The 72,089-nt window shown below is 42.9% G+C and overlaps 1 protein-coding gene and 1 long non-coding RNA gene across 2 annotated transcripts; one reads left to right on the forward strand and one right to left on the reverse strand.

Annotated features, from left to right (window-relative positions):
* Positions 1–34,063: 34,063 nt before the first annotated feature.
* On the forward strand, positions 34,064–35,373 carry LOC123156171 (uncharacterized). The gene is made up of 2 exons (XR_006477896.1): positions 34,064–34,435; positions 34,934–35,373. It is a non-coding gene; the product is annotated as an uncharacterized lncRNA (long non-coding RNA).
* A 12,497-nt stretch (positions 35,374–47,870) lies between these two features.
* LOC123156172 (mediator of RNA polymerase II transcription subunit 17) lies at positions 47,871–51,602 on the reverse strand. Its single transcript, XM_044574334.1, has 8 exons — positions 51,236–51,602; positions 50,969–51,161; positions 50,755–50,868; positions 50,470–50,555; positions 50,000–50,384; positions 49,383–49,847; positions 48,966–49,289; positions 47,871–48,551 (listed from the first exon to the last, which is right to left on the reverse strand). Exons 1-8 carry the CDS (start codon positions 51,331–51,333, stop codon positions 48,171–48,173), a joined length of 2,046 nt encoding a protein of 681 aa, XP_044430269.1. The 5' UTR covers positions 51,334–51,602; the 3' UTR covers positions 47,871–48,170.
* Positions 51,603–72,089: the final 20,487 nt, after the last annotated feature.

Genomic DNA, 72,089 nt, shown 5'->3' on the forward strand with positions numbered 1-72,089 from the left:
TCAATTAATCATATTACTTAAGAACTCCCACTTAGATAGACATCCCTCTAATCATCTAAGTGATCACGTGATCCAAATCAACTAAACCATGTCCGGTCATCACGTGAGATGGAGTAGTTTTCAATGGTGAACATCATTATGTTGATCATATCTACTATATGATTCACGCTCGACCTTTCAGTCTTAGTGTTCCGAGGCCATATCTTCATATGCTAGGCTCGTCAAGTTTAACTCGAGTATTCTGCGTGTGCAAAACTGGCTTGCACCCGTTGTATGTGAACGTAGAGCTTATCACACCCAATCATCACGTGGTGTCTCGGCACGACGAACTGTAGCACGGTGCATACTCAGGGAGAACACTTATACCATGAAATTTAGTAAGTGATCATCTTATAATGCTACCACCATACTAAGCAAAATAAGATGCATAAAGGATAAGCATCACATGCAATCAAAATATGTGACATGATATGGCCATCATCATCTTGTGTTCATGATCTCCATCACTGAAGCATCGTCATGATCTCCATCATCACCGCCGTGACACCTTGATCTCCATCCTAGCATTGTTGTCGTCTCACCAACTATTATTACTAGACTATCACTACCGCATAGTGATAAAGTAAAACAATTACATGGCGATTGAATTGCATACAATAAAGCGACAACCATATGGCTCCTGCTAGTTGCCGATAACTTTGTTACAAAACATGATCATCTCATACAACAATTTATATCACATCATGCCTTGACCATATCACATCACAGTAAGCCCTGCAAAAACAAGTTAGACATCCTCTACTTTGTTGTTGCAAGTTTTACGTGGCTGCTACGGGCTTCTAGCAAGAACCGTTCTTACGTACGCATCAAAACCACAACGATTTTTCGTCAAGTGTGCTGTTTTAACCTTCAACAAGGACCGGGCATAGCCACACTCGATTCAACTAAAGTTGGAGAAACAGACACCCGCCAACCACCTATGTGCATAAGCACGTCGGGAGAACCAATCTCATGAATGCGGTCATGTAATGTCGGTCCAGGCCGCTCCATCCAACAATACCGCCGAATCAAAGTATGACATGTTGGTAAGCAGTATGACTATTATCACCCATAAGTCTTTGTGTTCTACTCGTGCATAAAACATCTGCACATAGACCTAGCTCGGATGCCACTATTGGGCAACGCAGTAATTTTAAAAAAAATCCTACTATCACGCAAGATCTATCTAGGTGATGCATAGCAACGGAGAAGAGTGTGTTCACGTACCCTCGTAGACCGAAAGCGGAAGCGTTATGTAACGCGGTTGATGTAGTCGAACGTCTTCGCGATCCAACCGATCATGTACTGAATGCACGGCACCTCCGTGATCTGCACATGTTCAGCTCGGTGACGTCCCTCGAACTCTAGATCCAGCTGAGGCCGAGGGAGAGTTCCGTCAGCACGACGGCCTGGTGACGGTGATGATGAAGTTACCGACGCAGGGCTTCACCTAAGCACTACGATGATATGACCGAGGTGGAAATCTTTGGAGGGGGGCATCACACACGGCTAAAAGATCAACTTGATCAACTAATGTCTCTATGGGGTACCCCGTCCCCCGTATATAAAGGAGTGGAGGAGGGGGCCGACCGACCTCAAGGGGCGCCCCAAAGGAGGGGAATCCTACTCCAAGTAGGAGTAGGTTCCTCCTTTCCTAGTCCAACTAGGAGGGGAAGGAAGGAGGGAAAGGAGAGAAGGAAAGGGGAGCCCGCCCCCCTAGTCCAATTCGGTTTGGGCTAGGGGGGCGCGCGCCCCACCTTGGTATGCCTCCTCTCTTCAACTACTTGGCTCATGAGGCCCAATAACCCCCCGGGGGTTCCGGTAACCTCTCGGTTCTCCGGTTTTATCAGAAACTTCTCCGGAACACTTCCGGTGTCCGAACATAGCCGTCCAATATATCAATCTTTATGTCTCAACCATTTCGAGACTCCCACTCATGTCAGTGATCACATCTGGGACTCCGAACAACCTTCGGTACATCATATCACATAAACTCATAATACCAATCGTCATCAAACGTTAAGCGTGCGGACCCTACGGGTTCGAGAACTATGTAGACATGACCGAGACACATCTCCGGTCAATAACCAACAGCAGAACCTGGATGCTCATATTGGTTCCTACATATTCTTCGAAGATCTTTATCGATCAAACCGCATAACAACATACGTTCTTCCCTTTGTCATCGGTATGTTACTTGCCCGAGATTCGATCGTCGGTATCATCATACCTAGTTCAATCTCGTTACCAGCAAGTCTCTTAACTTGTTCCATAATACTTCATCCTGCAACTAACTCATTAGTCACAATGCTTGCAAGGCTTATAGTGATGAGTATTACCAAGAGGGCCCAAAGATACCTTTCCGAAACACGGAGTGACAAATCCTAATCTCTATTCTATGCCAACCCAACAAATACCTTCCGAGACACCTGTAGAGCACCTTTATAATCACCCATTTACGTTGTGACGTTTGGTAGCACACAAAGTATTCCTCCGGTATTCGGGAGTTGCATAATCTCATAGTCTGAGGAACTTGTATAAGTCATGAAGAAAGCATTAGCAATGAAACTGACACGATCATAATGCTAAGCTAACGGATGGGTCATGTCCATCACATCATTCTCCTAATGATGTGATCCCGTTCATCAAATGACAACACATGTCTAAGGTAAGGAAACATAACCATCTTTGATTAACGAGCTAGTCAAGTAGAGGCACACTAGGGACTATATGTTTTGTCTATGTATTCACACATGTACTAAGTTTCCGGTTATTACAATTCTAGCATGAATAATAAACATTTATCATGAATTAAGGAAATAAATAATAACTTTATTATTGCCTCTAGGGCATATTTCCTTCATTTATTCACTAGTTTGGTTCATAAAACAAAACAACAAAACAATGAATACGAGTGCGCATGGTAAACTTTATAAAGTTTATGTTGAAAACATTGACTTAGAACCGTGTCTTGATGTATTCAAGGAAGAATCTAAAAAGGTGCTTGATGTGAGTTCTTTGAATTTTATGAATGATTGCAATGTTATTAGTATGTATTATATGAATATGAACTATGCTAATGATATGTAAAACTATAAGCTTGGGATGATGGGTTTGATGAACATGATCTTTTTGGTTTCACTACTTTTGAAAAAAAATACTATGATGAAAGCATGGCTTTGATTATGATGTTACAATGAAGAAAGTGGATTTGGAGAGGTTATGACTTTAGATAGTGGCGATTCCACTACTTTGGGGAGTATTAAATCTTATTTTAGTATTGATCAAAGTGGGTTTGGAGAGGTCATGATTTTAGGTAGTGTTAATTCCACTACTTGGAGGATGTTTCAATTGATCATCACGAGAATAACTTTTTTATCTGTGATGACACATTGATAACCCAGAAGTGTAGGGGATCGCAACAACTTTTATGGGTGAAGTACAACCCAAATTTATTGATTCGACACAAGGGGAGCCAAAGAATATTCTTGAGTATTAGCAGTTGAGTTGTCAATTCAACCACACCTGGATAACTTAGTATCTGCAGCAAAGTGTTTAGTAGCAAAAATGGTATGATAATAATAGTGACGGTAGCAACAGTAAAGATAAATGTTTTTGGGTTTTTGTAGTAGTTGTAACAGTAGCAACGAAAAAGTAAATAAGCGAAGAACAATATGTGAAAAGCTCGTAGGCAATGGATCAGTGATGGATAATTATGCCGGATGCGATTCCTCATGCAATAGTTATAACATAGGGTGATATAGGACTAGCTCCAATTCATCAATGTAATGTAGGCATGTATTCCATAAATAGTCATACGTGCTTATGGAAAAGAACTTGCATGACATCTTTTGTCCTACCCTCCCATGTTCAGCGGGGTCCTTACGGAAACTAAGGGATATTAAGGCCTCCTTTTAATAGAGAACCGGACCAAAGCATTAACACATAGTGAATACATGAACTCCTCAAACTACGGTCATCACCGAGAAGTATCCCGATTATTGTCACTTCGGGGTTGTCGGATCATAACACATAATAGGTGACTATAGACTTGCAAGATAGGATCAAGAACACACATATATTCATGAAAACATAATAGGTTCAGATCTGAAATCATGGCACTCGGGCCCTAGTGGCAAGCATTAAGCATAGCAAAGTCATAGCAGCATCAATCTCAGAACATAGTGGATACTAGGGATCAAACCCTAACAAACCTAACTTGATTACATGGTAAATCTCATCCAACCCATCACCGTCCAGCAAGCCTACGATGGAATTACTCACGCACGGCGGTGAGCATCATGAAATTGGTGGTGGAGGATGGTTGATGATGACGACGGCGACGAATCCCCCTCTCCGGAGCCCCGAACGGACTCCAGATCAGCCCTGCCGAGAGAGAATAGGGCTTGGCGGCGGCTCCGTGTTGTGAAACGCGATGAAACTTTCTCCTTGATTTTTTTCTCCCCGAGACGGTATATATGGAGTTGGAGTTGAGGTCAAAGGAGGTCCAGGGGGGGCACGAGATAGGAGGGCGCGCCCTAGGCGGGGGGGGGGGGGGGGGCGCCCCCTATCTCGTGGACAGCCCGTGGGCCCCCTGGCCTTGATTCTTTCGCCAAAAATTCTTATTAAATCTGAAAAGTGACTCCGTGGATTTCCAGGACATTCCGAGAACTTTTCTTTTCTACACATAAAACAACATCATGGCAGTTCTACTGAAAACAGCGTCAGTCCGCGTGAGTTTCATTCAAATCATGCAAGTTAGAGTCGAAAACAAGGGCAAAAGTGTTTGGAAAAGTAGATACGTTGGAGACATATCAACTCCCCCAAGCTTAAACCTTTGCTTGTCCTCAAGCAATTCAGTTGATAAAATGAAAGTGATAAAGAAAAACTTTTACATACTCTGTTTGCTCTTGTTGTTGTAACATGAAAAGCCATCATTCAAGTTTCAGCAAATATTATGAACTAACCATACTCACAATAACACAATGGTCTCACAATTACTCATATCAATAGCATAATCAGCTAGCGAGTCATAATAATAAAACTCGGATGTCAACACTTTCTCAAAATAATCATAACATGATATAACAAAATGGTATCTTGCTAGCCCTTTCTGAGACCGCAAAACATAAATGCAGAGCACCTTTAAAGATCAAGGACTGACTAAACATTGTAAATCATGGTAAAAGAGATCCAGTCAAGTCATACCCAATATAAACCAATAATAATGAATGCAAATGCCAGTGTGCTCTCCAGCGGGTGCTTTTTAATAAGAAGGGTGATGACTCAACATAAAAAGTAAATAGATAGGCCCTTCATAGAGGGAAGCAGGGATTTGTAGAGGTGCCAGAGCTCGATTTTAAAATAGAGATTGAATAATATTTTGAGCGGCATACTTTCACTGTCAACGCGACAACTATGAGATGGCTGTATCTTCCATACTACATGCATTATAGGCAGTTCCCAAACAGAATGGTAAAGGTTTATACTCCCCCAACCACCAACAAGCATCAATCCATGGCTTGCTCGAAACAATGAGTGCCTCCAACATACAACAACCCTGGGGTAGTTTTGTTTAATTATTTTGATTCGCTTTGATCTTTTTTGGATCATGGGACTGGGCATCCCGGTTACCAGGCCTTTCTCGTGAATGAGGAGCGGAGTCCACTCCTCGTGAGAATAACCCACCTAGCATGGAAGATATAGGCAGCCCTAGTTGTAACATGAGCTGCTCGAGCATACAAAACAGAATTTCATTTGAAGGTTTGGAGTTTGGCACATACAAATTTACTTGGAACGGCAGGTAGATACCGCATATAGGAAGGTATAGTGGACTCATATGGAACAACTTTGGGGTTTAAGGGGTTTGGATGCACAAGCAGTATTCCCGCTTAGTACAGGTGAAGGCTAGCAAAAGACTGGGAAGCGACCAACTGAGAGAGAGACAACAGTCATAAACATGCATTAAAATTAATTCACATCGAATACAAGCATGAGTAGGATATAATCCACCATGAACATAAATATCATAAAGGCTATGTTGATTTGATTCAACAACATGCGTAAACATGTGCCAAGTCGAGACACTCAATACATTCAAAGGAGGATACCATCTCATCATACCACGTGCACGTGCATTGGACTAAGCTGGAATCTGCAGGCATTCAACTCAAGAGATAAGACAAGTAATATGGGCACTAAATATAAATAATCAATCATGCATATGAGAGCCACTAAGCATTTTCAATATGGTCTTCTCGACCCCCAAAAGAAAGAAAAGAAAATAAAACTATTTACACGGGAAAGCTCCCAACAAGTAAAAGAAGAAGGAGAAATCTTTTTGGGTTTTCATTTTAATTTCTACTACAAGCAAGGAAATTAAACTAACTAATTTTTCTGATTTTTCTTAAGGTTTATCAAACACACAAGAAGAAAACTAGAAAAAGAAATTTAAACTAGCATGGATAATACAATGAAAGAGTATGAGCACCGACGACTAGTGTGTGAACATGAATGTAAAGTCGGTGAGAAATACGTACTCCCCCAAGCTTAGGCTTTTGGCCTAAGTTGGTCTAATACCAGTGACCGCCTGGCTGATATCCATAAGTGAAACTGGGGTAGTACTGAGATGAAGAGGCAACCGCCTCCTGAGCAGCAGTGTGTTGGCGAGCTGCCTCCATTCCCCTCTCATATCCAGTGGCTTCTTCCCTGGTGACAACATATCTTCCTTTTGCCTGATAATCAAAAAGGTAGGGAGCAAGAAGAGTAACAGGGACAACGTTGCGTCTATCATAGATTAGTCGACAATGGAGGAATTGTTCATTCCTCTCAAGAAAATTATGATCAAACATAGCTTCTTTATCCAAATAAACAGGAGGTACAATCATATCCCCCTCTCGTGGAGCTATATTAAGAAAATTTGCCACACGGGTTGCATAAATTCCTCCAAAGAAATTTCCCTTTTTACTATTATTATGCAACCTACGTGCAACTATTGCCCCCAAGTTATAACCTCTGTAACCAGACACAGCACTCTTGAGGACACAAAGATCAGGGGCACACATGTGACATGCTTCGTCCTTACCGTTAATGCATCTACCAATAAAGAGAGCAAAGTAATGTATACCAGGAAAATGAATGCTCCCTATGGTAGCTTGTGTTACGTCCCTAGATTCTCCCACAGTGATACTAGCAAGAAAATTTCTAACTTCAGATTTGGGAGGATCATTAATATTACCCCACTGCAGGAGTTTGCAAGCAGTTGTAAAATCCTCTAAATCCATGGTATAAGATGTATCATAAATATCAAACATAACACTAGGAGAATTACGCGAAGAAGTATATTCGAACCTCCGCACAAATGAATCAGTCAATTGATAATATTGAGGACACTTATCTTGTAAGAAGTCCTCCAGCTCGGCATTACGCACATACACGTCAAATTCCTCCTTGAAGCCTGCTTCGACCATAAAATCATCGGATGGACACTCGCAAGCTCGTACATTTGCGTCCCTTGGCAAGTTAACATCTTGTTCACGTATAGCAATTCTTGGCCCTTTCTTTGCTGAGGAACCTCCTTGGTACATTCTTCTAAGCATATTTCTTTTTCTGAAAATTTCTGAAATTTTAGTAACTTCAAAATAAAAGTGGATAAAACTAAACAAGATTGATAGCAACTACTCCTACAAGTGCCTAGAGCCTATATCATGCATTGGAATTGCTTGGGACCTCAAAAATTTAACATGCAAGATCAAGAACATGGTCACCTATGCAACAAAAATTTGCATTGAATAAAGCACTAGAACAAAAACTAATTGGACCAATGGAGGAGTCACATACCAAGCAACAATCTCCCAAAGCAGTTTTGTGAATGGAGCTTTGAGCTAAGAGATCGAAAATCGTAGCAAAACGAGCTAGAACTCGGGCATGAACTGGATGGGGATTTTTTTGGGTAGAAGATGGAGTGTCTGGGTGCTGGCATAAGTGGAGGGGAGCCACCAGGGGCCCACTAGACAGGGGGCGCGCCCTACGGGGGGGCGCCCTCCTCTCTCGTGGCCTGATGCTTGGCCCTCCTGCGGTGTTTTCAGTGCCTAAAATCCTCAAATATTCCAGTAAAAAAATCATACTAAATTTGCAGGGCATTTGGAGCACTTTTATTTTCGGACTATTTTTTAATGCACGAGTAAATCAGAAAACAGACAGATAATACTATTTTTGCTTTATTTAATCTAAATAACAGAAAGTAAAAAGAGGGTACAGAAGGTTGTGCCTTCTAGTTTCATCCATCTCGCGATCATCAAAATGAACCCGCTAACAAGGTTGATCAAGTCTTGTTAACAAACTCATTCTGAATAACATGGAACCAGAGAAATTTCGAATTACACTAAGTTACCCCAACGGGGTTATGAAATCCCCAACAATAATAATATCATACTTTTTCTTGACAGTAGGGAGAGGAAATTCAAAACCTCCAAAAATGATAGTTGGAACTTTTTCAATAGAATTAATACTATGAACTTGAGATTGTTTCCTCGGAAAGTGTACCGTATGCTCATTACCATTAACATGAAAAGTGACATTGCCTTTGTTGCAATCAATAACGGTATTAAGAAAAGGTCTACCAAGGATAATAGACATACTATCGTCCTCAGGAATATCAAGAATAACAAAGTCTGTTAAGATAGTGACATTTGCAACCACAACAGGCACATCCTCACAAATACCGACAGGTATAGCAGTTGATTTATCAGCCATTTGCAAGGATATTTCAGTAGGTGTCAACTTATTCAATTCAAGTCTACGATATAAAGAGAGAGGCATAACACTAACACCGGCTCCAAGATCACATAAAGCAGTTCTAACATAATTTCTTTTAATAGAGCATGGTATAGTTGGAACACCCGGATCTCCAAGTTTCTTTGGTATTCCACCCTTAAAAGTGTAATTAGCAAGCATGGTGGAAATTTCAGCTTCCGGTATCTTTCTTTTATTTGTGATGATATCCTTCATATATTTAGCATAAGGATTTACTTTAAGCATATCAGTTAAGCGCATACGTAAGAAAATAGGTCTAATCATTTCAGCAAAGTGCTCAGAATCCTCATCATCCTTTGACTTGGATGGTTTAGGAGGAAAGGGCATGGGTTTATGAACCCATGGTTCTCTTTCTTTACCGTGCTTCCTAGCAAAAAAATCTCTCTTATCATAACGTTGATTCTTTGATTGTGGGTTATCAAGATCAACAGCAGGTTCAATCTCTATATCATTATCTTTGCTAGGTTGAGCATCAGCATGAACATTATCATTAACATTATCACTAGGTTCATGTTCATCACCTGATTGTGTTTCAGCATCAGAAATAGAAATATCATTGGGATTCTCAGGTGTGTCTACAGTAGGTTCACTAGAAGCATGCAAGGTTCTATCGTCTTTCTTGTTCTTATTCTTAGAAGAACTAGGTGCCTCTAAATTGTTTCTCTGAGAATCTTGCTCGATTCTCTTAGGGTGGCCTTCAGGATACAAAGGTTCCTGAGTCATTCTACCAGTTCTAGTAGCCACTCTAACAGCAAAGTCATTTTTATTATTCAATTCATCAAGCAAATCATTTTGAGCTTTGAGTACTTGCTCAGCTTGAGTAGCAACCATAGAAGCATATTTGCTAACCTGGTGAAGTTCATCTTTAACTCTAGCCAGATTATCACCTACGCGTCCTATCTCAAAAGCATTATTATTTAACTCTCTACCAACATAAGCATTAAAACTTTCTTGTCTAGCCATAAAGCCATCAAATTCATCTAAGCATGGGCTATGAAATTTAGTAGAGGGTATTTCAACTTTATCATATCTATAGAGAGAATTTACCTTTACTACCTGTGTCGGGTTATCAAGACAATGTGGTTCTTCAGGAGGTAAATTAAGACCATGTTTTTCTTCAATAGGTGGTAAATTCTTAACATCTTCAGCTTTAATACCTTTTTCTTTCATTGATTTCTTTGCCTCTTGCATATCTTTAGGACTGAGAAATAAAACACCTCTCTTCTTCGGAGTGGGTTTAGGAATAGGTTCAGGAGTTGGCTCAATTGGTTCAGGAATTACTTCAGGAACTCGCTCAGGAAGAGTCCAATTATTTTCATTAGTCAACATATTATTCAATAGTATTTCAGCTTCGTCGACTGTTCTTTCCCTGAAAACACAACCAACACAACTATCCAAGTGGTCCTTGGAAGCATCGGTTAGTCCATTATAAAAGATATCAAGTATTTCATTTTCCTTAAGAGAATGATCAAGCAAAGCATAAAGTAACCGGAGAAGCCTCCCCCAAGCTTGTGGGAGACTTTCCTGCAAGGCAGCTTGTTTCTTATGAGCAGGAAATATTTAGCAGAGAAGTAATAAATCATATCCTGGGGACTACGCACACAACCAGGAGCAAGAGAATTATACCAAGTCTTAGCATCACCCTTTAATGAGAACAGAAATATCTTAAGGATATATAAATAGCGAGACTTCTCATCATGAGTAAATAGGGTGGCTATATCATTCAACTTGGTAAGATGTGCCACAACAGTTTCAGATTCAAGGCCATAAAAAGGATCAGATTCAACTAAAGTAATAATATCAGGATCAACAGAGAATTCATAATCCTTATCAGTAACACAGATAGGTGAAGTAGCAAAAGCAGGATCGGGTTTCATTCTAGCATTAAGAGACTGCTGCTTCCATTTAGCTAATAATTTCTTAAGATCAGATCTATCATTGCAAGCAAGAATTTCCATAGCAGCTTTTTGTTGGAAATATGCCCTAGAGGCAATAATAAAATGGTTATTATTATATTTCCTTGTTCATGATAATTGTCTATTGTTCATGCTATAATTGTATTAATTGGAAACCGTAATACATGTGTGAATACATAGACCATAACATGTCCCTAGTGAGCCTCTAGTTGACTAGCTCGTTAATCAATAGATGGTTATGGTTTCCTAACCATGGACATTGGATGTCATTAATAACGGGATCACATCATTAGGAGAATGATGTGATGGACAAGACCCAATCCTAAGCATAGCACAAGATTGTGTAGTTCGTTTGCTAAAGCTTCTCTAATGTCAAGTATCATTTCCTTAGACCATGAGATTGTGCAACTCCCGGATACCGTAGGAATTCTTTGGGTGTACCAAACGTCAGAACGTAACTGGGTGGCTATAAAGGTGCACTACAGGTATCTCCGAAAGTGTCTGTTGGGTTGGCATGAATCGAGACTGGGATTTGTCACTCTATATGATGGAGAGGTATCTCTGGGCCCACTCGGTAATGCATCATCATAATGAGCTCAATGTGATTAAGTAGTTAGTCACGGGATCATGCATTACAGAACGATTAAAGTGACTTGCCGGTAACGAGATTGAGCGAGGTATTGGGATACTGACGATCGAATCTCAGGCAAGTAACATACCGATAGACAAAGGGAATTGTATACGGGATTGACTGAATCCTCGACATCGTGGTTCATCCGATGAGATCATCGTGGAACATGTGGGAGCCAATATGGGTATCCAGATCCCGCTATTGGTTATTGGCCGGAGAGGTGTCTCGGTCATGTCTGCATGGTTCCCGAACCCGTAGGGTCTACACACTTAAGGTTCGGTGACGCTAGAGTTGTTATGGGAAATAGTATGTGGTTACTGAAGGTAGTTCGGAGTCCCGGATGTGATCTCGGACATCATGAGGAGTTCCGGAATGGTCCGGCGGTGAAGATCGATATATTAGACGAAGGGTATTGGAGTCCGGAAGTGTTCCGGGGGTACCAGGCTATGGCCAGCATGACCGAAAGGTGTTTTGGGAGCCCCGACAAGTGTTGGAGGGCCTCATGGGCCAAAGGGGAAGGGGCAAACCAGCCCACTAAGGGGTGGTGCGCCCCCACACCCTTTCCCACGTTATTTGGGGAGGTGAGGCGCCTCCACCTGGCTTGGGAGGCAATCCTCCACCTGCTTGGCTTGGGGGGCAGGTCTCCCTAGGATTTTCCCTAGGGAGATCCAATCTGCTTGGCCGCCGCCCCCTAGGGGGAACCCTAGGGTGCCTCCCCCTCTCCCCTTGCCCCTATATATAGTGGAGGGATGGGAGGGCAGCTGTACCCTTCCCTGGCGCAACCCCTCCCTCCTCCAACACCTCCTCCTCCTCCGTAGTGCTTGGCGAAGCCCTGCAGGAGAACCACAAGCTCCACCACCACGCCGTCGTGCTGCCGGAGCTCTCCCTCAACTTCTCCTCTCCCCTTGCTGGATCAAGAAGGAGGAGATGTCCCCGGGTTGTACGTGTGTTGAACACGAAGGCGTCGTCCGTTCGGCGCTAGATCGGATCTTCCGCGATTTGAATCGCCGCGAGTACAACTCCATCAACTGTGTTCTTGTAACGCTTCCGCTTAGTGATCTTCAAGGGTATGAAGATGCACTCCCTCTCTCTCTCTCTCTCTCTCTCTCTTGTTGCTATAATCTCCATAGATTGATCTTGGTGATGCGTAGAAAATTTTGAATTTCTGCTACGTTCCCCAACAGTGGCATCATGAGCTAGGTCTTTTGTGTAGATTCTATGCACGAGTAGAACACAAATTGTTGTGGGCGTTGATTTTGTTCAATATGCTTACAGTTACTAGTCCTATCTTGTTTCGACGGTATTGTGGGATGAAGCGGCCCGGACCGACCTTACACGTACACTTACGTGAGACATGTTCCACCAACTGACATGCACTTGTTGCATAAAGGTGGCTAGCGGGTGCCAGTCTCTCCCACTTTACTCGAATCGGATTCGATGAAAAGGGTCCTTATGAAGGGTAAATAGCAATTGGCATATCATGTTGTGGTTTTGGCGTAGGTAAGAAACGTTCTTGCTAGAAACCTATAGCAGCCACGTAAAAACTTGCAACAACAATTATAGGACGTCTAACTTGTTTTTGCAGCATATGCCGTGTGATGTGATATGGCCAAAAAGGATGTGATGAATGAAATATATGTGATGTATGAGATTGATCATATTCTTGTAATAGGAATCACGACTTGCATGTCGATGAGTATGACAACCGGCAGGAGCCATAGGAGTTGTCTTTATTTATTGTATGACCTGCGTGTCACTGAATAACGCCATGTAATTACTTTACTTCGTTGCTAAACCGTTAGCCATAGTAGTAGAAGTAATAGTTGGCGAGACAACTTCATGGAGACACGATGATGGAGATCATGATGATGGAGATCATGGTATCATGCCGGTGACGATGATGATCATGGAGCCCCGAAGATGGAGATCAAAAGGAGCAAAATGATATTGGCCATATCATGTCACTATTTGATTGCATGTGATGTTTATCGTGTTTATGCATCTTGTTTGCTTAGAACGACGGTAGTAAATAAGATGATCCCTCATAATAATTTCAAGAAAGTGTTCCCCCTAACTGTGCACCGTTGCGAAAGATCGTTGCTTCGAAGCACCACGTGATGATCGGGTGTGATAGATTCTAACATTCACATACAACGGGTGTAAGCCAGATTTACACACGCGAACCACTTAGGTTGACTTGACGAGTCTAGCATGTACAGACATGGCCTCGGAACACAAGAGACCGAAAGGTCGAACATGAGTCGTATAGTAGATACGATCAACATGGAGATGTTCACCGATGATGACTAGTCCGTCTCACGTGATGATCGGACACGGCCTAGTTGAATCGGATCATGTATCACTTAGATGACTAGAGGGATGTCTATCCGAGTGGGAGTTCATCAAATGTGTGATTAGATGAACTTAATTATCATGAACATAGTCAAAAAGGTCTTTACAAATTATGTCGTAAGCTCGCGCTTTAGTTCTACTGTTTAGATATGTTCCTAGAGAAAATATAGTTGAAAGTTGATAGTAGCAATTATGCGGACTGGGTCCGTAAACTGAGGGTTGTCCTCATTGCTGCGTAGAAGGCTTATGTCCTTAATGCACCGCTCAGTGTGCTGAACCTCGAACATCATTTGTGGATGTTGCGAACATCTGACATACACGTTTTGGTGACTACATGATAGTTTAGTAATGTTAAACGGTTTAGAATTGTGGGACCTAAGACGTTTTTGAAACGTCGCAGAACATATGAGATGTTCCAAGGGCTGAAATTGGGATTTCAGGCTCGTGCCCACGTTAAGAGGTATAAGACCTCCGACGATTTTCTTAGCCTACAAACTAAGGGAGAAAAGCTCAATCGTTGAGCATGTGCTCAGATTGTCTGGGTACTACAATCACTTGAATCGAGTGGGAGTTAATCTTCCAGATGAGATAGTGATGTTTCTCCAAAGTCATTGCCACCAAGCTACTAGAGCTTCGTGATGAACTATAACATATCAGGGATAGATATGATGATCCTTGAGCTATTCGCGATGTTTTGACACCGCGAAAGTAGAAATCAAGAAGGAGCATCAATTGTTGATGGTTAGTGAAACCACTAGTTTCAAGAAGGGCAAGGGCAAGAAGGGATACTTCATGAAACGGCAAATCAGCTGTTGCTCTAGTGAAGAAACCCAAGGTTGAACCCAAACCCGAGACTAAGTGCTTCTGTAATAAGGGGAACGGTCACTGGAGCAGAATTACCCTAGATACTTGGTAGATAAGAAGGCAGGCAGGGTCGATAGAAGTATATTGGATATACATTATATTAATGTGTACTCTACTAGTACTCCTAGTAGTACCATGGTAATAGATACCGGTTCGGTTGCTAAGTGTTAGTAACTCGAAATAAAAGGCTACGGAATAAACGGAGACTAGCTAAAGGCGAGGTGACGATATGTGTTGGAAGTATTTCCAAGGTTGATGTGATCAAACATCGCACGCTCCCTCTACCATCGGGATCGGTGTTAAACCTAAATAATTGTTATTTGGTGTTTGCGTTGAGCATAGACATGATTGGATTATGTCTATCGCAATAGGTTATTCATTTAAGGAGAATAATGGTTACTCTGTTTATTTGAATAATACCTTCAATGGTCTTGCACCTAAAATGAATGGTTTATTGAATCTCGATCGTAGTGATACACATGTTCATGCCAAAAGATATAAGATAGTAATGATAGTACCACCTACTTGTGGCACTGCCATTTGAGTCATATTGGTATAAAACGCATGAAGAAGCTCCATGTTGATGGATCTTTGGACTCACTCGTTTTTGAAAAGTTTGAGACATGCGAACCATGTCTATTGGTATGTACGCATGAAGAAACTCCATGCAGATGGGTCGTTTGGACTCACTTGGTTTTGAATCACTTGAGACATGCAAATCATACCACATGGGCAAGATGAATGAAAGGCCTCGTTTTCAGTGAGATGGAACAAGAAAGCAACTTGTTGGAAGTAATACATTTGATGTGTGCAATCCAATGAGTGCTGAGGCACGCAGTGAATATCGTTATGTTCTTACTTCACAGATGATTTGAGTAGATGCTAAGTATATTTACTTGATGAAACACAAGTCTGAATTATTGAAAGGTTCAAGTAATTTCAGAGTGAAGTTGAAGATCGTCGTGACAAGAGGATAAAATGTCTATGATATGATCATAGAGATGAATATCTGAGTTATGAGTTTGGTACACAATTAAGACCTTGTGGAAATTGTTTCACAACTAATACTGCCTGGAACACCGTAGTGTGATGGTGTGTCCGAACATCATAACTCACCCTATTGTATATGGTGCATACCATGATGTCTCTTATTGAATTACCACTATCATTTATGGGTTAGGCATTAGAGACAACCACATTCACTTTAATAGGGCACCACGTAATTCCGTTGAGATGACACCGTATGAACTATGGTTTAGAGAAACCTAAGCTGTCGTTTCTTAAAAGTTTGGGGCTGCAACACTTATGTGGAAAAGTTTTAGCCTGATAAGCTTGAACCTAAAGCGGATAAATACATCTTCATAGGACACCCAAAAAAGTTGGGTATACCTCCTAATTCAGATCCGGAAGCAAAAGTGATTGTTTATGGAAACGGGTCCTTTCTCGAGGAAATGTTTCTCTTGAAAGAATTGAGTGGGAGGATGGTGGAGACTTGATGAGGTTATTGAACCGTCACTTCAACTAGTGTGTAGCAGGGCACAAGAAGTTGTTCCTATGGCGCCTACACCAATTGAAGTGGTAGCTGATGATAGTGATCATGAAACTTTAGATCAAGTCACTACCAAACCTCATAGGTCGACAAGGATGCGTACTACTTCAGAGTGGTACGTAATCCTGTCTTAGAGGTCATGTTGCTAGACAACAATGAACCTACGAGCTATGGAGAAGCGATGGTGGCCCCGGATTCCGACGAATGGCTCGAGGCCATAAAATCCGAGAGAGGATCCATGTATGAAAACAAAGTATAGACTTTGGAAGAACTACTTGATGGTCGTAAGGCTGTTGGGTACAGATGGATTTTAAAAGGAAGACGGACAATGATGGTAAGTATCACCATTAAGAAAGCTCGACTTGTTGTTAAGATGTTTTCCGACAAGTTCAAGGAGTTGACTACGATGAGACTTTCTCATTCGTAGCGATGCTAAGAGTCTATTGGAATTATATTAGCAGTAACTGCATTATTTATGAAATCTTGCAGATAGGATGTCAAAAACATTGTTTCCTCGACAATTTTCTTGAGGAAAGGTTGTATGTGATACAACCAGAAGGTTTTGACAATCCTGAAAGATGCTAACAAGTATGCAAAGCTCCAGCAATCCTTCTAAGGACTGGAATAAGCATCTCGGAGTTGGAATATACTCTTTGATGAGATGATCAAAGATTTTGGGTTTATACAAAGTTTATGAGAAACTTGTATTTCCAAAGAAGTGAGTGGGAGCACTATAGAATTTCTGATGAGTATATGTTGTTGACATATTGTTGATCAGAAATGATGTAGAGTTTCTAGAAAGCATATAGGGTTATTTAAAAAGTGTTTTTCAATGGAAAACCTAGATTAAGCTGCTTGAACATTAAGCATCAAGATCTATAAGGATAGATCAAGATCGCTTGATAGTACTTTCAAACGAACACATACCGTGACAGGATTTTGAAGGAGTTCAAAATAGATCGGCAAAGAAGGAGTTCTTGGCTGTGTTATGAGGTGTGAGTTTTGAGTAAGACTCAAGACCTGACCACGGCAGAAGAGAGAGAAAGGACGAAGGTCGTCCCCTATGCTTTAGACGTAGGCTCTACAGTATGCTATGCTGTGTACCGCACCTGAAGTGTGCCTTGCCATGAGTCAATCAAGGGGTACAAGAGTGATCCAGGAATGGATCACATGACAACGGTCAAACTTATCCTGAGTAACTAGTTGAGTAAAGGAATTTTCTCGATTATGGAGGTGGTAAAAGAGTTCGTCGTAAAGGGTTATGCCGATGCAAACTTTGACACTAATCTGGATGACTCTACGTAGTAATCCGGATTCGTATAGTAGAGCAGTTATTTGGAATAGTTCCAAATAGCGTGTGGTAACTGCATCTAGAAGATGACATAGAGATTTGTAAAGCACACACGGATCTGAAAGGTTCAGACCCATTGACTAATAACCTCTCTCACAAGCGAGATATGATCAAACCCCATGGGTGTTGGATTCATTATAATCACATAGTGATGTGAACTAGATTATTGACTCTAGTGCAAGTGGGAGACTGTTGGAAATATGCCCTAGAGGCAATAATAAAATGGTTATTATTATATTTCCTTGTTCATGATAATTGTCTATTGTTCATGCTATAATTGTATTAATTGGAAACCGTAATACATGTGTGAATACATAGACCACAACATGTCCCTAGTGAGCCTCTAGTTGACTAGCTCGTTGATCAATAGATGGTTATGGTTTCCTGACCATGGACATTGGATGTCATTGATAACGGGATCACATCATTAGGAGAATGATGTGATGGACAAGACCCAATCCTAAGCATAGCACAAGATCGTGTAGTTCGTTTGCTAAAGCTTTTCTAATGTCAAGTATCATTTCCTTAGACCAGGAGATTGTGCAACTCCCGGATACAGTAGGAATTCTTTGGGTGTACCAAACATCACAACGTAACTGGGTGGCTATAAAGGTGCACTACAGGTATCTCCGAAAGTGTCTGTTGGGATGGCATGAATCGAGACTGGGATTTGTCACTCCGTATGATGGAGAGGTATCTCTGGGCCCACTCGGTAATGCATCATCATAATGAGCTCAATGTGACTAAGTAGTTAGTCACGGGATCATGCATTACGGAACGATTAAAGTGACTTGCCAGTAACGAGATTGAGTGAGGTATTGGGATACCGACGATCGAATCTCGGGCAAGTAACATACCGATAGACAAAGGGAATTGTATACGGGATTGACCGAATCCTCGACATCGTGGTTCATCCGATGAGATCATCGTGGGACATGTGGGAGCCAATATGGGTATCCAGATCCCGCTATGGTTATTGGCCGGAGAGGTGTCTCGGTCACGTCTGCATGGTTCCCGAACCCGTAGGGTCTACACACTTAAGGTTCGGTGATGCTAGAGTTGTTATGGGAAATAGTATGTGGTTACTGAAGGTAGTTCGGAGTCCCGGATGTGATCCCGGACATCATGAGGAGTTTCGGAATGGTCCGGCGGTGAAGATCGATATATTGGACGAAGGGTATTGGAGTCCGTAAGTGTTCCGGGGGTACCAGGCTATGGCCAGCATGACCGAAAGGTGTTTCGGGACCCCCGACAAGTGTTGGAGGGCCTCATGGGCCAAAGGGGAAGGGGCAAACCATCCCACTAAGGGGTGGTGCGCCGCCACACCCTTTCCCACGTTATTTGGGGAGGTGGGGCACCTCCACCTGGCTTGGGAGGCAATCCTCCACCTTCTTGGCTTGGGGGTCAAGTCTCCCTAGGATTTTCCCTAGGGAGATCCAATCTGCTTGGCAGCCGCCCCCTAGGGGAAACCCTAGGGCGCCTCCCCCTCTCCCCTTGCCCCTATATATAGTGGAGGGATGGGAGGGCAGCTGTACCCTTCCCTGGCACAGCCCCTCCCTCCTCCAACACCTCCTCCTCCTCCTCCGTAGTGCTTGGCGAAGCCCTGTAGGAGAACCACGAGCTCCACCACCACGCCGTCGTGCTGCCGGAGCTCTCCCTCAACTTCTCCTCTCCCCTTGCTAGAATCAAGAAGGAGGAGACGTCCCTGGGATGTACGTGTGTTGAACGCGGAGGCGCCGTCCATTCGGCGCTAGATCGGATCTTCCGCTATTTGAATCGCCGCGAGTACGACTCCATCAACCGTGTTCTTGTAACGCTTCCGCTTAGTGATCTTCAAGGGTATGAAGATGCACTCCCTCTCTCTCTCTCGTTGCTAGAATCTCCATAGATTGATCTTGGTGATGCATAGAAAATTTTGAATTTCTGCTACGTTCCCCAACACTTTTTATTCATAACATAACCCTTAGGAACAACAGGTAATACATAATCATTGGGGGAACGTTCATCATCACTATCATCAATAGCATCTTCAATATTTTCACTCCCCCTAACTCTAGCAAGTTGTTCATCAAGAAATTCACCTAATGGCAAAGTGGTATCACGCACAGAAGTAGTTTCATCATGCATAGCAGAAGTGGCATCATCAATAACATGTGACATATAAGAATTCATAGCAGTAGCAGGTTCAGGTGTCACAAGCTTACTAATAACGGAAGGAGAATCTAGTGCAGATCTAGATGGCAGTTCCTTACCTCCCCTCGTAGTTGAGGGATAGATCTTGGTCTTAGCGTCTTTCAAGTTCTTCATAATGATCAACAGATATAAATCCCAAGTGACCCAGAGAATAGAGTAATGCTCCCCGGCAACGGCGCCAGAAATTAGTCTTGATAACCCACAAGTGTAGGGGATCGCAACAACTTTCGAGGGTGAAGTACAACCCAAATTTATTGATTCGACACAAGGGGAGACAAAGAATATTCTTGAGTATTAGCAGTTGAGTTGTCAATTCAACCACACCTGGATAACTTAGTATCTGCAGCAAAGTGTTTAGTAGCAAAAGTGGTATGATAATAATAGTGACGGTAGCAACAGTAAAGATAAATGTTTTTGGGTTTTTGTAGTAGTTGTAACAGTAGCAACGGAAAAGTAAATAAGCGAAGAACAATATGTGAAAAGCTCGTAGGCAATGGATCAGTGATGGATAATTATGCCGGATGCGATTCCTCATGCAATAGTTATAACATAGGGTGATATAGAACTAGCTCCAATTCATCAATGTAATGTAGGCATGTATTCCATAAATAGTCATACGTGCTTATGGAAAAGAACTTGCATGACATCTTTTGTCCTACCCTCCCGTGTTCAGCGGGGTCCTTACGGAAACTAAGGGATATTAAGGCCTCCTTTTAATAGAGAACCGGACCAAAGCATTAACACATAGTGAATACATGAACTCCTCAAACTACGGTCATCACCGAGAAGTATCCTGATTATTGTCACTTCGGGGTTGTCGGATCATAACACATAATAGGTGACTATAGACTTGCAATATAGGATCAAGAACACACATATTCATGAAAACATAATAGGTCCAGATCTGAAATCATGGCACTCGGGCCCTAGTGGCAAGCATTAAGCATAGCAAAGTCATAGCAACATCAATCTCAGAACATAGTGGATACTAGGGATCAAACCCTAACAAAACTAACTTGATTACATGGTAAATCTCATCCAACCCATCACCATCCAGCAAGCCTACGATGGAATTACTCACGCATGGCGGTGAGCATCATGAAATTGGTGATGGAGGATGGTTGATGATGACGACAGCGACGAATCCCCCTCTCCGGAGCCCCGAACGGACTCCAGATCAGCCCTCCCGAGAGAGATTAGGGCTTGGCGGCGGCTCCGTGTCGTGAAACGCGATGAAACTTTCTCCTTGATTTTTTTCTCCCCGAGATGGTATATATGGAGTTGGAGTTGAGGTCGGAGGAGGTCCGGGGGGCCCACGAGATAGGAGGGCGCGCCCTAGGGGGCGCCCCCCTGTCTCGTGGACAGCCCGTGGGCCCCCTGGCCTTGATTCTTTCGCCAAAAATTCTTATTAAATCTGAAAAGTGCCTCCGTGGATTTCTAGGACATTCCGAGAACTTTTCTTTTCTACACATAAAACAACATCATGGCAGTTCTGCTGAAAACATCGTCAGTCCGGGTTAGTTTCATTCAAATCATGCAAGTTAGAGTCCAAAACAAGGCAAAAGTGTTTGGAAAAGTAGATACGTTGGAGACGTATCACACATATGCTATAAATAATAGTTAAAACCATGCAAGTTTTCATTATGATTTTAAAGTTAAATTGGGTTATATCAATCAAGTTTCATATGATAGTTATATTGTTGAATTTTCTCCCATTATTATCAATGAGAAGGATCTTACATATGTGGAGAGTAGTAACACTTTTATGCATGTGAACCATGAAAAGAATGTTTTAAGTGATATCCATATTGTTGAATATATTCATGATGCTACATAAAATTACTATGAGAGAGAAAGACATGGTTATAGATATTTCAACAATATTAAGTTTTCTCTCTTTTATGTTGAAGGTTCTGAAGTTGTACTTGTTTTGCCTTACTATGCTAGTTACTTTGTGCTCTAGTAAATTATTTGCTTGTAAGATTTCTATGCATAGGAAGTGGGAGAGGCTAAAATATGATTTATATATGCTCTTCGATGCTCCCTCGTGTGCTCCCTAAAATTGGAAAAGAAGTTAAAACAATTTAGTCGACCATATCGATCCTTTCACATGGTCACCAAAACTCACGCCTATAGCGACCTGTATTGAGGAAGCGTAGAGATGTAAGTCCTGATAGAGTAAAATGGGGAGTGGTGGTAGATGGAGGAGATAGGGCAGGGGCACCAGGTGGATCTGGGAGAAGAAAAGAGGATGGGGATTAGGGACTGTGTTGGGCCTTAATGTGAAATAACCAAACCCTAGGTCACAAAGGAAAAGAGGACGGGGTGGAGTGGGGGTTAGCTTGCGTTGTTATTCACATATAAGGTAGCATTTTGGTTGTCTAGAATTTAATACATGATAACCCACAAGTATACGGGATAGTTGTAGCCTCTTTCGATAAGTAAGAGTGTCGAACCCAATGAGGAGATAAAGGTAGAACAAATACTCTCTCAAGTCCTATCGGACACTGATACGACTCTACGCATGCTTGACGTTCGCTTTACCTAGAACAAGTATGAAACTAGAAGTACTTTGTAGGTATGATAGGATAGGTTTGCAAGATAATAAAGAACACGTAATTAAAAAGTAGGGGCTGTTTAGATAAAGATGCAAATAAAGTAAATATAACGAGTGTGGAAAAGTGGTGGTAGGAGTTGTGGAATTGTCCCTAAGCAATTGACTACTTTACTAGACCGATAGCAAGTTTTATGTGGGAGAGGCCACTGCTAGCATGTCATCCCTGACTTGGAATTCTATGCACTTATGAGTGGAACTATTAGCAAGCATCCGCAACTACTAACATTCATTAAGGTAAAACCCAACCATAGCATTAAGATATATTGGTCCCCCTTCAATCCCGTATGCATCAATTTCTATGCTAGGTTGAAGCTTCTGTCACTCTAGCCCTCCAATACATAGTCCTATCAACATACAACTAACCCTATGGTGTGATCCACGCGCGCGCTCATATGATGGGCACCAAAGGACAGCAACATAACCACAAGCAAATTAAATCAATCATAGCAATTCATCAACCACCAATAGGACAATGAAAATCTACTCAGAAATCATAGGATGGCAACACATGATTGGAAAATAGTATGAAGCATAAAACACCATGTTCAAGTAGAGGATATAGCGGGTTGCGGGAGAGTGGACCGCTGTAGATAAAGTGGGGAAGGTGATGGAGATGTTGGTGAAGATGACGGTGGTGTTGGTGAAGATCGCAGTGATGATGATGGCCCCCGGCGGCGTTCCGGCGCCACCGGAAGCCAGGGGGAGAGAGCCCCCCCTCTCCTTCTTCTTCTTCTTCTTTGACCTCCTCCCTAGATGGGAGAAGGGTTTCCCCTCTGGTCCTTGGCTCCCATGGCTTGGGAGGGGCGAGAGCCCCTCCAAGATTGGATCTATCTCTCTATTTCTGCGTTCTCTAATTCTGCCCTGGCACTGTTTCCTTTATATCTGGAGATCTGTAACTCCGATTGGACTGAAACCTTCGCCCAGATCGTTTTCCAAAAATTAGCTTTCTTGCGGCCAAAGAAGGGCATCAACCGCCTTACGGGTGGCCCACGAGATAGGGGGCGCGCCCCCCTGGAGGGGTGGCGTGGGCCACTCTCGTGGCCACCTCGGGCACCATTTCACGTTGATTCTTCCTCCCAAAAATCACAAATATTCCAAAAAAAATCTCCGTCCGTTTTTATCCCGTTTGGACTCCGTTTGATATTGGGTTTCTGCGAAACAAAAAACATGCAACAGATAGGAACTGGCACTGGGCACTGGATCAATATGTTAGTCCCAAAAAATAGTATAAAAAGTTGCCAAAAGTATATGAAAGTTGAATAATATTGGCATGGAACAATCAAAAATTACAGATATGACGGAGACGTATCAGCATCCCCAAGCTTAATTCCTGCTCGTCCTCGAGTAGGTAAATGATAAAAAAGATAATTTTTGATGTGGAATGCTACCTAGCATAATCTTGATCATATGTCTAATCATGGCATGAATATTAAGACACGAGTGATTCAAAGCAATAGTCTATCATTTGACATAAAAACAATAATATTTCGAGCGTACCAATAAAGCAATCATGTCTTTTCAAAACAACATGGCCAAAGAAAGTTATCCCTACAAAATCATATAGTCTGGCTGTTGCTCTATCTTCATCACACAAAGTATTTAATCATGCACAACTCCGATGACAAGCCAAGCAATTGTTTCATACTTTAGTAATCTCAAACTTTTTCAACTTTCACGCAATACATGAGCGTGAGCCATGGATATAGCACTATAGGTGGAATAGAAAATGATGGTGGGGGTTATGTGGAAAAGACAAAAAGGGAGAAAGTCTCACATCGACGCGGCTAATCAACGGGCTATGGAGATGCCCATCAATTGATGTCAATGCGAGGAGTAGGGATTGCCATGCAACGGATGCACTAAGAGCTATAAATGTATGAAAGCTCAACAAAAGAAACTAAGAGGGTGTGCATCCAACTTGCTTGTTCATGAAGACCTAGGGCATTTGAGGAAGCCCATCGTTGGAATATACAAGCCAAGTTCTATAATGAAAATTCCCACTAGTATATGAAAGTGACAACATAGGAGACAATCTAAATGAAGAACATGGTGCTACTTTGAAGCACAAGTGTGGAAAAAGGATAGTAACATTGCCCCTTCTCTCTTTTTCTCTCATTTTTTTATTATTTTCTTTTATTTTCTTTTTTTCGGTGGGCTTCTTTGGCCTCTTTTTTTATTTGGGCTTGTTTGGCCTCTTTTATTTTTCATAAAGTCCGGAGTCTCATCCCGACTTGTGGGGGAATCATAGTCTCCTTCATCCTTTCCTCACTGGGGCAATGCTCTAATAATGATGATCATCACACTTTTATTTACTTATAACCCAATATCTAGAACAAAGATGTGACTCTATATGAATGCCTCTGGCGGTGTACCGGGATGTGCAATGATCTAGCGTAGCAATGACATCAAAACATCATGCTAGCTATCTTACGATCATGCAAGGCAATATGACAATGAATGCTCAAGTCATGTATATGATAATGATGGAAGTTGCATGGCAATATATCTCAGAATGGCTATGGAAATGCCATGATAGGTAGGTATGGTGGCTGTTTTGAGGAAGATATAAGGAGGCTTATGTGTGACAGAGCGTATCATATCACGGGGTTTGGATGCACCGGCGAAGTTTGCACCAACTCTCGAGGTGAGAAAGGGCAATGCACGGTACCGAAGAGGCTAGCAATGATGGAGGGGTGAGAGTGCGTATAATCCATGGACTCAACATTAGTCATAAAGAACTCATATACTTATTGCAAAAATCTACAAGCCATTGAAAACAAAGTACTACGTGCATGATCCTAGGGGGATAGATTGGTAGGAAAAGACCATCGCTCGTCCCCGACCGCCACTCATAAGGAAGACAATCAATAAATAAAATTGTGCTCCAACTTCATCACAAAGTGGTTCACCATACGTGCATGCTACGGGAATCACAAACCTCAACACAAGTATTTCTACTAATCCACAACCACCCACTAGCATGACTCTAATATCACCACCTTTACATCGCAAAACTATTGCAAGGAATCAAACATATCATATTCAGCGATCTACAAGTTTATGTAGGATTTTATGACTAACCATGTGAATGACCAATTCCTGTCATCTCTCTAAATAGATATAAGTGAAGCAAGAGAGTTTAATTCTTTCTAAAAAAAGATATGCCCACGCTCTAACAAGTATAAGTGAAGCAAAAGAGCATTCTACAAATGGCGGTTTTCTATGTGAAGAGAAACAGGCAATCCAAACTTCAAATGATATAAGTGAAGCACATGAAGCATTCTATAAAGTCATACTCAAAAGATTTAAGTGAAGTGCAATGAGCATTATATAAATAAACCAAGGACTATCTCATACCAGCATGGTGCATAAAAGAAAAGTGAAAACTAAATGCAAAAGACGTTCCAAGACTTGCACATAATGCATAAACGAAACGAATACGAAAACATACCGATACTTGTTGAAGAATGAGGGGATGCCTTCTGGGGCATCCCAAATCTTAGACGCTTGAGTCTCCTTGAATATTTACTTGGGGTGCCTCGGGCATCCCCAAGCTAGAGCTCTTTCCTCTCTTCCTTTTCCTCATATCGAGACCTCCTCGTTTAGACACTTCATCCACACAAAACTTCAACAGAAAACTCGGTAAGATCCGTTAGTATAAGAAAGAAAATCACCACTCTAAGTAATGTTACAAACCAATTCATATTTTGTTTTTGCATTGTGTCTACTGTAATATAACTTTTCCATGGCTTAATCCACTAATATAAATTGATAGTTTCATCAAAACAAGCAAACTATGCATCAAAAACAGAATCTGTCAAAAACAGAACAGTCTGTAGCAATCTGAACATCTACCATACTTCTGGTACCCCAACAATTCTACCAAAATTAGGAAAAATAAAAAAGTTATATAGCAAGACAGTGCAAAAGAAATCAGAACCATTTGACGTTCCAGTTAAAAATGTAAAATCATGCACTACAGCCAAAGTTTCTGTCCTGCACCATACAAGCCAACAAGCATCGTAAACATCCTAAAGGCAAACCTTAGCACATTATTTTTATAATACAATAGAATTATACAAGGGGATAATTATTTTTGGTGAAAAGTTTCTGTAATCAAGATTCACAAAGTTTCCGTGAGCATGAACAAAGTTCAAGGAGCTCTCCCACTTCAACAATGCTTGTCTTTCTCACTTTGACTTTCCTTTTTGAAAAGTTTTTAGGTTCCCCTATTTATTTTTATTTATTTAAAACTATTTTTTAAAAGCACTCAACAGAAATAAATGACTCTCTAAAACTTCCGGGTTGTCTCCCTAGCAGCGCTTTCTTTAAAGCCATTAAGCTAGGCATTTAGTGCTCAAGTAATGGATCCACCCGGATCCCAAGGTATATCAAAGCCAATTTTAATGAACAATGATTTGTTATTTAGTAGTGAGCACAAAGTAACAAATATCAAGCAACAATGAGGTCTAACTCTCTTCCTATGCATCGGCATGTCATAAAAGAACAATTCATGCACACATAGTAAAGGCCAATGCATAGTATAAGCAGTTTCTTGCAATTTCATAGTATGGGAAACATAGAGAAGTGGAGAAATAGTTCCTCTCTCATAATAATTGCAAGTAGGATCAGCAAGCACATGCATATTACATTCATCAAAATCATCATGTGCAATGGTAAAAAGCAACCCATCAATATAATCCTTAATAAGCGCAAACTTCTTCGATATAGTGTAGTCGGGAGAATTCAAAAAGATAATAGGACTATCATGCGTGGGTGCAATAGAAACAATTTCATGTTTAACATAAGGAACTATAGCAAGTTCATCTCCATAAGCATAATTCATATTGGCATCTTGGCCACAAGCATAGCAAACATCATCAAAAAGGGATATTTCAAACAAATTCAAGGGATCATAGCAATCATCATAGCAATCATCCTTCGGTAAGCACGAAGGGGAATTAAACAATGTATGAGTTGAAGAGTTACTCTCACTAGAAGGTGGGCACGGGTAGCTAATCCGCTCTTCCTCCTTTTGTTCTTCGCTCTCCTCATCATCTTTTTCATCAAATGAGCTCACAGTTTTATCAATTTCTTCTTTCATAGCTTCCTGCAAAATATTAGTCTCTTCTTGGACAGCGGAGACTTTCTTCATAAAAGCATTAATATAATAATTGTATTCATAATTTTCATAACAATATCTAAGTATAGCAAGATTTTCAGGCCTATAACCATCATCATCAAAAGCTTCATACTTTTCAAACAAAGCTTCAATTTCATAAGCAACCTTGAAAGCAACAAATTCTTCTATTTGTTCCACATCATAGTAATCATATATACCATTAGCATAAGAAGCTAAGGTTTCATTATCATTAAATTTGCATGAAAAGGGAAGGTGTGGAGCCTCCATCCTAGAGCAACAAGTAATATCATATCTCAAGCAGAGATTCCAGGCATACCAACGCAACATAATAAATTGATCCCATAATAGTTTCCCTTTTTGTGTCGAGCGATAATCCCTAAAGTATTCACGTTGATCCAACGTGTCTCCCATTATAAAGTTGAATGGGGTTTTCTCAGGATTATCAAAGTAGTACATAATATCTTTCACATAATGAGAATCAGGGGTTTTAGGAGTTACCCCATCTACATGAGTAGCAAGTACATCTAATTTTTTTGGTATTTTGTGTTCCATATCCATAACTAAAGATAGAGAACAACTAAGAACAGCAAATAAAAATTACTTAGTGATAAAGCAAACAAGCACACATGAGAATATTCACCCCACGCTATGATTCCCTGGCAACGGCGCCAGAAAAAGGTCTTGATAACCCGCAAGTATACAGAATAGGTGTAGCCTCTTTCGATAAGTAAGAGTGTCGAACCCAACGAGGAGATAAAGGTAGAACAAATACTCTCTCAAGTCCTATCAGCCACTGATACGACTCTACGCTCGCTTGACGTTCGCTTTACCTAGAACAAGTATGAAACTAGAAGTACTTTGTAGGTGTGATAGGATAGGTTTGCAAGATAATAAAGAACACGTAAGTAAAAAGTAGGGGCTGTTTAGATAAAGATGCAAATAAAGTAAATATAACGAGTGTGGAAAAGTGGTGGTAGGAGTTGTGAAATTGTCCCTAAGCAATTGACTACTTTACCAGACCAATAACAAGTTTTATGTGGGAGAGGCCACTGCTAGCATGTCATCCCTGACTTGGAATTCTATGCACTTATGATTGGAACTATTAGCAAGCATTCTCAACTACTAACGTTCATTAAGGTAAAACCCAACCATAGCATTAAGATATATTGGTCCCCCTTCAATCCCGTATGCATCAATTTCTATGCTAGGTTGAAGCTTATGTCACTCTAGCCCTCCAATACATAGTCCTATCAACATACAACTAACCCTATGGTATGATCCACACGCGCGCTCATATGATGGGCACCGAAGGACAGCAACATAAACACAAGCAAATTAAATCAATCATAGCAATTCATCAACCACCAATAGGACAACGAAAATCTACTCAGACATCATAGGATGGCAACACATCATTGGAAAATAATATGAAGCATAAAACACCATGTTCAAGTAAAGGGTACAGCGGGTTGCGGGAGAGTGGACTGCTGTAGATAAAGGGGGGAAGGTGATGGAAATGTTGGTGAAGATGACGATGGTGTTGGTGAAGATCGCGGTGATGATGATGGCCCCCGGCGGCGTTCCGGCGCCACCGGAAGCAAGGAGGAGAGAGCCCCGCTTCTTCTTCTTCTTCTTCCTTGACCTCCTCCCTAGATGGGAGAAGGGTTTCCCCTCTGGTCCTTGGCTCCCATGGCTTGGGAGGGGCGAGAGCCCCTCCAAGATTGGATCTATCTCTCTGTTTCTGCGTTCTCTAATTCTGCCCTGGCACCGTTTCCTTTATATCTGAAGATCCGTAACTCCGATTGGACTGAAACCTTCGCCCAGATCGTTTTCCAAAAATTAGCTTTCTTGCGGCCAAAAAAAGGCATCAACCGCCTTACGGGTGGCCCACGAGATAGGGGGCGCGCCCCCTGGAGAGGTGGCGTGGGCCACTCTTGTGGCCACCTCGGGCACCGTTTCGCGTTGATTCTTCCTCCTAAAAATCACAAATATTCCAAAAAAAAATCTCCGTCCGTTTTTATCCCGTTTGGACTCCATTTGATATTGGGTTTCTGCGAAACAAAAAACATGCAACAGACAGGAACTGGCACTGGGCACTGGATCAATATGTTAGTCCCAAAAAATAGTATAAAAAGTTGCCAAAAGTATATGAAAGTTGAATAATATTGGCATGGAACAATCAAAAATTATAGATACGATGGAGACGTAACAATACACAACTTTTTTCATAATAATGACATAGTTCATGCCAATATCTTTATCCGTCACAAACAATTTTTTTTCCATGCTAAAGACGACAACCTCACTAAGAGCACTAGTTTTTACTGGTGATGTGTCCATCATATATTGCATGGTCATGTGCTATTTGTGTCCCCTCGTAGTGGCAGCCCTAGTTGCTCAATTAAAGACATGTCATCGCAGCTAACGTGGTAGCAAAGAATTTCATTTGGATTGCTAGTAAAACCGCATGTCCCAGATTGGTACTTCTGTTGTATGCAAATTTTTGTACATTTAATACCATCACAACGTCCAGGCAGTTTGTAGTGGTGTTGATTACACTTACCTTATGTACCTGTATTAACAGAAATCCGTCATGACACAAAATATTTGAAGTATAGATTTTGTACTATATCCTGAAGTAAAGTTTTCGTCCTATGTTCTTACTTATTGTAACAGAAGATGACCGCAAATATGAACATAGATGCAACTACTGTTGCCACCTTTTGTGCCATGGTATATACTTGGACTAATGACTTGAGTTGTAGGACAAATTTCTATTGATAACTTGATATGTTGAAGCAAGATTCAGTAGACATGTCTATTTATATTGGTAGTATATGAAAAACTAGAAGTTGCTAATTTTATTTTTTTATATTGGAAACCATTTAGTTATAATTAATAAGTTGATAAGGTGGACATAATCTTACTTAATTGACATCTATGAGATATCTTGAATATGGCATACTTCTATTACCCAAATAAGAACTGTTGGTCTGTTTTAAATAAGTTCTTTCCATAGAAGCAGCGAACTTTCACGATTAAATAATCATTCTAACATATTGCTATAATTAGGACATAATGGTATAATAATGAAAATAAGACACGTTGGTTTGGTTTTACTACTGTGCTTTTGGGTCCTACAAGTGCACGTGGCTGGTTGTAGCTGATTTAGATGAAAGAGTATCAATCCCATGAAGAGCCGGTGAAAGGCATTTGCCTTTGATAGAGGTTTACCACAATGTTCATGCAAGTTATCTTTGATACCAAGCAAGATCGTTGTGACCGTGAAAGTTTTTAGTGAGCAGGAACTAGAGTGTGTAGTGATTGTAACACAGAAAAGCGCGTAATGAAAATGATGAAAACCGCAATAGGCCAAAGATATTCTCAAGGGATCGTCGTGAGGAGTGCTTGGCCCCTCGGCCCCTGCGTGGTGGTGGTGTTGGGGGGGGGGGGGGGGGTACCCTCGTACCCCTGCAAGGGGTGATGCCACCTCGACACCCATTTGCAATGCCTTATATTTCGTTTGAGATCCTATCATGACCTGGAAGTCGTGAGTACGTCAGTCGGGAATGAGCCTTGTTGTCATTTATATTGTATTTATGACCTGCATGTGTCAACTTTGTAAGTTTCTCTATGTAATCTCATTACTAGCTAGTGTAGCTTGTAAGTACTCGGAGTACACAAACTACAAGACATGAAAAACTATCTACCCGAAAAACAAAGGGAGTAATTTCCACGCAAAGGTTCACAACAAAGCACTTAAAACACGAAACTAAGACCAAGCAAACAAATGGAAGTCTCATTCTTCGGCAAACCAAAATTCTTAAATCCACGCTCCAGATTTAATAGAACATAAAGTTTGTTGAAATCCACCACGAAAGGATTTTACCGCGTGAGACGACCCAAAACACAGTGTTTGGTTGTGTGACAAGGCATCACCATGAGCTTGGCAAGGAGAGGATACATTGTGGCCGCTCCCGAAATCTAGGATCCCACATCATATATCCATTATCTAGTCCAAAGGAGCCGGAGAAAAATCCATCCATGATTGACCAGAGCACACGATTTCAAGCTTAGATCGACATGGCACAAACTCCACATCTCGCAATCCATTGGAGGCAAGGCCACCATATCAAAGAAGGAGGACAATCATTGGATAGGAACTTTGGGTCTATGGGTGTATATACACCCTATATGGAAAAAAACAGTAATTAAATAAAAAGTCAATAAATTCTCAAAATATTTTTAAAATAAACATGACCCTCCATTGTACTGGTAAAAAATTCCACAAATAGAAAAAAAAAATCTCCTTCACTTTTTTCAAAATAAGACAAAAAAAAGCAGTCAAAATAGTGTGAATAGTGGCCTATACTAGCAAATAAATTTTGTCTTTTTGCCCTGAAGTCAACGCTGGTTTTCTATTCGTGCAAATTTATATACTAGTGCAAAAGAAAGTCAAGTTTATTATAAAAAACTTCCAAACATTTTTGATTTGTTTATTATTAAATTGTTTTCCCCATGTGAGGTGTATATACACCTAGGAACCAAAGGTATTTCCCGACAATCAGTACACAAGCAAATGATACATGCAAGGCGGGGGCGCGACATTTTCCTAAAATATTTTAGCGGTGTAACCCTGGAAGTACCAATGCAGAAGGAGCATTGTGATAGGAAATCAAGATACTGAACACTGAACACAGGTGCACAGCTCAGTTCAGCTTGTAATCCCGCTGCACTCTAAACTTGGTTCGGTTCTTCCTTCTTCTTTATAAACTAGTACAAATGCTCGTGCGTTACAACGGGCTAAAAATATCGTAAAACCTGCTCCGTGTGACAATACGCGCCATATCTTATATCTAGTTTTGATAAACATCAATAATAAGTTCATATCGTTATCGCTTTTCGGAGTGTGACGTGTGGACGTAAATAAGCCACCCTAATATCTTTCATCCGATGGAAGAGTAGTAGTGCATGGAATAGTCTAGTAATCAGTTCTATTTTTTACTTTTTGGAAAACAAAATAATTTCTTTATTTTAAAATAATTAAATATTATTTATTTTTTTATTTTTTTATTAGAATTGAAACTTCTATTGATGATGACATTTTTTTGAACACATATTTTTTTAAATATGAATTTGAAATTTTGTGATCATTTTTAAACAATTTTCTTAAAAAAAGGTTGGCAAGCATGAAGTTTTTTAAAGTAAGAAAAAATGGAAACACTCTTTATCTTAAAAAAACACGCACGCTCGGTGTCCGCATTTAAAAAAAAAGGATTGTTGGTGTCCAGACGTAGTATAAAGTTGAGAAAATCATCGGGATGTCCTTTGATGGCTTCTCCTTCATCTTGGCATTATCATCCGGTGGAAGAGGAATGATGTAAGTGTTTTTAATGGGATATACAGACGGTGAAATTGTTGTACTATCGAGAGTTTAATAACTAATCCAAAAGTTTTTCTTAGAATTTTTATACGATTTAAATGCAAATGAATTTATTTTGGATGGAAGAGTAGTGGTGCATTCAGATGGGATTGTTTATATACATTTTTTGTTGATATTCGAAAGCAAATAGGTTTTTACTATGCTGATTTTTTATACAAAGTGTTGGTTGCTTGGTTCGCAAGATTATGTTCTGTTCTTTTTCTTTTGCACTATTTGAACTTGGCCCATAGATCGAACCTTGCGCATTCCCGATCATCACCATAAAAAGGAAAAAATTTCTTGTAAATTTCATGTTGAGGCCACGCCGTGTACGCCTTGTCTAATATTTCACTCACTTTTAATTACTGTATCTGATAATGTGTTCATAAGATGTGGAAGGCATGAATTTATTTTGGATGGAACAGTAGTGGTGCATTCAAGTGGGATTGTTTATATTCAATTTTTTTGTTAATATTCGAAAGCAAATGGGTTTTTACTATGTTGATTTTTTTAGAAAATGTCGGTTGCTTGGTTTGCAAGATTATGTTCCGTTCTTTTTCTTTTGCACTATTTGAACTTGGCCCAAGGATCGAACCTCACGCACTCCCCATCATCACCATAAAAAGGCAATTTTTTTCTAGTAAATTTCATGTGGAGGTTACGCCGTGTACGCCTTGTCTAATATTTCACTCACTTTTAATTATAGTATCTGATAATGTGTTCATAAGATGTGGTAGCCATGAATTTATTTTGGATGGAAGAATAGTGGTGCATTCAAGTGAGATTGTTTATATACACCTTTTTTTGTTAATATTCGAAAGCAAACAGGTTTTACTATGTTGACTTTTTTATAGAAAATGTTGGTCACTTGGTTTGCAAGCTTATATTCTGTTCTTTTCCTTTTGCACTATTTGAACTTAGCACAAGGATCAAACCTCACGCACTCTCATCGTCACCATAAAAAAGGCAAAAATTTCTGGTAAATTTCATGTGAAGTTCACGCCGTGTACGTTCTAATAGTTCACTCACTTTAATTTATTGTATGTGATAATGTGATAACATTTGATAGGCATGAACATTAAACAATGAAAATGACAACGAACAACAGCAAGTACAATTATAAGGTGCTCATCCAGGATTTTATTTTTTGCAATCTGTAGCACACCCGGCAATATCCAGCAGCTTCTGGTCGGTGTAGCCATTAAAAAAATAGCACCAAAAGAATCCCCGCCGAGAGTTATCTCCTGCGTGGACCTCATCACGAGAGCACCCATAGGAGCGTCAGCTCCTCTTATCCGCCCCTACCCACCTCCCACGCGCGATGTGCTGCAGCCACACACACACATGCGCCCGTGGTGTGCTCCAGCCATAGCCCCGTCGTCCTCCACAACCAACCAACACTCCTTCCTCCCGCCCTGATGATCCTCGGTGCCAGGAGAGGACGCCGGAGCTGGCGAGGGGCGGGGTCGGACCGGCCTCCTCTCCAATCGCGGGCCCGGCCGGGCCCTGCCTTGTCGTCGCTTTGCTTGGGGCCTAGCTCGGTGGTGATGACCATGCGGCAGCTTGTTTTGATCCTCCATCTGCTTTCTTTACAGATGTTGTTTATTCAATGGCCAGACCTGCTTATCCGATTTTTCCAGATTTGGTTTGGACCCGTGGCTGTTCTGTTGGCTGCCGATTGCGCGCTTATCTGATTGAGAGTTGTTTCTTCGATCCTATGGATTGCGTGTATTCTCCCCTCTTCCCTCTTTAAAGGATTAAGTTCCTTCGTTCCGTTCCACCTTCACTGGTTGATTTTTGATGCGGCAAAGTCGCTCGTGTATATAAAGCGAGGTGGGACTATTTTTGAGTTCTAATCCTCGCCGAGAAATCATTGTTTTAACAAAAAAGAAGTATGGGAGCCATGGAGGGGGTGCGCTGGAGGGAGCAGCTTGGGTTCTCGCCGCCATGCTCGCCATGCCGTGCCACCCCTCATTTCTCTCCCTTTTCTTGGTTTTCTTCCTCTCTCTCTCTCTCCCTCATGCTTCCTCGTTTTCTTTCAGGAGAACGGCGGCGCAACCATGGCGCCACCCATGAGAACCCAAACGCCTTGCAAGGTCCATCTGCCGCTCGCCTGGATCTGGACGCCGCCGTTGTTCCGCGCGTCCAGCCCATCTGCCACCGCCCTGTGCAGATCTCACTCGATCAGATCGAGCGGGAGAGCCGCCTGCCGTCGTACACGCTCGTTGACCCACCTCGATCCATAGATAGGGGTGGGCCCGCTGGCGACGCGCGGCGGCGGCCTGCGGCGCACGGTGAGGCGGGACTGGCCATGGCAGGAGGTGGCGGCGGGCTGGAGGTGGGATCGGGAGGCAGACATGGTTGAGGAGGACGGGTTGTGGCTGTTTTTTTCCTTTTCTCTCGCACGTACCGGCTTGTGTTTGTGACTTATTATGACGACTGCGTTTTAATTTCATATAAACAGAGGGGCTTTTATGAAAAATCGCACGCGACGACGTACAGCGGAAACCCAATTCTCTTTATTATTACTAGCACAAATGCCCGTGCATTGCAACGGGGAACACGCTAGGAAAACATTGTCATGGTGTGAAAACATGCATGAAAAAAAATGAAAGGATTATACTCCCTCCGTTCTAAAATAAGTATCTTAACTTTATGCTAAATTTAATACAAAATTGTATTAAGGTTGAGACACTTATTTTGGAACGGATGGAGTATGTGTTTTTACGTCCTCGTCGTATCTGGATTGACGCCTTTTTTTACTATTATGTACAATGACATGAAAGTGTACATACCATTGCCTAATATCATATCCACCTTAGGAGTATTGTACATTATATTTTTCATCTATATATCTTTTGTAAGAAGTAAGATCATGGTTCGAATAAAGTTGTTTCACGCTACCATTGCTCGTCATATAATCTCAAAATAATATATGTATGTGGTAGCTCGTCATATAATCTCAAAATAATATATGCATAATCGGACTCGCCAAGATAAAGACGAGATGTTGTATTTTATGATGTTATGTTTTCTGCACATGCAATGGTAGTTTCCTAGGAAAATAATCTCAGTAAAACAACTGAAATAAAAACGAAGGATATTTTACCGGAATCTGATACGAACGTCAATAAAAATAGATCAGACCACCATCAATTAACACACACACATATATGGAATTGTGCTCGATTTTTACTCAACGTGGCAAAACAAAAATTCTGCAAATGAATGATAATTGACGAACTGTTATTAGGGTTGAAATGCGATTGCTATGTGATTTGAGTATTTCCTCCTAATTTTACTTTTCTGTCGATCATCTGAAAGAAAGACTGCTATATGTTTCTAGTGATTTGGTCAGAACTTGAATTCCATGCTATATATGCAGCACTACATGATTGCCTTAACACCCATTTTTAAGAGTACATGTGCTAATCTGATAATCTAGATAAAAAATATGTTAATGCTGGAACCAAAATATGCAAAAGAACGTAAATTACAATATATACATTGAAGATAAGTATTAAAAACACAATTCCATAACGGCGCTAGCTGACTTGTATTATTCTTGTAGCATAATACTGCTACTGCTTGCTTGTTTGATTAACTACAGGGCCAGTATTTTGATTTCATTTCAGAAAGTAAGTGAATCTTCTTCTGATGCATGATACCACCTTTTGTGTTCGTCATGCACTGTTTTTTCCAGTTGTGTATAAACTAAACTGAAGCTATCAGTTAAATGTGAGATCGATCAAAATGGCTAACAAAATGATGCCAATTTATTCTAGTGATTTGGTCAGAACTTGAATTCCATACTATATATGCAGCACTACATGATTGCCTTAACACCCCTTTTTAAGAGTACATGTGCTAATCTGATAATCTAGATAAAAAATATGTTAATGCTGGAACCAAAATATGCAAAAGAACGTAAATTACAATATATACATTGAAGATAAGTATTAAAAACACAATTCCATAACGGCGCTAGCTGACTTGTATTATTCTTGTAGCATAATACTGCTACTGCTTGCTTGTTTGATTAACTACAGGGCCAGTATTTTGATTTCATTTGAGAAAGTAAGTGAATCTTCTTCTGATGCATGATACCACCTTTTGTGTTCGTCATGCACTGTTTTTTCCAGTTGTGTATAAACTAAACTGAAGCTATCAGTTAAATGTGAGATCGATCAAAATGGCTAACAAAATGATGCCAATTTATGCATTTGCAAACATCTAGCGTGTTGCAACTAATTTTCTCGGCTCTCTTTTTCCGAGCTGCAGTTTGACTCCCAAACAAAGCAAAGTATAAAAATGGCTAACAAAATGATGCCAATTTATTCTAGTGATTTGGTCAGAACTTGAATTCCATGCTATATATGCAGCACTACATGATTGCCTTAACACCCCTTTTTAAGAGTACATGTGCTAATCTGATAATCTAGATAAAATATATGTTAATGCTGGAACCAAAATATACAAAAGAACGTAAATTACAATATATACATTGAAGATAAGTATTAAAAACACAATTCCATAACGGCGCTAGCTGACTTGTATTATTCTTGTAGCATAATACTGGTACTGCTTGCTTGTTTGATTAACTACAGGGCCAGTATTTTGATTTCATTTGAGAAAGTAAGTGAATCTTCTTCTGATGCATGATACCACCTTTTGTGTTCGTCATGCACTGTTTTTTCCAGTTGTGTATAAACTAAACTGAAGCTATCAGTTAAATGTGAGATCGATCAAAATGGCTAACAAAATGATGCCAATTTATGCATTTGCAAACATCTAGCGTGTTGCAACTAATTTTCTCGGCTCTCTTTTTCCGAGCTGCAGTTTGACTCCCAAACAAAGCAAAGTATAAAAGAAAATACATGTAAGAACCAGGGATCGAACCCAGAACTCCCACTTGCAGCCATGAGGCACATGCCACTGTGCTACACAAATGCTTTTGGCATACAAAGGACTTTCACCCGTAATAAACTAAAGCCAGCGGCGACTTGAGAAGGGAAAAAACAAATTTTTTTTTTCACTTACCGTTGGCAAGAGGGTAATTATTAGCAACTACGGGGGTAATTCTTATGACGGACGACAGAAACCCAATTCTCTTTATTATTAGGTAAAGATTAGTCTTTATCTTTATAAATAATGAAGGATGCACAACGCGCAAAACTCTTCTGTGATGTGGAAACAAAAATATGGTCCAGAGAGGCGACGCTCCTTCCCGCTGAACATACTTCAGAGAGAAAAAACCAAGCTCGCCAGCTTGGACTCTGTCCGGATCTCTGCTTATTTTCTACTGAACTGAGGAGAACTCTGCTCTGAATCATGCAGATTTCGCTGCCCGAGCAGGACCCGGTGCCGGACCCTTGATTCCGAGTCCTCAACTATGTAGCTCGGCTGGTCCTACAAATTTAGCGAGAACCCGTCCCGCTTCGCTCCACCCAGGATCACAACCTTGCCTACGTACGTACTTGTGCACTCTAATCGGCGGATTCGATCGTCCTCCACGAACACGCAAGCCGGCGGCTACGACAGACTCGCACCAGTTCCTCCAAGATGGCAGGCGAGGGGCGGCCAGCCAGCCCGTTAGCGCCAGTGGAGCCACAGTCACAGCAGCAACAGGTGCCTCGTATGCATCAACAGCAGCAACTTATGCAGTATGGGCACCCCTCTGAGCATAATCACACTGGCAATCAGGCACAAGCTTTTGGGGAAGGGCAATCTAGCACCCAGCAACAGAATTCTCAGAACCAGCAAAGAAGGAAAAACAAGAGCTTCAACTCCCAGAAAGTGCAGCAAGGGAAGTCTGGAAGTGATAAGGCTGACAGTTCTCAGAGCAGAAATGAAGAAGCTGTGATCAATTATGATCCAAAACTGAGAGATGTCATTTGTTTCAACTGTGGAGAGCCGGCTCACTTTGTGGGAACTTGTCCAGTGCCCAAAAAGTGTTTCATATGTAACAAAGCAGGGCACCATATGGACAACTTCCTGGAATGGTGCAAGCCACAAGCTACTGCACAGTATTATGACAGTGCCAATGCAGGGTTAGGCTTCTTTCACATAGAATCTGATGATAAGGAGGCTGTGAATTGGCTGAACATGGCTAATGTGTGTGTTGCTGTCATTGAGGAAGGTTCTATCACAGCACAAGAACTAAAAACCAATTTCTCTGACATATGGAAGACTAATTGGCCCTGGCAAGTGAGGCAGTTGACTGAGAAAAGGTTCCTAGTTAGGTTTCCTCCCCACAAGAAGGTGAAAGATTTGGTTGAACTTCCCTCCATCAACCTCAAGAAGAAAGGTGTTATTGTCTCCTTTGATAAATGGGATGGTGAGGAGGAAGCATATGCTGAATTGCAAGAGGTGTGGGTGACCATGATTGGGATTCCTGTCAACAAACTGACTTGGAAGGTGATTTCTCAAATTACATATATCCTGGGCATTCTGATAAATGTTGATTGGCATGAAATATTTAGGAGCTTCTATGAAAAAGTTAAGGTCCAGGTGGCTGTGAGGGACATCTCTAAGATCCCAACAGAAAGGCTGGTGGAAATTGACAAGGAATTATTTCTTATTTCATTCCTTGTTGACACTGCTCCAATCTCTGGCAATGGAAACCAAAGCACTAGTGGTGGTGAAAAGTCAGATGATGATCTACTGGAAGGTAATCCTGAAAAAGATATGCATATGCATGACCCAAAGGATGTGGGAGCTGACAAAGACAAAAACAACAAAACCAATTCTGGAGGGCCAGTTCAGAACACTCAGAAAGCCCCTGCTAGGTCCAGAACACCTTTGGAGATGGTGCATTCACTCAAAGAAAAGGTGCAAAGTGCTATACTTGGATTGAAAGCTGAGCCTAGCAAGAAGATAGAATGGAAGAAGAAGAAACTTGATGAGAACATTGCTGTTCAGCTGCTGGAGCAATTTGATGAGGAATCTGATGGAGATGGTACCACCTTGGAGGGGCCAAGACCACAAAAATCCAAATGGGGGCCTGTGGTGGCACCCAGGGTGAGCAACAGGATAAAAAAAGATGGGAGAAATGCTATACAGAAAGCTGAGGACCTTAGAAGACTCAAAGATTTGGAGGTCCCTAAAGGTAATAAGAATTATAATTCCTTTTCTGCTTTTAATGATGAAGATTTACTTCTGAAAGCTAGAAAAGCAGGTTTGAAATTAGGTGAGAATGATATTGTTATTTCTCAAAACATACAAGTCATGAAGCAAGTGGAGGAAGGCAGGCTATCTGCATTTAAAGACACTCACCCTGAGTGCTTCCTCCCTGTTAATCTAGACTTGCAACCTGATGATTTTGGAGTAGATTTGATAGAGAGTTCAGCCCCAGGATGTGGTCACATTAGTGAACACCCTGTAGACGCCCCTACTTGGGCAGAGGTTGTCTCTGGTAGGAAGAGTAGCTGTAGAAAACTAGATTTCAATAATGGTAGTAAGTCTATTTTGGAATGCTAGAGGTTTGAATAAACCTGAGAAACTCAAGGCAGTGGGTAAGCTCATTAGAGACACCCATGCAGACTTGATTGGTTTTTCTGAAACCAAGAAAGAGTCCTTTAATGACTTTCAAATTGCCTGTTTAGATCCACAGAGTAAATACTCTTGGCAATGGTTGCCTGCTGAAGGCACTGCTGGGGGTGTGATTGTGGGGATCAACACAAACAATTTTGATGTGGTCTCCATAGATATTTTAGATTTCTCTATTTCATGCATCCTTAAAGATAAAAAGAATAAGGTGGAATGGATATTTATTTCTGTTTATGGGCCAGCTTATGATAGACTCAAACTAGAGTTCTTGAATGAGTTACATAATATTCTTGACACATGGTTGGGACCCACAATTATAGGGGGTGACTTTAACCTGGTCAGAAGTAGTGACGAGAGAAGTACTGGTGTTGTTAACATGCATTGGGTGACCTAGTTCAATGACTGGGTTAACAAATATGGCTTGATTGAGCTTAATAATTCTAGTAGGAAATTTACCTTGGCCAATAACCAGGATAATCTAGTTATGGCCAACATTGATAAAGTTTTTACGTCCACGAGCTGGGAATCTATCTTCCCAGCTGTTCAACTTAAAGCACTTCCTAGAGTGGGTAGTGATCACACCCCCCTAGTGATGGACACTGGGGCTATCCAACCACCTAAAAACAAACAATTTAGGTTTGAAAAATGGTGGTTAGGGGTAGAAGGTTTTGATGACATGGTGAAGAAATGTTGGAATTCTCCATGCTTTATCAAGGACCCTATGAATAGGTGGCAGTTTAAAATTAGATTGCTTAGGAAAGTATGTAAAGGCTGGAATGCTAATTATGAAGCTGCTCAGAACAGAGAGAAACAACAGCTGGTTGCTGAATATAATATTCTAGATATAGAATCTGAGAGTAAAATCCTCTCCCCTCCTTCTAAAAGTAAGATGGACAAGATTGCCTCTGATCTCCAAAAAATATGGAAACTAGAGGAAATCAAGTCCAGACAGAGATCCAGGGATAGAAACATTTTAGAGGGAGGAAGAAACACTGCTTACTTTCATGCTATTGCTAACCATAGGAGGAGGAAGAAGCAGGTAGACCTGCTTGTGGGACCAGATGGCCCTGTAGAATCAACTAGTGATATGATGGATATTGTTGTTGATTACTACAAGACCCTATTTGGCAAGGAAGATACCCTAGATATTTCTTTGGATGAAGATTTTTGGGACCCTTCTGAAAAAGTTTCTGAGGATCACAATAAGATCCTAGAAACTGATATCACTGAAGAAGATGTGAGGAAGACAGTTTTTGGGTCCTATGCTGAGGGGGCTCCAGGCCCTGATGGTTTTCCTTTCCTTTTCTACCAACATTTCTGGTCAACCATTAAAGATGACCTTATGTTGTTGGTGGAGGCTTGGAATCAGGGGTCTTTAGATTTATATAGATTGAATTTTTCTTTGTTAACTCTCATCCCAAAGGAACCTGGGGCTGACACCATTCAAAAATTTAGACCAATTGCTTTGTCCAATTGTAGCTTCAAAATTTTTGCTAAGTGTTTGGCCAATCAACTAGGGGACATTGGGGATGATATTATTTCACAAAACCAAACTGCTTTTATTAAAGGCAGATATATTGTTGAAAGTGTGGTGACAGCTCATGAAATTATTCATGATGCTGTGACACATGACAAAGAAGGGTTTGTCTTTAAGTTAGACTATGAGAAGGCATATGATAGAGTTAGTAAAGAGTTCCTATTGAAAGTTATGTATCAAAGGGGTTTTAGCCCCAAGTGGATGAGGAAAGTTGAATCCATTTTGTACAAAGGTTTTGTGGGAGTTAGGATCAATGATTGTAACAGTGAGTTTTTTGAGACTTTTAAAGGTGTGAGACAGGGTGACCCTGCCTCCCCTCTGCTCTTTAACCTAGTAGCAGATGTGTTTAGTAGGATGCTTAATAAAGCAGCAAAGAGTAACATGTTGACTGGGTTGATGACCAATCTATTTCCACAGGGGGTAACAAGTCTGCAATATGCAGATGATACCCTCCTCTTTATTGATAACAACCTGGTCTCAGCTAGAAATTTAAAATGGCTCCTATCCTGCTTTGAACATATGTCTGGGCTTAGAATAAACTTTCATAAATGTGATCTAATCCCTATTAATGTTCAAGAGGAGGAAACCCATAAGGTAGCTCAAGCCCTGTCCTGTGGTTTGGGGTCCTTTCCTCTCAAATATTTGGGTTTTCCCCTTCATTACACCAAGTTGAGGAGGGAAGATCTACAACCAGTAATTGATAAGGTGTTGAAGAGGGCTGCTGGCTGGAGAGGTAGATTATTAGGTTATGAGAAGAAGTTGGTTCTAGTTCAATCTTGTTTAGCTAGTATTCCCACCTATCTGATGAGCATGATCAAATTCCCCAAATGGGCTGTCAATTTGATCAACTCGCGGATGGCCCACTGCTTTTGGGACAATTATGAGGGTCACCATAAGTACCATCTTGCCAACTGGGGCTTGGTGACCCAGAAAAAACAATTTGGAGGCTTAGGGATTCCCAATATTGCTAAGATGAACTTAAGTCTACTAGCCTCCTGGGTTTATAAATTTCATAATGGTGATAGTAAGATGTGGAAGCAGATTGTTGGCTTTAAATATAGAGCCAATAATCCCAATATATTCTCCTGCCCTGATTCTAACTCTTCCCCTTTTTGGAAAGGGGTGTTATGGGCTGCTAAAGCAGCCAAGCAAGGGTATCAATGGAAGGTGGGCAATGGGAAGAGAGTTAAATTTTGGGAAGATCATTGGTTTGGGTCCTGTAGCTTGGCTATTCAGTTTTGGGAATTGTATGGTATTGCTAATGAGCATAATCAAGCTATTGCTGACCTTTGGGATGGTAGTAACCTTAAGATCACTTTTAGGAGATGTTTTGATAACAGATTGCTTCTCCTGTGGTAGACCTGCTGAATATTGTGCAATCTGTTACTTTCAATGATGATGAGGATGCATTAATCTGGAAGCTGGAGGCGGGTGGTGCTTATTCTGTTAGATCTATGTATGCCATGGTCAATTTTAGGGGCATTAGCCCAGTTCATATTCCTGACATTTGGAAAATTCATGTCCCTCCCAATATCCACATTTTTTATGGCTGCATGCTCATAATAAAATTTTGGTTAGGGAGAACCATGCTAAGAGACAAAATTTAAATGATTTGACTTGCTTGTTCTGCTCTGATGGTGAGAATATAAATCACCTATTCTTTAAATGTGTGGTAGCCATGGAAATTTGGAGAAACATCCATTTCATTTTAGGTTACTCACATATGCCTGCCCTGAATAAAGTGGCAGAAATGTGGAGTAGACATAATAACTTGCAAGCTGAAAATCTGGTTATTTCAGCTACTCTCTGGGCTATCTGGAGATGCATAAATGACCTGTGTTTTAACAACACAATTTGGATGGGTGTGCAGGTGGTTCTGAGAAAGATTGCAGGATACTGCAGCATCTGGAAGATCCTGTGCAAAGAGGTGGCAAGAGAGCGCGTGGAGGAGATTACTGTAGCTATCTGGGAGGCTGCAAGAAAACCACCGATGCTGCTAGATAGAGTTTTCCGAAGAAACCTGCTAGTGGAGGAAGGCCTCCTAGGGATAAGAGACATAGGGCTAAAGAGAGAGCCAAAAAAGGATCTTTCTTGTATAATCCTGCATAATCTCGAATGTTATCAGTTCCGGTACGTAGACCAAATAATACAATGCAAGCAAAAGTTCCTAGATTCATGGAGATATAGAATAACGGGTCCCATCTCTCTCCAAACCTAACGTGGTAGTTTCCCATCATAAGGCTTTCCATCTATAGATTGAGCCATTACCCACCAAGGATCCCATTCGTTCAGAACTCAGTCGACTGCTTCTATAGATAAGGCGGAACGTCCTTAGTTCAGCATTATAGCACAGAGCCAGGCTGAAGAGGAACGAACTGTGGCTGCAATACTCCATGCAGAAGATGGGAGGCTGGATGGACATGGGTTTTTAAACCTGGTGTCCCTACTGTGGTTTGGAGGGTGGCCAGTCCGTTTTTCTGTTAATGAACCTTTTCTTGCCTGGTAGTCTTCAACTGTCTTAGTGTTTTCATAAAAAGTCTTGGGATGTTTGTGCCGAAGAGATGTTTCAATCTTCTCCCGCGGTCTGTAACTGATTTTGCACTCTGTGGTTTCGTTTTCTTAATGGAAATGGAGCCGGGGCAAGAGCCCTTTTCATCTAAAAAAGTCACAGCAGCACTACGACAACCTCGACGTCGATGAGAAGCAGCTCGACGACCGGCAGTTCGACGAGCTGTGTCAGCGATATGGGCCCTCTCATCTTTCTGGCTGCCGCCAGCGGGTGGCCACCGCGCCGGCCGTTGCTCAAAAGACGATCCTCGAGATCCGTTTCGACAAGGGCTACCCGGAGTTCTCCGACGAACTAGTGTCTCTCGATTGAACGAAATTAGGATGTCAACGAAAGTTACAGTCCATAGGAATTAATTAAAAGTTGCAATTGGAGTTTATGATTTGTGGAATTATAAAGAACTCAAAAATTATTTCAAAAATGTTTTTGTACTCAATTTTAAAAGTCACCGTGTTTTCATTAGTTGAAATTGTCCCCCTCTTTTTTATCAAAAGGATAAGTTGTATTATGTGATGTTGATCTACATTCAAAAAATCCTTTCGAGGGGGTCTACCGAAGCATACTTCTTTTCAAAACATCAATTGGTCATTCTTTCTGTCAAATGTACTAGTATGAATTTTGCTACAAAACCATCTTACGCAATAGATTAATATTTTGGTGTGGCCATTAAGCGTTGATACTCCTGACATTAGTGGTGTTGCGGAACAACAACAAACACATTTGTTGTCCGTACACAATGGTCAGTTCGAATTCCGGCTTTGTATGTATACTACCTTTACACTTGAAGATTTAACAAACGCCACAATAGCGTTATTTAGTGATACTGAACTTTCTTCTGAATAATCCTATCTGGTCAACATCATAATCAATTGTTGTGTCCTTATGGTTTATCATGCCATGCAACTAATCCATTTGATCTCTTTAGTTGTGGTGTATGTCATGCCTTGTATGTAGCACATGGAGTTTCATGCTTCGGTTACATCGATCTTGATAACTCAATCACAACTCCAACAGAATAGTCTATCTCTGTAAAGAAATATAATAGCATAAAGAGATAGTAGTACACAATAATAAAAGACAATCAAGTTTTTTTTGAATTTTCAATGGGGGGGGGGGGGGGGGGGGTTCCCCACCTGAATATATTGATCACGGCGGCTAGGCCTCCAGAGTTTTACAGAGAGAGAGCTTTTACAGACAAGACAAGATAAACATGGGCCCGAGTGGGGGGGGGACAAACAACCCGAGTGGGGGGGACAAGCCTAGTTTGCTAGGGCCACAAGCCAGGAGTCGACATGAGCCCGGTGGTCTTGTTTCAAACGCACACGCCACAGATCGGCATCCTCTCTACAGCACTGACGGGCCCTGGCCAAGGACGGCACCAGCCGCTGGAAGACCACGGCGTTGCGATGCTTCCATAGGTGCCAGCAGCACAGCATCACAAATTCCCTTTCAGAGGCGACCACATTTCTTGCCGCCCTAGCTAGGGCGTTCAGGTTGGCAGCCGATGCCCCGTCCACGCACACCCCCACTTTGTGCCAGAAACCTGCCGCGAACGGGCAGGCAAACATCAGGTGGTCTACAGTCTCGAGTACTGCATGGCACAGGGGGCAGCCAGCCTCATCGGCAGCAAGGATGCTCTTTCGAAGCAGGACGTCCCGCCTGTGGATGCGTCTCTGAACCAGCAGCCAGCAGAACACTTTGACTTTGGACGGCACTCGCGCGCCCCAGATCATAGCGGCGAAGGGGACGGTGACCCCGCCGAACCGCAAGAGGGCGTAGACCGAACTGGAGGACAACCCGTCCGCGCGCGCCCGAGCGTGGATCAGCCGACGCTCATCGGTGCCTTCACGGCGCGGCGCCTCGCCCAGCAGCCTCTGAACCTCCCGCAGTTCGCGCGAACCCACGCCCGTGCGCCTTGGGACCAGAAAGCTAGTAAGCCCGTCCCGCCTCACCTGCCACACTGTGACCTCGACCTCGACAGCGTGCGAGAGGAGAGCGGGGAAGGCCGAGGCGATTGCACCACAGGGAAGCCAGCAGTCCCACCAGAAGGAGCAGCACCTTCCATCCCCTACGTCCACCCTTGTGAGGGATCGGTAGAGCGGTAGCAGCTTGACGATGGAGGCCCGGTGCTCGCCCAGCGCCCGCTCGCCGCGCGAGAGGAGAGAGTGACCGGCCGCGCCAGCCCAGACCCACGACGCCCATCTCGGCCGCGGCGAGGCATGCAGCCGGTGTATCATCTTGAGAAGGAGACACTCATTTTGGGTGGCCAGGTCACGCACCCCCAGGCCACCTTCGGCTTTAGCGCGGCAGACCTGCCGCCACGCGACCAGGCATTGGGCACCGGAAACCCGTTCAGCGACGTTCCAGAGGAATGAGCGACGGAGCCCATCCAGAGCATGGATGACAGCAGGCGGCAGGAGAAGCGCCGCCATGGCATAGGTTGGCAGGGCGTCGAGGACGGCGTTGATGAGGACGAGCCGCCCAGCTGGCGAGAGAAGGCGAGCAGCCCAACCGGCAAGGTATTTATCCACCTTCGCGATCATGGGCAAGAAGTCGGCGAAGCGCAGTTTTTCCCACGACAGAGGCAGGCCCAAGTACGACTGTGGGAACACGCCGGCGGCGCACCCCAAGGCGGCCACCACCTGCTCCACAACGTCGGCATCGGCATGCATAGGGACGAGGGTGCTTTTGGCGAAGTTGATCACCAGCCCGGTGCCCTCTGCGAACTGGTCCAGAAGCAGCTTTAGGCGCGCCGCCCCCGCCCACACGCCCTCATGATAATCAGGGTGTCGTCGGCGTACTGAAGCACCACCGCCGGGGCGTCCGGCAGCAGGGGGTGGCGCAGCTCATCGTCGTGGCGGATGAGACGTTGAAGGACGTCGGCGACGATGATGAAGAGGTAGGGGGAAATGGGATCCCCCTGCCGTAGGCCACAGCCTACCTGGAACCACCTCCCAGACAATCGAGTTTAATGTCTAATGATATTAATATACTGCTCTTTATCAGGGAAATGAAAAAAATTAGTGTGTGAGGGTTATGGGCTCACCTGTACAGCGAATCAACGACAATGTGCAATGGATATCGTGCATGCCGACGGCGAGTGACGCGAGCAACATCACTATGGGGCCTATAAAAACTTGAGGACCATCGAAACTGACGTGACCACATAGCTGCACGGAACGAACCATGGCTGCCGCCTCATGAACGTCTCTGAAATACAGGCAATTCTTGTAAAATTGTCATGGTAACTTTAGATCATATTGCATGGCAATTCGAGCGTTTGCTAGGAAAACACTCCCAGGGAATGTTCCCCAGATATTGCGGTCCATTCAAAATCTGGTTTTATATAGACATATGTTATGTGACTTCAACTGTTTTCTGTTGTCTGGCCTGAAGCAAATGTACATCAATTGTATGAGAATACAGTGCTAGCTTGTGTTTTCTGAATCTAAGACTCTAGTAAGTACCAACTTGTAGCAGATTGATTTGCCCACAAACTATCCTTAGGGTAGCCAAAAAAGAGGTCTAAATTTTGGAACCTTCTCACTGATGCTACCAACTAGTCGAAAGTGCTTTCCTTAATACAACAGCTTATGCCTCTGACAACTCCAGATCCAGCATTAGTCAGTCAATGCGCACAGTAAGAAACGAATCCAGCACTGCTGCACACTTCTACCATCATCTCAGCGGGTGGGCGCCGGTTATCACACAGGTTGATGAGGTCCATGAGGGTGGCGTGGAGCACCTCCAGGGACAGGTACCCCAGGAACCTGCACTTCTCCGCCCAGGGGTCGTCCACCGCTGGCACCTTCCCCTCCTCCGCCGGGTGGTCCACCGTCAGGTACCACGACACGCACCCATAAGCATCGTCCGGGTCGACTTGCGCCACCAGGCCCAGTGTCGTGTCGCCGTGGTCCAGGTCAAAGTAGAGGCCTAAAAAGTCCCTCGTCACACTCACCCCCAGGACCTGCGCCTCCTCGTGGAGCCAGTTTATCACCTGGCTCGCCACCTGCAGACACATACATATATGTGCAGATGATGTGCTCTGTACACTATCATGATGAAGTAGATCTTGAAGCAACACTCCTATTGTAAAATGGAAGCATGGCAAAGATCCTAAAATGTATCAGCATATGTATTCTCTGCAGTCTGCCCTGAAGCCATACTGGAACTCAACACTTTCTACTAGTCAGACAAACTTGCATGGAGTGCAGGGACTGAACAATAAACATTGCAGCCAATCACAGGGCACTTGCATTTACTAAATTTGATCATGGTATGATCAAGTGGTTCATGCGCTTTCCAGGCACAAATGGTGCTTCACCCTTCTGAATCATAAATACTCCCAACAGTAGTAACATTGGTAAACTAATCTAGCCATGATAGAAGGATAATAACTCAAGAAGCTTCATCACAAGTTTACCTGCTGCAGAACCATCGTTGGGAGGTCCTCCAAGTCACAGCTGTAACTGTTTATCAGATACCCATCCGAGGGCTTCCTGGTCAATGATCCAGCAATGCTCGGAGAACCTTCGCCCAACAAACTTATCTGGCCATCCTTCAAGACAATCTTCATGTTGAACTGTGTCCTGGAAGATTTGTATTCAGGCTCACCATTGTCCGAAGGCTTCATGAGCCGGTCAGCAGCCAAAATAGGCTGCGGGACGCTTAGGCAGATAGACCAGGAAGAAGTTCGGGAATGCCATGTAGGAAGGGACTGCAGATGGAGATACGGAACCCTGCTAACCTGCACTAGTAAAAAGGAAGTTAGATACACCAGTCTATACCCATGGTATATATACTGCTGCATTGACGAACAGAAAAAAAATAGTAGTTATACCACACACTCCAGCTCCAGCTGCACTTTATTTGAAAATATTTTATGAGCAACTGTCATGCAGAAATGGCCTAGCGAGCCACACTCGTCACCTGCAGGCTCTGCAGTGTGAGCAGGACTCTGGTAGCGAACAATATTACGATATTTCTCCCTGACTTTCTTAAGAATGTTGTCATGGAACATATGTAGCAGGTAAATCTCCAGACTTTTCGGGTTAAGAAACCCTGAGGGGTTGCTTTTTAAAGGCTCCTGCTTCCCATTGGTGGTGGCTAACACAAGATTCGCCTCTGAATTAGTGTGCTCTTCATGGCCTGCCATTTCCGAGTCACTGTCCTGTCCAGAATTCGCAAGCGAAAGGCACAACAAGTTTTCCTGGCCAATGGCTAATTGGAGAAAATCCTCGCGCATTCCAGTTACGTTGACGCCTTGAGTTTGGACAAATGTCTCACGGATCATCATATCAAATACCTACAAAGGCATACACTTAGCTAAGCACAAGGTAGTATGGTAGATAAAGAATGACGAACGGAGAGGGCAAAATTTGTCACAGCAATAAATTTTCATGGAACTCTAGTTGGTCAAAAAGACAGGTATTTAATAATCAAAAGCATTTAGACAACCTGCTCCTCAAATATTGACTTGTGGATATTGCGAAGAGTGGAATGCGCTTGTTTGACAGACTTATTGACATCATCATTCTCTGAGGCATCATCTTCCGCTGCAGAAGAAGTGGTGCTTGAGACACCTTTCGTTTTGCAAGTGTAGCTTTCCACACCGCTGGCACTGTCCCCACGAAACTGAAGGCTCAAGAAACGGCACGACTTTTGTGGGACTTGTACAGACAAAGTACCCGATGAGTCCTGATCGATTGGAACGAAAGACAATGATGACAATCGGGGCATCACTTCTGTGTCCAACTGAGAAGTGTCAACTACATCAAACATGAAGCTGTTACTTCCTGGAGCATTCCCACGCTGCCTCTTAACTTTCCAGTTCTGTTGCAACCTGCCAATCCAACAACACTGGTTATAATACAAACATCACTATTTAGGTGATAGCTGAAATTCACAATTCCTGAAACAAGACAAACCTGATCAATGAGCCGTAGAACTTAGCCTCCTTCTGGAACTGCTGCTCCATCGTTTTGGCCGATTGCTTGAAGTACCGTCCCAGATGCTGAGATAGCATAACAATTAGGATCTATGGTGTAAGTTCAAACGTGAACTGCCTTTTTTCTTTTTCTTTCTGAGACGGCAAGCATGAACTACTTGAAACATCTTTCATTGCAGTTTACTTCTGCTCCCATTTTGTCTGTCTTGTACTAATTGGATACAAATGTTCTATTAGTTTCTACTGCAGATTAACAGGGGCATACCCGAAGGCGCTGGAGCTTGGTGGCGGCGGAGAGGGCCATGTCGACGAGGACTTCGTCCACTAGCGGCTTGGGTTTGGAGATGGCCGCGAAGGCCACAGTATCGTTCGCCTCGACCTGCATTGTTATCCATCCATAATAACCAGGAACATCATCGCATCCGACATACGAGGGCGTCATCAGGCCGACATGCGGACGGACAGAGATGTGGGCGGACCGTGGAGATGAGATCGAGGACGACGGTGAGCTCCTGCTGCGCCAGCTGCAGGCTCTCGTGGAGGCCCTGCCATGGCCAGGCCTTGTGGGCGACGTCCTCGGCCGCCGCCTTCTTGGCCTTCTTGGCGTCCCGCTCGACGACCCAGGAGAAGTCGACGCGCGCCGCCAGCCTCTGCTCCTCGCTGCTGCCGTCCCTGCGGCCGCGTGCTCGCCGGTGAGCAGGCGATTTGGATCGAGGGAAGGGGAGGGAAGGGGGAGGGGGGCTTACGGCGGGTAGTGCTCGTTGCCGGCCTCGTCGATGGCCTCGAGGCGCTTGATGGGGAGCTTGTCGAGGTCCAGCCGCAGGTCGTCGCCCATGGCCGCCATCTCTGCCCCCCTGCTCCTTGATTGATGGGGAGCGAGCGAGTGGGTTGCTGAATCGGTCGGGAGGAAGGGGGAGCAGGGGTTGGGGGACCAACGCAGCCTGACTTTGGGCTGAGCTCCCGTCCCCAGTCCAAGAGTTGTGGGTGGTAGCCGCCGGCGAGGGGCGCGGCGGCCGGCGGGATCGGGCGACGACCGGAGTTTGCCGGCGAGCGAGGGTTTGGGGGAGCGTCTTTGTCTTGCTTGTGGCTGTAGTGGGCCGGCCCAGTTTTCGCACGTTCGATGGAGTCGTACGGCTGTCCTGAGTTTATTCATTCGTTCTTCTTTTTTCTATTCTGTTTATATATTTTGAAAATATATTCTAAAGACATATATTTCAATAAATTGATTTAGTTTAAAAAATAAAACGTTCATCACGCATTTATGAAACTTTCATGTAGTGTAAAAGGTTTGTTCTTGGCCTTGGGTGCAAAAAGTTGACAAAAAGGAAAAGAATCCTATGAACAAACATTCTGGGACGACTACTGGGGCGACTACAGGCGTCCCGCTCTCATCGAGCGGGGATCGCCGGCGGGTCGGTGGCCGCTTTTGGGCCCTAGCGGACTCCGATGAGGATGACCTGGATGAGGATGGGGACTCGACGCCGGCCTCTCCGTCGTCTTCGACCCCGTCCGATCTCATCTGTGAGTTCTTCCATTCGGGCTACGACGAGGATGAGGTGGCTACAACGGTCGACAAAGTCTTGCCACCCGATGATCCGGCCAGACTTGGATTGCACGCGGGAGAGAGGAAAGAAATGGTTCGTTGATGACCCACAAGTGTAGGGGATCAATCGTAGTCCTTTCGATAAGTAAGAGTGTCGAACCCAACGAGGAGCAGAAGGAATTGATAAGCGGTTTTCAGTAAGGTTTTCTCTGCAAGCACTGAAATTGTAGGTGATAGATAGTTTTGTGATAAGATAAAATGATAACAAGTAACAAGTAAATAAAGTAAATAAATTGCAGCAAGGTGGCCCAATCTTTTATGTAGCAAAGGATAAGCCTGGACAATTTCTAATAATGAAAAAGGAGCTCCCGAGAACACATGGGAATTATCGCCAAGCTAGTTTTCATCACGCTCATATGATTCGCGTTCGGTACTTTGATAATTTGATATGTGGGTGGACCGGTGCTTGGGTACTGCCCTTACTTGGACAAGCATCCCACTTATGATTAACCCCTATTGCAAGCATCCGCAACTACAAAAAAAGTATTAAGGTAAACCTAACCACAACATTAAACATATGAATCCAAATCAGCCCCTAACAAAGCAACGCATAAACTAGGGTTTAAGCTGTTTTCACTCTAGCAACCCATCATCTACTTATTACTTCCCTATGCCTTTCTCTAGGCCCAAATAATGGTGAAGTGTCATGTAGTCGACGTTCACACAACATCACTAGAGGAAAAGACAACATACATCTCATCAAAATATCGAACGAATACCAAATTCACATGACTACTAATATCAAGACTTCACCCATGTCCTCAGGAACAAACGTCACTACTCACAAAGCATATTCATGTTCATAATCAGAGGGGTAATAATATGTATTAAGGATCCGAACATATGATCTTCCACCAAGTAAACCAAATAGCATCAACTACAAGGAGTAATCAACACTACTAGCAACCCACAGGTACCAATTTGTGGTTTTGATACAAGATTGGATACAAGAGATGAACTAGGATTTTGAGAGGAGATGGTGATGATGAAGATGTTGATGGATATTGACCCCCTCCCGATGAGAGGATCGTTGGTGATGACGTTGGTGATGACTTCCCTCCCGGAGGGAAGTGTCCCTGGCAGAACAGCTCCGCCAGAGCCCTAGATTGGTTCCGCCAAGGTTCCGCCTCGGGGCGGCGGAGTTTCGTCCCGTCAGATTGCCCACGATTTTTTTCAGGGTAAAAGCTCTCATATAGCAGAAGATGGACATCGGAGGCCCACCAGGGGGCCCAGGAGACAGGGGACGCGCCCAGTAGGGGGGGGAGCCCCCCACTCGCCTGGCCAAAGTGTGGGCCCCCTGATGTATTTCTTTCGCTCAATAATTCTTATTAATTCCAAAAAGATGTTTCCTGGAGTTTCAGGATTTTTGGAGCAGTGCGGAATAGGTTTCCAATGTTTGCTCCTTTTCCAGCCAGAATTTCAGTTGCCGGCATTCCCCCTCTTCATGGTAAACCTTGTAAAATAAGAGAGAATAGCCATAAGTATTGAGATATAATGTGTAATAACAGCCCATAATGCAATAAATATTGACATAAAAGCATGATGCAAAATGGGCGTATCAACTCCCCCAAGCTTAGACCTCGCTTGTCCTCAAGCGGAAGCCGAAATCGAAAAATATGTCCACATGTTTAGAGATAGAGGTGTCGATAAAAATAAAATACAGACATGGGGGCATCATGATCATTCTTATAACAGCAACATATATAGATTTTATCATATGATTTCCTATGCTTAAGTGACAATCAATTCACAATGTCAAGTATGGTTCAAAAACTTCATTGGGAACTAATAAACTGTAATCTCAGTCATTGAAGCAATTGCAATTTATCATAACATCAGAAAGAGTCAACAATAGAGCTTTTCAGCAAATTCACATACTCAACTATCTTGTAGTCTTCTATAATTGCTAACACTCACGCAATACTTGTGGTTATGGAGTTTCAGCCGGACACTGAGAAAGATAGGGGCTTATTGTCTTGCCTCCCAACGTATTCACCTTCAGGTGATGTCAACAATAATAGCCCATGCTAACTTACATCCGATTGGATATATATATCATGATCTTTCAAATACGAGGAGCTTGCCAGAGGATAAAATGAAAAAAGAAAGGTGAGGATCACCTTGACTCAAGCATAAAGTAAAAACATAAAGTAAAAGATAGGCCCTTCGCAGAGGGAAGCAGAGGTTGTCATGCGCTTTTAGGGTTGGATACACAAAATCTTAATGCGAAAGAACGTCACTTTATATTGCCCCTTGTATGTGGACCTTTATTATGCAGTCCGTCGCTTTTATTACTTCCACAACAAGATCGTACAAAGCTTATTTTCTCCGCACTAATAAGTCATGCATATTTAGAGAGCAATTTTTATTGCTTGCACCGATGACAACTAACTTGAAGGATCTTACTCAATCCATAGGTAGGTATGGTGGACTCTCATGGCGAAAACTGGGTTTAAGGGTATTTGGAAGCACAAGTAGTATCTCTACTTGGTGCAAGGAATTTGGCTAGCATGAGGGGGAAAGGCAAGCTCAACATGTTTGGAAGGTCAATAACAATATACTTTAACTGAGATGTGAGAAAACATAAACCATTACGTTGTCTTCCTTGTCCAACGTTAACTCTTTTAGCATGTCATACCTAATGAGTGCTCCCAATCATAAAAGGTGTCCAAGATAATATATTTATATGTGAACCTCTCTTTCCTTATTACTTCCTATTAATTGCAACGATGACCAAAACTACATTTATCAACTCTCAACAATTTTTATGCCTCATACTTTCTATATGTGAAGTCATCACTAAACATAAGATCAATATGAACTCTTTAATTCTTTCTACTTTCTCAAGATCATAGCAACATAGCAAAGCCCTTGACTCAACACTAATCTTTATTATAGATAGCTCACGGACTTGATTAAAAAAAGAGATCACAAAGCAAAACTCAAAACTACTTGATATCAAAACTTCAATCTACTAGATCAAGATACTACTAAAAGGATCGAACTAAATAAAACGGTAAAGATAGGAGTGTGATGGTGATACGATACTGGGGCACCTCCCCCAAGCTTGGCAGTTGCCAAGGGGAGTGCCCATACCCAAGTGATTATGTCCTCGAAGGTGGTGAAGTAAGAGTTGGTGATGATGTAGGCTTGTCGTCCGTCTTTCAAGGCATAGGCTCACCATCGTAGAAGGATAATCGAGTCTCCGGGATTCTTAAATCTGCAGCCAAACTCATCCTCTTGAATCTATATTCATACTCATAGTTCTGGTTTTGCAGGTCATAGATCTGGGCTTGGAGATGCTCGATTTTCTCTTGAAGCTTGAAGATGGTCTCCCCAATGACTTTGGCATCTAGCTTGCGGTTGTTGGAGAACTCCGTGATCATCATCTGGTTGGCGTTGAGTCCACGCTCCACCATCCCTTGGCACTTGAAAACCTGCTGCTCCACGGCTTCGAGCTTTGTCTCCACACTTCCGGTATGCCTTGGTCCCTCCACATCGCGGATGTGCAGCACCCCCTCACGCATCTCAATGGATTGAGGGTGTTGCAGCACCTCCGCAAGATAGGGGTTAATAACCCTCTCAAAAAACTTGTCCTTGGGAGCGCTTGGAGACGACATGATGCTCTAGATCCGAAACAGATACAGCTCGAAACGAAAATAGAGGATATTTGCGTGATACGGTGGTCAAAACCTTCGGGAGTATATATAATGAATTTTTACCGACCAAAATACATAACATGCAAGAAGACGGAGTCCGGGAGGCACACGAGGTGCCCACGAGATAGGGGGGCGCCCAGTAGGGGGGCGCCCTCCACTCTCGTGGAGTCCTCGTGTCCCTTTCGGACTACTTATTTCTTCCTAAAATTCTTAATTATTCCAAAACTAATAAAAATTGCCATTGGAGTTGTTTTGGAGTCGGTTTACTTACCGTACCACATACCTATTCCTTTTCGGTGTCTGGGACGTTCTGGAAAGTGTCCCTTATGTATTCCTCAGGGGTTACGGTTTCAATAATATTAGTTTCAACATTGATAGGATTACCTGAAATATAATGTTTAATTCGTTGACCGTTTACCACCCTTGGACTTGTGCCTTCGAAGTTGTTGATTTTTATGGCACCAGAACGATAGACCTCCTCGATAACGCAGGGACCTTCCCATTTAGAGAGAAGTTTTCCTGCAAAAAATCTTAAACGAGAGTTGAATAATAATACATAGTCTCCTACGTTAAACTCACGCTTTTGTATCCTTTTATCGTGCCAGCGTTTGACTTTTTCTTTGAATAGCTTGGCATTCTCATATGCTTGGTTTCTCCATTCATTAAGTGAGCTAATGTCAAACAACCTCTTCTCACCAGCAAGTTTGAAGTCATAGTTGAGCTCTTTAATAGCCCAATATGCCTTATGTTCAAGTTCAAGAGGTAAATGACATGCTTTTCCATAAACCATCTTATATGGAGACATACCCATAGGATTTTTGTATGCAGTTCTATAGGCCCATAATGCAGCATCAAGTTTTTTGGACCAATTCTTTCTAGATCTATTGATAGTCTTTTGCAAAATTAATTTGAGCTCTCTATTGCTCAACTCTACTTGACCACTAGACTGCGGATGATAAGGAGATGCGATTCTATGATTGACATCATACTTAGCAAGCATCTTACGGAAAGCACCATGAATAAAATGTGAACCACCATCAGTCATAAGATATCTAGGGACTCCAAACCTCGGAAAAAAACTTCTTTAAGCATTTTAATAGAGGTATTATGATCAACACTACTAGTTGGAATAGCTTCTACCCACTTAGTAACGTAATCAAAAACAACTAAAATATGTGTGTAACCATTAGAGGCAGGAAAAGGTCCCATATAATCAAAGCCCCAAACATCAAACGGTTCTGTCGTGGAATTGTCACGTTAGATGTCCTCGTGAAAGGACTTAGTTGTGGAGCCATCGAAACTAGGAAGCTTGAAGGGGTTAATCGGGACAAGGGAGACGAGAGGTTTTTATACTAGTTCGGCCCCTTATGGTGAAGGTAAGGCCTACATCTAGTTGGGTTGGTATTGATGTCTCGATGACCAGGGAGCGAGATACGCTATGCCCGGCTCTCGATGAGTTGTTTTTTCTGCCCTAAACCGCCAGCAGGTCGTCCCCTTATATACACGGGTTGACGCCCTCTGGCTTACAGAGTCCCGACCGGCTTATAAACAGTGTCCGGCTCGGTGACTAGTTAAATCTACCTTATGATACAAGTCATGCCATTATGGCGGTTTACTACAACGGGCCTTACGTCGCCTGTGGGCTTAGACCCTTTATTGAACCGCCAACTTCATGCTCAGTTTTGGGCTTCCTTCTGGTAAGTCTTCTTTGCGTAACCCGGCCCCTCCTGGACGGCTTACACAAATAGTTACATCCCCAACATTAGGCCCCAGATTGATTTGAACCTGTTCATGTCAATCTTAAAATACCTTAAAACATAAATCTTCAGTCCTCTAACTATGCAAAAGGTTTTCTTTAACCTGCCCTGACGTCATCTTTTGGATCCGTGTTAACCCGCCGTGACGTCATCTTTTCTTACATTCCCCTTTTTTTATTCCACCATATCCTTCAACGGATCTCTGTCTTTATTGTCTGTTCCAAAAACCGAGGCGTCGGGGCCGTGGGATAATAATTTTTATCTCCTCGTTTCTCGTGCCGTCTCAGTTTTCCTTTCCTTGTAAATAGGCGCGACCTAGGTCTTCCCATTCTCCTCCTTCCAGTCATCTCCTTCCTCTCACTGCTTCTCTGTCGCTCAAGCTCTGCCGCCGCCGCCGTCGCAGATCTCGTCTTCACCAACTCTGGCTGCTGCATCAACCTGGTTTGACCAGAGAAACGCGACGACCCTCCGCTGCAACCCTGCATCCGTAAGTCTCCTCTTTCCTGCCTCTTAGATCCACATTAAGACCTTCGAGTTCTTGCGTTCTTCGCTGTTTAGCAGTTCCCTTTCATAAATTCCATTACCCCCGCTTTTCTTGATCTTTAGAGATGGTAGAAACCGATATGGCAGATTTTCCGCACCTACTTTGGACGTAGATAGATCCCTTTCTGTTACATAGAGGCCCCTATTCGAGCTCTTGAACTTCATCTGCATCAGTTTTAGGTCTAGAAAATTTTCTTATCAGTGTCATTTTTTGATCTCAAATATCAATAGCAGATTATGAAACCTGTTTGTATCACCCGGAAAACTACTTCTGTCAAATACTCTTCCACACAACTATCCATGTAGCCGGCTTAAATAAATGACACTGAACTGTGAACCTTGCTTGCTTCTCATGACCTTAAGAAGTTGGAACTGCTTTTGATATTTGTGGCGGCTGAAATACCGTTGCGTAGTTATCCTTATATCATTAGGCCCCTTCTTAAGTCGCCACCTTAAATAATTAAGATATTTCTCCCAGGTTAAAATTGAACTGGAACTTCTGATTTTGTCGTAGGCCAACTGTTGTCATGGCACCTAAGGCAACCAAGGCCCCTGTGACCTGCAATTGGGTCCCATCCATAGTCACTAATAGTAAACTATCTGAATTTGTGAAGTCCGGCCATCTGCCAAAAAAGGAGGTCATGTCTTATCGTGCCCCTGATCCTTCTGAAGAGAGGCCTCACCCCAAAGAAGGGGAGGTAATAATTTTTACGGATCATATGAACCGGGGATTTGCTCCTCCCGGCTCAAAATTCTTCAGGGAGGTTTTGAATTTCTTTGATCTTAGACCTCAAGACATTGGACCCAATTCCGTGTCAAATATTTGCAATTTCCAAGTCTTCTGCGAGGTGTACCTGGGAGAGGAGCCAAGTCTGCTATTGTTCAGGGAACTTTTCTACTTGAACCGGCAGAATGAACGTGCCAATGGGCCTAGTCTTGAGCTTGGCGGTATTTCAATTCAGCGGCGGAGAGATTGCCTTTTTCCTTACGCTGAGCTACCGAGTCATCCAAAAGATTGGAACCAGGCGTGGTTCTATTGTAAGGATACTTCACCGGCCGATGAGAGCCCTTTGCCCGGCTTCCGTGCCCTGCGCCTTGAGTCCAACCATCCGCTAGCGGACAAACTGATGGCCATTGAGCGTCTGCCTCTCAATCCCACCATCAAGAAGATCAAAGCTCTCTTGGGAAACGGTTTAAACAGCATTGATCTGGTCCGAGTCTGGGTCACTTGGCGAGTACTTCCACTAAGCCGCCATTCCGGCTTAATGTGTACTTACACAGGCGAAAGGGATGACCCGCTATGCCATAGTCCTAATGACTTACCAGATGATGTGGTGGATGCTACGACCCAGTCGCTGCTGAAGGAGGGCACTGTAACTAGTAACGCCTTCGGCTTACTTCCCTTTTGCAAGAAGAACCCGGCCCCTGCAGTAAGTTATCAATCTTAATAAATACTCTTTCCTATGTTATACCTTTTTTTGTACTCATAATTCCTTATCCTTTTCCACAGGCCGATGATAACTTCTGGAAGGTCAAATATGACCATGAGGCTGCCAAACAAGCCAGGACGACCAAGAAAACCGAAAGGAAAGCCGCCAAGACGGGAACCTCAAAGAAGAAGAAGAAACCCAGCGCCTCCGACTTACTCAAATTGGATGATACTTGTTCGGATGATGAAGAGGTAATCTTTAAATTTTCTTAATTCCCTTGTCATTACCTGACTGACATTCTATCCCTTCAGGAGGATACAGGGAACAGTCAAGCAACTGATGAAGAGGTAACTATAATCTCCTCCGACTCAGAGCCTTTGCCAAAGCAAAAGATCCGAAGGGTGACCCGGAAAGTAAGATTTTCACATCCTCTTGCTTATCAAGATCCTCAATTTCTTTTGAAGCAACAACGGCTTGAGAACCAGAGGCAGACCTGGAACAACAAGGATGCAGAACTCTCCTCCGGCTTACTTGACGTAACCAGGAAGCGTCGGACTGAGGTTATCTTCGATTTACGTTCTATTTTACCTTTAGCGGGCTTAATTCACCAACCTCTCAATTCGTCTGACTCCAATTATCAGGATACCTCTCCCTCTTCCGGCGAATCCATGCAATCAAACATGCCGTCTTTCAAAACTGCTCCCGGGTAATGTAACCTTATGTACCTTGAGCTTTACTTTACCCATGCTTTAGTATTCATCCTTCTGCCTTCGTTAACAGCATGCAAGTGAAAACAACAAGAGGGCAAAGAAGAATAAGCCGTCCCAAGACCCGATTGTAACTGAACCGATGATTAATACGTCTGCTCCAGACCGCTCTACCCATCAGCCGCCTGAACCGGCCTCTGACATTCCAGTGCCAACTTCTGACCCGCCTGCCGAAGATACTCTCAACAGCTCCGATAACCCGAAGCTCCTAGCCCGGTCAAGACGTCTGAACCGGAAGTTGAGTTTGTGAAAAGTCAGTTTGTTGAACCTGGGTGGCCTACTGTCCTCGCCAAATGTTCTGCCAAAGAAGAACTTGTCGAACGCCGAAAGGCCAAGCAGGATATTACTGATACTCACTTAAGCATTGGTGATATAGTCTCGGGCTATCTAAATCAAGTGCATAATAGCCGTGACCTGGAAATTGACATGGTAAAACAAATACAGCACAAATCGGAGGTATAACTTATGCTTTTTTCCTGAATCTTATTTACTGTACCAGCCCCCAAGTCTATTGCTTATGAATAAATATGCTGTAGACTTAGAAATCTGCTTTACTGTTAGTTTGCCCGGTTTTAAAGAGAATATATTTAACCCGGTTGTGACATGATAGCTTAAATTTACGATACACATTAGCCCCCAAGTGTCAAGTATCTTTACTTGTAAAGTGCTTGAAACTTAATATGTGTGAGCCGGCATGGTAGGTTTGAAAAATTCTTCAGCATACATTAGCCCCCAAGTGTCAAGAACCTTTGCTTGCAAAGTACTTGGGACTTTAATATTATCTTACCATGATTCTTACCATAACCTGGTATCGATGCAGGCCACTATAAGTCAATTTGAGTCAGAGCTTGCTGTCCTGAAGAGCCGACTGGAAACTCAAGAACTTGAAACTCAAAAGGCCAATTCCAAATTTGAATTCATATCTCTGAAAATGAGAAGCTGAAGAAAAGTTTTGAGTCAGAGAAGAAAGCCTGGGCTGATGAGAAGGCTTCTCTGGTGACTCAGGCCGAGACGGCAGAAACATCTCTTGCAGAGGCAACAACCGAGCTGTCCGACTTAAAACGGCAGATATCTCAAATGGTCTTAGCCATCTTCGATAAGTTACTGTGCAAAACCTCAAACATTGTAATCTTCCAATGACTATTGTAATAGTTACCTCCGACTTACTGCTATGCTTGTGCACACACAGGCCCCAGGAGTACCAACCTTAAGCAAAACATTCTGATCAAGCTTAAGGCGGTTTACACCCTAGTGGAACAGCTGTACTCCGGGTCACAACGTGCCTTGGCCGTTGTAGCCTTATCAAACACCACTCCCCGCCTTTTGCAAGACGAGCTGAAGCATCTCGCTGTGCTACCTCAGCGAATTCAGGATTTAAGGCGGGCATCCACCAGAGCCGGAGCCGGAGCCGCATTGAGCCGGGCAAAAGCATGGCTTCCAGAGCTAGACCCGGCCGACCTTGCTCTTGGATATCCCAGTCGGAAGGAGGACGGTACTGTATTTGATGATCATGACTTCATCGCCTGTGTCAAAGCTATACGTCCTATGGCAACCCTTATTGGGAACGATACCGACCTCACCAAGTATTCTCCGGGCTATGACAGTGAGAATCGGAGAATTCCAAACGTTCCATATGATGAAGTCAGCCTGATCCTGATGTGACGGCGGTCCGATCTTTCGATGAGAGAAGGGATAACTATCGATTTGGTGGATTTTGACCTTGACGATCCGGCTATACCGTACCCGACGATACGCCTCGACAACCGCTAAACCAATCTCCGATGGTTATTGACCTTGCCGTAGGCACGATCAACCTAAACAACGAGGTTCGAGTTCCTGCAAGCAACCGAAGAACCAGCAAGAACAAAAGTGAATTGCAACTGAATTTGCGGATGATAACTTGAGTATACAAACTAGATGAAAAGTTGGGGTTCCACTGTGGATCTGACAAGACGGTAGTCCTACACGTCTCGTAGATGCGAATTGTAGCAACAGCTAGACAATACAATAAAACCCGAATAGAAACCCTAGAATACGATGACTATTTATTAAAGGAATGTGTGGCCGCCGCCTTGATGTCTCTTGGCTTGCAAAACCTGGCCGGCGTGACGCCATATGGAGGCCCACGTCCTTGGCGCTTGTGGACTTTTGTGCATGCATGCGTTGTATGGATGTAACATGGCCTTGGGGCCCACCTTCTTAGGAGTAGGACGTTGCATGCATGGTGCATCTCATGAATGGTTCGGTTGCATCATAGTAGTACATATGCAAGTATGTGTTCACATATATGCCATGCATGTGTATATAATCTCTCATTTTAACACGTGCTTGTAGAAGTCTTCGACAATTCTGCATAAGATAAAAGATTGTGTTGTATTTCTATTCATAGTAACAAAATAATAATTCATATAATAATTAATAGAAATCACCTGATTATTGTATATGCAAACAATATTTTCGGTCGTATCCGTAGAGACCATGTTCACATCATCCTCCCTTCCTTGAAAACAAAGCCGTCCTCGGCTTTGGATAATCTGAAAACGGAATAGCCAAGAAGAAAAGGCATATGCGTGGTATATATACAAGTCATCCATTTTAATTTCTCTCCATTGTTGCACTATCAATGTCTTGATACATGAGTAATTACCATATCTCATGAGATGACAGTCCAAAAAATTATCACAAGAAATATGCCAACGTGAAGTATTACAACTTACCAACATAGGTAGAGAAGTATTAGAAATATCCAAATTAGCATTTGTAGATAAGCAATCATACAACATGCTATTCAACATGTAATCTACAACGATATTGGTGGTCATATTAAAATGATCAAGCATTGGCATATTAATATTCTCTTTCAAGCTAGTAAGATCATCACATGTAATGCCAATTCTATGCACGAAAAATTCATTGTTTATGCAGTCCTCTCCAATCAAGTTAAAAGTAAATTTTGGCGCATAAACACTCTTCAGAGAACTCAAACATGTGATTTCAGCTATTTTAGTTCTTGCATGTGACAAAGGCGTAGGTGGATCCATCAAAATAGAATACAAAGAATTAGTACCAGGAATTCTAGCTGGTATCTCATCATGTTTAATCAATTGGACGTGATCCAAACCGGGTTCAAAAATCAAGTCACGTGGTTCAATTTCAGTTTCTTTTAATTTCCTGGGTGCACACAAATCATGGAGGGAATCATGTTTAGCAGTAGGTGCATGCAAAACAATAGATGTTTCGATTGTTTGATCACACAATTTATCAAAGGTAGCAACAGAATTATCCATAACAACTGGTGTGATTAAAACAGAGGGTATTTCATTCAACTCAACACACAAATCTTTTAATTCAACATGACATAAATCGATATCGGGTGGATGAGTCGATTCAACACGTTCCTTATTACCTTGCAGTCCTAGTTGATATGAAGTAAGAATGGTCGATGGTGACTCCTCATAAGCTCCAAGTGGCGCAATCGTAGTTGGTGTTACATCGAAGGAAGCAACCTTCTTTGATGGTGGTTCCATGGCACCCTTATTTATCTTGTATATACCTCTTCTTAATTTATGTTCAACTTCACAAGAAAAACGGAACAAATGGTCGACATAATACAATTCTTCATGCATTATTTTGTCTTGTATATCATGGTTTAAGCCTCTCCAAAATCTGTTCAGAAAATTGTCTTCACATTCTTCTAATCCACAACGAAACAAAGCAGTGCACAAATTATCATAATATTCTTCAACAGTGTTATTGCCTTGTGTTAAACGTTGCAATTTTCTAAGCAAATCACTAGCATGATATGAAGGAACAAATCGGTTTCGCATAACAAGTTTTAAAGCTTTCCAAGTAGTAGGTCTATTACAAATATTTTCCCTGCAATAATTTCTCCACCAAACTGAAGCAAAACCGAAAAAGCTTTTAGTGACATCATTTATTTTCTTATGCTCACAAAAATCATGGCTATCAAATATTTCTTCTACCTCAATTTCCCAATCAATATACGAATGGGGTCATATTTACCCTCGAAAGTTGGCAAAGAGGTAACCTGATTATGTGTGTTTCTACCATGATGTACATCTTGTGACGGTCATCGTACCTTCTATGGTGGAAAAGAGTGATCTGTATCAATATATGGCAAGTCATCTTCCACAATAGACGCAACCCAACTATTGGCCGCTCTTGAACTTGACATGGTTAGTACCATACAAAAACAAAATCACAAGTATAATGTTTCTATAGTACTACGGAGGTGGTGGAAAAAATTCTCTCAACACTCTAGCAATTACCAAGCTCTTACCAGTTCTTACCGTGCTGCAGTGGTTGTCGGCCGTTGGCGATGTCAAAAGTTATCAAAAGATTGATATAGCGATTACCAGGTGACCGAACAAGGTACAATATAGGAAGTGGAGCTGGGTGAAAGTTTCCTCAACTCACAATATGTGGCACAATTAAGCAAAAAGTAATGCAAGCTGAATAATTGCTCAAACTCCTAACTAGTGCTGGCAGTCGACTAGTAAGAGATAAAACGATCTAAGCCTAGATACTGAAACACGTGAGAGGAAACCGATGAAAAGGTAATAGCTCTGAGTAACTAGGTACAAGTGAGGTATAAACGGCATTCAACAGTAGAAAATGTCCTGTATAACAGAGACGATTCTGATCGTCCAAACAAATTGCACAAAAAGTGCTAGCCGGCCTGAACTTTGTAACCTTTTTTTATCTGTACTTCTTCTTTTCTTCTTTTCTCTTTTTTCCTCTTTTTTTTGTAGGCCGTTTACTAGCATAAGTAGAAGCCACGTACACAATTTAGGTCAACAGAGACTTCGAAGGATTCTTGGTGTTGAAACTTGTCTATTAGAGCTGCAAAAGCTAATCAAATAAAACAAGACACTGTCCTTACGGTGATGCTACCTGCATGCATGCAAGATCGTGCAAATAATTCAGAGGGCAGACACAACGGTGGTGGACAGCAGAGGGTACAGCGGCGCTGGATGGCAGAGGAAACAGCGGCGGAGTCGGACAAGTGTGCATATGTCTTGGGTGAAGTGTTGGTGAAAGGATGGATGGGTACCACGTGAAGCAAAAGAACCTGAAGGCCAACACGTACAAGCAACGGGAAAAGAAAATAAATCTAAGGATGACCAAACGTGCGACTTGTAGACTCGTGATGTAAATATATGAGGAGCAAGATTAAACAATAGCGGACGACGCGGAAAAAGAAGTGACAGCCACACAACTGCATTAGATTAGAGGCTGTACGTGATGCGCGGCAGACGATGTACCGATATGAAGGACACGGAACAGAAGAAGATTTAATCTTGATTTTATTTTCTTCCCAAGACGAACGAGCTTGTAACAGACAATATGGCGGACCAAAAAAAAGTTTGATTTAGTAGACGACTTTTTCCCAAACTAATCTAAACCAGCACTAATTTCAGGATGGATGCAACCAAAAATTCAACTACGCAAATACTAGATGCAAAAATTGCTAAAGGCTAAAAAGATAGATGCAACGGATGAACTAATCTAAATATTTTTTTGGCTTTTTGGTGGGTCTATAGGACAGAAAAATAAACTAAACTACAAAAACAGTAAATCTCTCACCGATACACCTGAAAACTGATACCACTTGATGTGACGGCGGTCCGATCTTTCGATGAGAGAAGGGATAACTATCGATTTGGTGGATTTTGACCTTGACGATCCGGCTATACCGTACCCGACGATACGCCTCGACAACCGCTAAACCAATCTCCGATGGTTATTGACCTTGCCGTAGACACGATCAACCTGAACAACGAGGTTTGAGTTCCTGCAAGCAACCGAAGAACCAGCAAGAACAAAAGTGAATTGCAACTGAAATTGCGGATGATAACCTGAGTACACAAACTAGATGAAAAGTTGGGATTCCACTGTGGATCTGACAAGGCGGTAGTCCTACACGTCTCGTAGATGCGAATTGTAGCAACAGCTAGACAATACAATAAAAACCGAATAGAAACCCTAAAATACGATGACTATTTATTAAAGGAATGTGTGGCCGCCGCCTTGATGTCTCCTGGCTTGCAAAACCTGGCCGGCGTGACGCCATATGGAGGCCCACGTCCTTGGCGCTTGTGGACTTTTGTGCACGCATGCGTTGTATGGATGTAACATGGCCTTCGGGCCCACCTTCTTAGGAGTAGGACGTTGCATGCATGGTGCATCTCATGAATGGTTCGGTTGCATCATAGTAGTACATATGCAAGTATGTGTTCACATATATGCCATGCATGTGTATATAATCTCTCATTTTAACACGTGCTTGTAGAGGTCTTCGACAATTTTGCATAAGATAAAAGATTGTGTTGTATTTCTATTCATAGTAACAAAATAATAATTCATATAATAATAATAGAAATCACCTGATTATTGTATATGCAAACAATATTTTCGGTCGTATCCGTAGAGGCCATGTTCACATCAGATCCCTCCTACTCGTAAGCATACTTTTGCCCCTGAAGTGGACCCAACCGGTTTAATAGATGATGAAGCTGAGTTTGAAGCTTTGAGCGGCATTGACTGGGCCTCGTCAACTTTCCAGGACAAAACAGCCGACGGAGAGGCGGAGAAGGATAACCCGGAGTCTTCAAGCCCACCGAAGGAGTAAAGCGTCATGTGTTTTACAAAAAAACAATGCTTCATTTGTTCACACTCGGGTAGTCTTGTAATAGGGTAGAAAAACTTCTCAACGTTTGTCATGCCTTCGCGCATATTCCTAGCGCTTAACATTTTCGTAAGCCACCGTTCCTATATACTTCTGGCTTATGTTGATCGTTTATGCCCTTGGCGTTTTAAATTTGCTTACCTTATCCTGCACATAAAAACAAGCAAAAATTCCCTTGGCGGTTTATTGCGTCGGGGGTCCCATAAAGTATTGACAACCCGGAATACCTACCAAAGATACCATATACGAGCCGGTTTACGACTATAGTTGTTAAACATAACCATGATAACATACCTGCGATCCCCTTGACAATCTTTCCTGCTGATATGATGCTCACCTGATACTTAACAACCTGGTGTAACCAATATTAAACTGGAAAAGACAAAAAACATGTCATAATGCCTTTCACAAGGTCTCAGGATAGTCAAAATAATTTATGCATATAATGGATAATAACCAACATTTACAGGCTTCTGATTCGAATACGATTAGTAAACCGTTCCAAAGGGGTTAAGCTAAGATTCAGATACGATCATATAGCCCCCAGTTGCTTTGGCGATGCCGATCAAGTGGGTATCGATAGCTATGTTCTCTTTGGTTCGAATACGACCCACGTGTGAACAGGAAGCCCCCAAGTGACCATAAGAGTTATTTAATGACGCTGATTCGAATACAATCCACGTCAGACCCAAAGGGGTTAAGCTGTGATTCAAATATGATCAAGAAGCCCCCAAGTGGGTTTGGCAGTATGCCGATCAAGCGGGTATCGACAACTATGTTCTCTTTGGTTCGAATACGACCTATGTTTGAACAGGAAGCCCCCAAGTGATCATAGCTAGATTCAGATATGATCATAAGCCAGATCAAAGGGAAAGCCGGATTCAGATATGATCCGTTCCCCGTTGGTAGTTTCCGCCACCTGATAAAGAAGACATAAAAACATTCTTTATGGGAAAAAGGACAGAGGTCCTGTTTTATTGCTTTATATAATATGTACAACGTCAAAATATATACATCTTAAGAGCCGGTAGCTCAAGTATAGTAAGGCCGAAGATGGGCGATATTCCACGGCCGGCGGGTCTCCTCCTCCGACTTACATGAGTCCTCGCGCTCTCGAATATCAATGAGGTAGTATGACCCATTGTTCAGATTCTCTCTGACCACAAAGGGTCCTTCCCAAGGCGGAGATATCTTGTGCATGTCAGATTGATCCTGGATGAGCCGGAGCACCAAATCACCTTCCTGAAAGGTTCTGCTCTTGACCCGGCGGCTGTGATAACGGTGCAGGTCTTGCTGGTAAATCGCCGAGCGGGCTATTGGAAAGTCTCGCTCCTCATCCAACAAGTCAAGTGCATCCTGACAAGCCTTTTCGTTGTCCGCCTCAACATAAGCCGCCACACGGGGTGAGTCGTGTCGGATGTCACTTGGTAGAACTGCCTCTGCTCCATAGACCATGAAGAAAGGTGTGTAACCCGTAGATCTGTTAGGCATAGTGTTGATGCTCCATAGTACAGAGGGTAACTCCTCCACCCAGCAACCCGGAGTCCGTTTTAAGGGGACAAAGAGCCGGGGCTTAATACCCTTCAGTATCTCTTGATTAGCTCTTTCTGCTTGACCATTGGATTGAGGATGAGCAACAGCCAAAACATCAAGCCGGATATGTTCTCGCTGACAGAACTCTTCCATGGCTCCCTTGGAAAGATTAGTACCATTATCAGTTATACTGTTGTGCGGGAAACCAAAATGAAAGATCACCCTTTTCATGAACTGAACCGTTGTGGCCGCATCACACTTACTGACCGGCTCTGCCTCAACCCACTTTGTAAACTTATCCACTGCCACCAGGAGATGTGTCTTTTTATCCTTAGACCTTTTGAAAGGTCCAACCATGTCAAGCCCCCAGACTGCGAACGGCCAGGTAATTGGGATCATCCTCAATTATTGAGCCGGCACATGAGTACGTCGTGAGAACTTCTGACAACCGTCACATTTACTGACCAAATCCTCCGCATCAGCATGAGCGGTGAGCCAGTAGAAACCATGACGGAAAGCCTTGGCCACAAGAGATTTTGAGCCGACATGATGACCACAATCTCCTTCATGAATCTCACGAAGTATCTCTTGTCCCTCTGCAGGTGACACACAGCGTTGAAACGCCCCTGTTACACTGCAATGATGCAATTCACCATTAACAATCGTCATGGATTTGGATCGCCTGACAATTTGTCTTGCCAAAGTCTGATCCTCCGGTAACTCTCCCCGGGTCATATAGGCCAAATACGGCACGGTCCAATCCGGGATAACATGAAGAGCCGCTACCAGTTGTGCCTCCGGGTCTGGCACCGCTAGTTCTTCCTCAGTAGGCACCTTGACAGAAGGGTTATGCAGAATATCAAGAAAGACATTAGGTGGCACCGGCTTACATTGAGATCCCAGTCGGCTAGAGCATCAGCCGCCTCATTCTTCCTTCGATCAATGTGCTCCACTTGATAGCCCTTAAAATGCCCAGCCACAACATCTACCTCATGACGATAAGCCGCCATGAGAGGATCCTTGGAGTCCCACTTGCCTGACACCTGTTGAGCCACAAGATCTGAGTCACCCAGACACCTTACCCGGCTTAAGTTCATCTCTTTGGTCATCCGGAGACCATGGAGTAAGGCCTCGTACTCAGCCGCATTGTTAGTACATGGAAACATAAGCCGGAGTACATAACAAAATTTGTCACCTCGAGGGGAAGTTAAAACAACTCCAGCCCCCGAGCCTTCTAGCTGTCTGGACCCGTCAAAGTGAATAGTCCAATATGTGTTATCTGGCTTCTCCTCAGGTGCCTGCAACTCTGTCCAATCATTGATAAAGTCCACCAAGGCCTGAGACTTAATAGCAGTACGTGGCATGTACTTCAAACCATGAGGCCCAAGCTCGATAGCCCACTTGGCGACTCGTCCTGTGGCCTCCCTATTCTGGATGATGTCTCCCAAAGGGGCAGAACTTACCATAGTTATAGGATGACTTTGAAAGTATTGCTTCAACTTCCGGTTGGCCTTAAACACTCCATAAACGAGTTTCTGCCAATGTGGATATCTTTGTTTAGACTCAACGAGAACCTAACTGATATAGTAAATTGGCCGTTGAACCGGATGCTCCCTGCCAGCTTCCTTACGCTCCACTACGATAGCAACACTGACGGCTCGTGAATTGGCAGCCACATATAACAGCAATGGCTCTTTGTCAATAGGAGCTGCAAGAACCGGCGGTTCAGACAACTGTCTTTTTAAGTCTTCAAAAGCGGCATCAGCAGCATCACTCCAGACAAAAGTGTCTGTTTTCTTCATCATCTGATATAACGGCAGGGCCTTCTCCCCCAACCGACTTATGAACCGGCTTAAAGCGGCAACACGACCCACCAGGCGCTGAACATCATTGATACACGTCAGCTTAGCCAGAGAGGTAATCGCCTTGATCTTCTCTGGATTAGCTTCAATGCCTCTGTTTGACACCAGAAAACCCAAGAGCTTGCCCGCAGGTACACCAAACACACACTTGGCTGGGTTAAGCATCATCTTGTAAACCTGGAGATTGTCAAAGGTCTCTCTCAAGTCAGATATCAGGGTTTCCTTTTCTCTGGACTTCACCATGATGTCATCTACATAAGCATGAACATTACACCCAATTTGATCATGCAAACAGTTCTGTACACATCGCTGATAAGTCGCCTGGGCACTTTTGAGTCCAAACGGCATAGATACATAACAGAAGGCTCCAAACGGAGTGATGAAAGTTGTCTTCTCCTGGTCCTTAACTGCCATCTTGATTTGATGATAACCAGAGTAAGCATCCAAGAAGCTCAAACGTTCACAACCCGCCGTAGCATCAATGATTTGATCAATACGGGGAAGAGCAAAGGGATCAGCCGGACAAGCTCTGTTTTAGTCCGTGTAATCCACGCACATCCGCCAAGTGCCGTTCTTCTTGAGTACAAGCACCGGGTTAGCCAACCACTCCGGGTGAAAAACTTCTACAATAAATCCAGCCGCTAAGAGTCGAGCGACCTCTTCCCCGATAGCTTTCCGTCTCTCTTCGTTGAACCGTCAGAGAAACTGCCTGACCGGCTTATACTTCGGATCAATGTTGAGAGTGTGCTCAGCGAGTTCCCTTAGTACACCCGAAATGTCAGAAGGTTTCTATGCAAAGATGTCCCGGTTCTCACGGATGAACTTGATGAGCGTGCTTTCCTATTTGGGATCCAAATTGGCACTAATACTGAACTGCTTAGAAGCATCTCCTGGGGTAAAATCAACAAGCTTCGTCTCAGCGGACGATTTAAATTTCAACGCTGGGTCATGCTCAGTCGTCGGCTTCTTTAGGGAGGTCATATCTGCCGGGTCAACATTGTCTTGATAAAATTTGAGCTCCTCCGCAGCACAGGCAGACTCAGCGTAAGCCGCGTCGCCCTCTTCACACTCCAACGCCACCTTTCGACTCCCATGCATAGTGATTGTGCCCTTCTAACCCAGCATCTTGAGCTGTAAATAAATGTAACACGGCCGTGCCATGAACTTAGCATAAGCCGGTCGCCCAAATAAAGCGTGATATGGACTCCTGATTTTAACCACTTCAAACGTCAATTTCTCAGCCCTGGAATCATACTCATCTCCAAAGGCCATCTCCAATTCAATCTTGCCAACTGGGTAAGCCGACTTGCCTGGAACCACCCCATGGAAAATAGTGTTGGATGTTCTCAGATTCTTCTCAGTCAACCTCATGCGCTGAAAAGTCTCGTAGTAGAGGATATTGATGCTGCTACCTTCGTCCATGAGTACCTTAATGAATTTATATCCACCAACCTGGGGTGCTACCACCAAGGCTAACTGACCTGGATTATCGACTCGTGGAGGGTGATCCTCTCTGCTCCATATAATGGGTTGCTCTGACCATCTCAAATACCGAGGAATTGCCGGCTCAATAGAATTTACGGCCCTCTTATGAACCTTTTGGTCACATTTGCATAAGCTAGTGGTAAACACATGGTACTGCCCACCACTCAACTGTTTCGGATGGCTTTGATAACCCGACTACTGCTGCTGTTGCCCTCCCTGACCAGACTGCTGCTGATTATTTCCACCCGGATG

This window comes from Triticum aestivum, chromosome 7B, assembly GCF_018294505.1.
Source record: "Triticum aestivum cultivar Chinese Spring chromosome 7B, IWGSC CS RefSeq v2.1, whole genome shotgun sequence".
Taxonomy (NCBI): Eukaryota; Viridiplantae; Streptophyta; class Magnoliopsida; order Poales; family Poaceae; genus Triticum; species Triticum aestivum.

Bases quoted from the DNA above. Each gene is read 5' to 3' on its own strand.
- LOC123156172 (XM_044574334.1), bottom strand. From the start codon at position 51,333: ATGGCGGCCATGGGCGACGACCTGCGGCTGGACCTCGACAAGCTCCCC. The intron at 51,162-51,235 runs GTAAGCCCCCCT...ACGCGGCCGCAG, and splicing joins GGCAACGAGCACTACCCGCC to GGACGGCAGCAGCGAGGAGC. The intron at 50,385-50,469 runs GTTTGTCTTGTT...TTGGATTGGCAG, and splicing joins TTCTACGGCTCATTGATCAG to GTTGCAACAGAACTGGAAAG.